We start from the raw sequence: 72,089 nt of genomic DNA, 5'->3' as shown, positions 1-72,089 counted from the left end.
TAGTATTTTGGGGCATGCAGTTTTACAGATGACTTTAACATGATGACATAGTTGTCAATATGAAGAAATTCCTTTGCTCAGCCATATTTTCCAAACTGATCTGCTTGAAAGCTCCAGAAAGTACTGCTGGTTTCAGCAGTTACACCCTCCTGAAGCCAAAGAGCAGTAAGATCCTGAGTTCAATTATTAATAAAAAGGAAATTAAATACTGGAGGCCTTACCTTTAGGAAAATTTTCTCTGCATTATTCAAATGAAAAGAAAAAAATAAATCTTAAGCACAGAAACACAAGGGGTTTGAAAACCACAGCTTAACATATATTCTTGGTTTACCTCCTGCTTCTGGAACTGTTGGGAGAATGTAATTGGATATAAAAATGTCCCTGCTACCAAAATGACCCATATGATATCATAAGAGATTAATTACTTAGCATGGAAAAAAATCATGTGAGATAGGTGAACTCTAAAACGAAAACTGAAAAAATTATCCTGGTTCTACTTAGTACCCTAGAAATCTGAGTTAGGGAAAAGAATGTTACAAATGGTAAATGCTGTGGGGTCCAAGTGGGATGCAAAGACTCAAGGGAGTGTACAAGGCAATCCAGTGGGGTGCAGGAGGAAAATATTTTGTACCATTAATAGATAAGATTTTTTTTTAATTATGTTTGTTTCATCTTTATCTCATTCACTTTCTAATTTTGTTTTTTAATATGTTTTATAGTATACAGAATGTGTTACTACAGTAGCACTCATAAATAAGTTATCCATTAATAAATATACATAGACTGGATGTGCCCATTCAAAATTTTCACTGGCAGAGGTGTGAAATCAAAAAAGTTTGGAGACCACTAGCCTAGAAACACTTAATGCTGGAGGCCCATTCCAACTAGGAAATAATAAACAATAGGATGCACTCCAAAATACGATCAAGGATGGGTGAACTAGAAAACTTAATAACATAAGATTTAACAGGCTCTGATCCAAAAACCAATACAACAAAATCCCAAAACCCAAAACAAAATGCAGCAACCCCTTGAGACATACTCAGCACAAAGAATTCTACAACTGTTATGTCAGGCATAAAAGCAGCTTTTTAAATATAAGAGGGATTTTAACAAAGTAAAGTGTGTAATGGAGGAGGCAGAGAATATCATGAAGGAAAATAAAATCAATTAATGAAACCTCAAATTAAAAAAAAAAAAAAAAAAAAAAAAACCAACTTACAGAAAAAAAGAGGATGCAAATTACAATGAACTAAACAAAACCCCAGCAAAAATAGGAAAAAATAGAGGAAAGAGTTGAAGAAAATAAAGATGGATAGCACATTCAGAGTCAAAGGAAAGGGAAAAGAATGGAGGCTGTTCTCACAGACATTCACATCTGTCTTGATTGGTGGGTTCCAAAACTCATTGCAATCCAAAAGTTTTTGAGCAATCACCTACTAGTTTTTAATTAGAGAGAGATGGGGAGGAAAGAGCAAGTTAAAGAGATGCTCATAGAGATCACTCAACATTCTAATTCACAGTGTATTTCTCACAAATCCTCCTGGGAGTCCGGGCCACAGACACAGCCTTGCCACGTTGGTACCCCGTGGATGCGTAACTTGGTGTGTGACAGAAGTGACATGAAGAGCCAACCAGCTAATGCTCCAGTACTCCCAGGATGCACCTGCTGGGCTTGAGCAGTAGCTGAAAGATGTTTGTAAATTGGAGGCTCCATTTCACCAGCCAGTACAATCACTGCTGGAAGTCACACAGCAACATTTATGATTGAGAAGGAAATCTAATTACAACATCGATTTTTAAAAAGTGGACTGCCATGCAGAACAAAAATTAACCACATACAGATATTTCAAAATCAGCTTTCAAAAAAAAAGTCTGATTTTTCAGAAGTTTTTCTCAATTTTGTTTGATTATTATGGAGCTGTAAAAGAGGGAGAAAAGAGAAAATATCCAAGTCATACTGTCTGTGCTAAATAAGTTTAAAAAAAAAATGTTTTCATTCCAGCACTTAGAAGCCAACCTACAGGGAGTCCATCACATGAACCACATACTAAGTGTAGAGTTTGAGTTTGGTTGCATTTATGTCTCTTATTTTTAATATCAAGAACACATACTATGCCCAATATAAATCTCGTATTTCCACCTGATATATTAACATGTGTCGGGATTTTCTGTGCCTTGATTTCCCACAAACATGAATGTTAGATGAATGTTTAATGTCTCAGTTTTATCTGTCTGCTCTGCCCTAGCAGAATTCACAGCTCCCATGTTAATACACCGGGGAAGTTAAATGTTTCAGAGAACAGAATCAGCAAAAAAAACCCTCCCAGTGAATCACCTCAGTCAGCATTGTGTTTTCTCTGATCTTATCCTCTAAAATATTAAATTTCTCCTGTGTATCATCACCCAATTCAGCATAAGATGATGCTTGAAGGTTGAGGCTAAATGAGGACAAGGGTATTTCTGAAACACCATTCATCTTCAAAGCTTAGATGCTCTTTTTTGCCAGTTTGGATTCACAGCCTGAAACCACTTTCTAAAGGCTCAAAAATGCATCAATTTTATTTTCCATCAACTTTTTAATTTCAGTAATATATGCATAAATAGTGTATGTAATCCTTCTGTGTGCCTGCTGAGGTAGAAATACATATCACTGCCTCTCAGAACCAAGTTCAAGGCAGTTCTGGATAGAAACTGTTACAAGAGTAATTATGGGTAGCTATACACAGGATTGAATCTCTCACTATACCCTAATGATTAGGTGCATCCTCAAAAAGAGGTAATGAGAGATAAATAGGGCTTATGTTTCAATTATTCCCTTTCAATACTTAGCAAGTATCTGCATTACATAAATACTGTAAACCAGCCTTGGAGATGGTTCTCTAAGCTGTAGGCTGGAGAAGATGGACTCTGGTTTCCTCAGGCATTTTCCCATACCCTTCTTCACCACAGAGTTTTCCCAGGGTTCTGCAGAACAAGATAATACCTTAATCCCCACATATGAAAAACTCTGGAATAAGTTTGAATAAAATTAAAGTCCAAAGCATCACATCCAGAGCTTGTCCCTATAGTACCCAGAGGGATATCAAAACTCTGCTGAAGAAAATATATGCAGTCATTTAACTTCTACTTAATCAGTAAGTTTCTCTTATGAGAAACATTCCTGACTTCAAGTTCTTGACTTTGCAGGTATGGTATCCTTGCACTGAACTGTCTTTGCACAAAGGTTTCAGGGAGATTTAAAAAAGGAAGTTGAAATTCAGAAGTCACATCATATAGAACCATAATTCTTTTTCCCCAGTGAGGCTTGTGCCTTTACTTTCACCACTATTACTGCCACAGGAGTAACAGGTTTCCACAACCACGTTGGAGATAAGTATCATTCCTGGCTGCATTGTTTTCCTCTAATTCTTTCAACAACATCTCCTCAGCCTTATAACCCCATTCTTACATTCAAGTCTATCTCCACAATATAACCTTGGCTGGCCTATCCTCCTGTTTTCAATCTTTTCTAATTAATTAGGTTTTGACACTGAGTTCAAAACCTGACAAATGCATATATATCTACCTCTTCCAAGTAAGCTACCTTCTCTAAGTACAAGGTATCATTACTCATTTTCAGTACAAGAGCTTCCCTTGTACATATGCTTCCATTCATATTTTAGGAGACAAACCTCTGGATTGTTAAGGTTTCTGTGACACGTTCAAGAGAAATTCACACAGTTAAAAACTGAGAAAAAGGTTATTCAGATCTGAAAAACAAGGATTAACAGAATAAACTATGAAATCCAACAGCCTGCAGATGAGAGTTTGTCTGATGCAAAACTGTCTCCATTGCCTAGCACAGGAGTTTGCCATTGCACGCATTCTGAGCATGCTGCCTCCACAGACCCGAGCCCTCCAGCAACACCTCGCTTAATTCGTCAGGTTCTATTGAAGCCAAGAGAGGAGAAAGGAATCCACAGAGGGCACACAAGGCTACAGCTGTGGGTCAGCCAAGAAACACTAGCACAATGAGGCAAAATAATCTCCACATTACACAGTTGCAGTCTGCCATCTGAAACCACTGACATGGAAAAGAAGGGTCGATTTTGACTGCAAGTGTATATAGAGATATATAGAGAGACCTCGTGGGGTTTTTTTGTTTTGTTTTTTTGTTTGTTTGGTTTTGTTGTTGTTGTTGTTGTTGTTGTTGTTGTTGTTGTTTTTTGAGGGAGGGAGGGAAGGAGAGATATTTTAAGCCAAGAAAGATCTGCTTCCTCTATTTAACAGAAGTCTAATTTAAAAAATGCCAAGTCACACATATCTTCTGGGGTTTCTTCCTGAGGAAGAAAGGAAAATACCAGATTCACTTTAATGAGTAACATTCTAGAGCAGAACAACTTAGATGCAAACTTTTAACACAGCTCTACAGAGATAAGTTTCAATGTCCCTTCAATGCATGATAAAATATGGCTATAGATTAAAAATAAAATTAATGTTTGGAAGATTAGGACATTTGGAGTATAGTACATTAATAAAATCCCAAGAATTAGACTATGGCTAGTCCATAAAGCTGCAGATCACAGGTTGACAACACTGCTTACTTTCTGGCTTAATGAGGAATAGCTTGCACACAACTGGTAGCAACTTAATTGAGTTTGCATATCTGCTGGTTCTTTTCATTATCACCTGCTCCCTATGATGAGCTTTGAGACTGTGTGCTTTATTTAACAGATCCATCAAGCCTATTATCCACCAAGACTATTAACAGCTATCTCCCCAATGACTGAGATGTGTTGTGAGCTGTCAGAGTATTTTACTTCTGCTTTGCTCATTCTTTCAACAGAGTGGAAAATTGCAGATATATTTTAGAAGTATGAAAAAACCACACAATTGAAAATACAACCTGCTGTTTTCTAATGGCCTTGTGAGAGGTCCAACAACTAAATAAACCTAGAAAAAGGATGCAATGGAAAAATAAATCATCAAAGCTAAAATACTGAGACATTTCTCAATGTTTCATTTTTAATAATTCATAATTGATATTTCATGGTAAAAATACAAACTGCTCAGGAAGTTATTTTAAAATTAAAATCCAAGAACTCTGTGCACTCTTGGTTGTCAGATGACTGCGGTTAACTAGTTATATATACGAGGTGATAAAGAGGTTAAACATCAGGGAGAGAGGAAGCGAAGCAAAAGTTGTGGTAGTAAAAAAGCAGTATTAATCAGCCTAATAAGAGATAACTGGATATGGCACAGTATTATTGAGTGAAACAGATTGCTCTAATTCAGATGTCAATGAAATACATGAACAACACACAGGAGGCACCTCTTTAAAATCATGACAAAGTAAACAATGACATGAATAATAAGAGTACCTATCTCTAGGTGTATGGGCAACATATACAGTTTTATTTCTTCAGACAAGTTCTGCTTGCAAAGCATTTAAAGTACTACCAGAAAGAATGTTTTCTTGAACAGTATAGTGTAGAAATAACTCCTCTGCTCTGGACTCCAGGACGGTGTGAATAAATAGAATAAATGTGAATAATAGACGAGAGATCTCTGAAGTTGGGTTTTAGAAGATGAGGTTTATTGTAAAGGATAAAGGCCTTGCTCTGAGCTGCCAGGCACAGCTCGTGGCAAGGCCTAGGGAGGTGGGGGAAGGGAGAGGTAGGGAGAGGAAATTCCAAGAGAGAAAAGTCTTCGGGAAAGGTTGCCAGGCAAAGAGCAAAGAGACCATCCAGCCCCCCGGGACCCCTTATCAGGGGTCTTCAAGGTGGGCTGGAACAGGGCTTGTGCCAATGGGGTTACAGATACCTGATACTTCAGGGGAGGGTCACAGGTGTGGGATGAACCATACATTGGGGGTGAGACAGAACATTCCATTTGACCTCTGGGTCTGGCTGCAGGTGACCTTCAGCTGGTCACATAACTGTTTTCCCAGACATCCAGTAGCTAATACATCTCAAACATCAAAACTTACTTTCAATTCTATCTCACTTACAGGTTTCACATTCTCAGAATCTAAGCAATCATATTTACAGGGCTTTCTGGCTTCATCCTCCCCAACAGTATAGCCTTACCTAGAGAGTGTTGCTCATGGACTAATTTCATAGCGATCACACTAATCATACTAACACAATCACATGATCATTCTAACATACTAATGCAGCTTTCGTCATGCCTGTTAATGAAAATGGACCAAACAAGGGCTCAGAGACAGGAAGGTGTGGATTAACTAGCTGAATTTTTACTGCCTTATGACATCGTACTGTAAAGTACACAAATTTATCCATTATGAGTAAAACCAGACAAATATACAGAAAGCAGCCTTCCTTACCTTGACAGCGCAGATTTATGGCTTTTAAAATGATCGTATTTTCTCCAGCGGGAGCTCACCAAAGTAGGAAACCAAGGTGAATACAACGTTTGAAACTAGCCTGTCTCCTCTTGTGTCACCTGAACACGACCACCTACACTATAGCCAAAACAGGGTCATGCCACAGTGGCAGATGTGGTATCAGCAAGTGGCTTGTGCCTCAGGAGGGCTGCAAGGAATGGAGAGACTTCTGTAGACAGCAAATGTCTCTCAGGAACTGAGGTGCTCCTGAGCCTGACATTCCCCAACATTCATACCTGTAAACTAGAAACCATGGCAGGAAATATCTTCGGCTCATGGAATTCCAGCTGGTGGCTTGGGCTTCCTGGAGTTGCTGGGCAAGGACAGAAGTGTGTAGAAGTCATCAGCATCAGCCAGACAGCACATCCCAGGAGGCATTGATGTCTACCCTGGTAAGACCCTTGTATGTCACCTGTTCTGAAGAGCTGAAGATGCAGCTTCCAGCTGCAGCCATGCTTTGGCAGATGCATATTTTAGTGAATATAGTAAGTTTCTTCTGATCTCAGCTACAAAAAACATGAGGCAGGGAAACTAAAGATAGTCACTAATGCATGTGCATGCTGTGTTTTGACTAGTGAAAACTTCTGGAGGAGAAGTCCAGAAGTTTTCACACCTGAAGATATTAAAAATTAGTCCCTCCATTCCTTCCATAGCAGGAATAGAAAAATAAGGTGGGCTAGAAAAGCTTTGCAGTGGTCTTACAGAAAACTCCACTGTGATCACTGTGAAAGAGTATATTCTTCATGCATTCACAAGGTGTGAGGCTGAATCAGGTGAGGTTCAGATTGGACATCAGAAAAAATGTTGAGAGAGGAGCTGAGCACTGGAATGGACTTCACAGAGAAGTGGTCACAGCACCATCCTGACAGAGCTCAAGAAGCTTTTGGACACTGATGTGACCCTTGGAGATGGTGCCGTGCAGGACCAGGAGCTGGACTTGGTGATCCTTGTGGGACCCTTTCAACCCAAAATATTCTGCGGTTCTGTGGTTTTGGTACAAGCATACCAAAGAAACAGCAAACCACCAGACAGGGAGGAAAACATGTCCCAAAACCCCTATGCAAAAGTTTCTGCTTCTATTCATTATACAAGCACTTCCTCAAATCCTCCCATTTCCTTGTCTTTGCCATCATTTTGCTAGATGACAAGAACATTCTGTGACTTCCAGGGAATGTTCAGTGTGTATTTCTGTTAGTGCATCTGGTAATCTTTTAAAAGGCATTTAACAAATGCTTTCATATAGGCAGATTTTTGTAATTCAACTATGTTTATGCTTCAGAAAATTCTGTTAAAAATCACTTAGCCTATATCAAATCACACCAGAGAGAAGTGCTGTAAGATATTCTAAGCAACTTTCTTCTTGTGGAGATATTTCAAAGAAAGTCTCTGCCACAAAACGAGTTGAGCATTTAGTTTAACAAAATGTCTTATAGTCAATGTAAATATATGTTGATTTGAACTAGGTCAACATTTTTTTTCACAGTGTATATGAAGAAGTGGGGTTTTTTTCATAAATTTATTTCATCACTGAAATTGCTAAACAAATATTTTGGTTGAAAATTTAAGTATATGGATGTTATGATATTCACAGTTAAAATGCTGCTGGCAAGCCTGACAGCTTGTCAGCTAAAATTTTAAACACCTCATCAGCTTAAGCAAAAATATAAATTCAAATAAGGAAACAGCAAAATAATGGCAGTATATCTTCAGTATCATACTTGCTGAACAGGCCCTTAACATTAATTTGAAGATGGTTTAATTTTTTCTTCCAGTAGAAAACAAACAAAACCTTCACTCTGAACATGTACCTACAGAAATAATATTTCAAATTAGTGCTTAATTTCTGATTGTCTTTCCTAAACCAACTAGTTAAATTACTAATTAAATTTGTCTTCAAACTTCTCAGTTATGAATGTATTTAAGATGACCCAAATCTGGCTTCAAGCTAGAACAAGACAAGAAAGTACAGTCTTTCTTGCCCTACTGGGTGAAGGAGTTCCCTATTTTAAGCAGATTTTACAAGAGTATCTGAAATGGTGATAGTCCAAAAAATTTAATAAAAACATTATGAACACATTCAAGTCTTTTATCAGAATTACCCAAAAGATTTTTATGCATAATTGTTTCTTGTATTCAAGATTGCTGATTTAGAAAAATACTGATACCCATACAGCATAGAGGTATACCTGAAAGAAAAAAAAAACCTAGCCAAACCAAATCTTTTGTGAATACAACAGCTTGTAAACATCAAAATTTAAAACCATAGCCTGAAAATCTGTACATAACTCCTACCGAATGCCACAGGGTTGTGTGGCTTAGGAGAGACCTTGATGTACCTGGCTGACACTGAGTCAGGCAGTGGAAGTTTGACACTTTAGTTTTAGTTACCCTTATAAACCTTATACAGATTTCTGCTTATGAGCACATTAATTCTTTTTCACATTAATCCCTCAGAGGCTCACCTTGCAAGGTGAGGCTTATGTCTTTCCCTTCAACTGTGTTGAATGTGGCTGTATCTAGCCTGCCAAAAGCTGCAAAACTCATTCAGCAAAGTTTGCAAGCTGAGAAGTTCTTATCAACAGTGAACTGAGGCAGAAGGCAGAGGGTAGGGGAATATTCCCACTAAGGGTTTTCTGGTAGACTTGAGGAAGAGAGCTTGGCTCTGCAGGCATCAGTGTGAGAAGAGTAACAAACACAGTTGCCTCTCTTGCTTCTCAATGGAAAAAAGTAGCCTAAGGTGGAGAGAGGTGCCAACTGGGAAAATATTTTATCAAAGCAGATGCATTTATAGCTCATTTACAAGATCTTGCCAGAAGAAACACGGAGCTGTTGTTACATTCAAAAATTAAAGCTAAACCACTGAGGCACATATTTAGCTTACTGCTACATAGTACTGGGCATCTCCTCACACTATGCTCATGGCATATTATGCACCTCTGATCTAATGGTCTCACCAGTTTATACCTATTGCCCTCCAGGTCCCAGTCACCTGCAGTCACGCAATCCCTTACACAAAATTTGGGTAACAAGTTTTAGGACAAATTTATATGTGGGTAAATTTGGCATCTTTCTCTAATGTCTAGGAGAATCAACAGAAGTACTCTTGACCCAAAGCATCATTAGCTTGTGTAAACATGTTTTCCCTTAGTAGTCTCTGTTGCTGGCAGAATTCAGAAATATAAGAGAGGGATTGCCTTCTCCACACCTCCTCCTCCATGGCAGAGGAGCATTAGCAATAACAATAACTTGCATTGGACCTTTATTCCACTGTATTCATTTTGGAACACTGTAAGGCATAATTTCTAAATGTAGTAAAATAAATGCAAATAGAATAACTTTAAATTTGCAGGACAAACCCTTTTATGTTGTTTAAATTTAAAGGCTTTTTGTGTATTTACATAGAAAGAAAGCGGTAAATATTCGCTCATAGATCCTTATAATTAAATAGTATCAAAAACCTGGTTTAAACTAATATTTTACAAAATATGCTTTACCTTATATTTATATAAAATCTCAGTCTTCGTACTGACAAAACTAAACACATTCGTGATTATAGCAAGAGATTCTCTTTAGAATCAGTTTGATATAAATTTACCATTACACAAGGTATGCATGTGTACTTCCACTGATATTTGTGTTTCAATAGATAAAATTTAACATACTATACCTGCTGTGGTTGCTCAGTATTTGTTTCCAATTTACAATGATTGTTTCAGCTCAGAGTTACAGGAAGGTTCTGAGCACCGAGATGAGTCAGGAGCAGCAGCTGTCCTCAGTGTCTCATCCCATTACACAGCTCAGACTGACAGAACGCCAGTGGGTGAACACTGCAGGAGCAGGGAGCAATCTAGGACAACTGTCCCATCACTGAAGTATCTGTGCAGGCAGGAGCAAGATTAGTTCATAGTACATTAGAGATCAAATGAGATAAAGAACTGAACCTGTGAACATTTCTTAGCATTTCTTAGCTCTGAGTAAAACTAGCAGGTGCTTCAAACATGGACAGTCCGGACAAGGAAAGAGAGAGAATGATACTACATCTTTTACCAGGACAGGAAGGCAGGGCATTTCAGACAATTTCAACAGCTTGAATTTTAGGAAGATTATAGTGAATCACCCACTTCTGCACAAAGGTTAGCCATTTTTCAAAACTGGGACTCAAGTGGTAGTGCAGGAACAGTTCAACGTCCAAACTTCCTTGGATCAACAAAATAAACCAAAACCAAAACCAACCAACCAACAACCCAAAAACCCCAGAAATTTTAATCAATCAAATATGTTGGAGTGTTGTTTGGTGGTTTGGTGTTTTTTTTTGTTTTGTTTGTGGTTTTTTTTTTTTTTTTTTTTTTTTTTTTTTTTTTTTTTTTTTTTTTTTTGTGTGTGTGTATTTTAATATTGCACCTTTTACTTTCTATTTCATCCTTCAACTTCCTAAAAATGTTTAATTCATGTCAGGGAAAAGTACATTACTAAAGGCAAGTGCTTGAACAGATTTTCTTTGTTGTTTTCTTTTAAATAAGCGACCAATAAATTGCAACATTAATGTAAACTTTTGGGAAAAGCATTGCTTTGGGAAAATTGTCATCATGTCTAGAATCCCTTTCAATTATTTCAATTATTTTTGGAAACGATATCCCACAGAAGTTTCCAACTAATGTAATGAATTTTCTGTTTGAAAACCCATTGCTCGTCACTTAAAGTTGATGCAAAAAACATCTGTTGCAATACTTTAGATACAAAGTTATAATACAGAATTGAACTGGATGCCACAGTTGCCTTGCTCTCCGTAAGATTTCTCACTACTGCACCTCAATAGAGATAAGAGAATCCAGATCAACACACAGTACACTATCAGAAAAAAAAAAAAAAAAAAAAAAAAAAAAAAAAAAAAAAAAGGTCTGCAAAATAAGAACTCAAAATGTTCTTGAATATGCAGCCTTCTCCTCTAGAATCTGTATGAAACCACAAAACTCCTAATAGACTTAGTCTTAGTAAATATTTTAATCAAAGAACAGTAATTTTCAGTATATCTTTCTCACATGCAAAACCATTATCTTATCTTAAATTTAGTTATTATTAGGTTTAATTCAGGGCTATACAGAGGCAATACTTGAGACAATGAGTTCTCTTCAAACTTAGATCATACGTTACATTGCAAAATTAAAATACAGCAGTTTTTTATTTAAGCCTGATCACATTTCCATGGGTTGTCAGCGATAGACAGCCAGAAAACCTTTCCACAGTTGGACTTTTTTCACCCCAGTTAGTCCTGTTTCAATGTTCTTGAATGTGCCCTCAGCAGAGAGGGATTATCGGTGAGTCGATTTCTCCCCTCTCTGACTCAGCTTGCAAAACATGGTCTCATTTTAGAAAACAGGGTATTGCCCAACGGGGCATGACTGCTGCTGCCAAAAATCACTCTGAAAAAATAGGGCAAGCCTAAACTGCTGTGGCTTGTGGTCAGAAACAGAATCTTTGTGCCTCTACACTGAGCTTCTCCCTACCCACTTTGGCTGCCCCTGAACTACTTATTTTCTTCCTTTGCTGTAGTTAAGATACGTTCTGTCCCTAACGACTGTCCCATCTAAAAATAAGTGCTCTTGACACACAAGAGATGTCAGGCTAGCACAGCAGGATGCTGAAGCGTCTCTAGATGCGTAGCAGGGCTTCTCTTACAGCGGGTTGCAGCAATTTAGGAATTCACACTTGATAAATGCAATAAGGGCGGCTTCTTTTTATCTCTTGCAAATGGTGCCAGGACTGATGTATTCCTGATCCTTATTTGGCAATCCAGCTTGCTTCTTTTATGCTGTTCTCTGGAATCACAAAGTTCTAATGTTTGCTTAAGCAACATTAAGGCACTGTTATTGTATATAGCTTTTTCACTGACATCTATAGGTGAACCATGTCATTGTCAGCAGCTGGCTCAGCCTTTTGTTTTGGTCTGCGTTTTCTTAAGACATACTTCTACAGAACCATACTCTGCTCTGATAGTGTTTCTAAAGAAGAAAGATAATGCTTGAACTCTGGAAAGTTTCTTACCTATAGCTGAAACAACTTTTCTTCAGCTTCTTTTTGAATCTCATTTTCCAGATATAGCAATACAGCAACACGCTACTCTGCATTACATTTAATTAATGCTATTACTTGATTCAATTATCCTTGTCCTTGTTCCTTTTTCAAGGTGAGTGAAAATCATAATGGCAGCTAAATAAAATACACTACCTTTCTTAATAGCAACATAACACATTAACCCTTATGTTGGCTAGATTAAGCTAAAGCCTTGCCAGAGCAAGGCCCAGAGAGATGATCTGTCCTTGTTACCTACCCTAAGTGTGGAGGGGGAAAAATCACTTTCTCATTATGGTAGTAGCGCTACCATAGTAGTAGTACTGCTATTTAGAAACTGAGAGGCAGCAACTGCTATTATTGTTTATCTCTCTCTTCCATTCTCTTCAATGTAGCAATTTTGCAGATGCTCATGTCTGCAAGTTTTGGAAGTTTGAGTACTGTACTTTTTCCAGATACCTCCCAAAAACTTAGAAAAATACATGACTTACAAAGGAGACAGCTGAAAAGTCTTTCAGGAATGTTCATTTGCAATTTGTAATTGAAACAGTGTTCTTTGAAGAACATATTACAGCATATGAACATTACACTGTTATTGGGCTTTGCCAACATGTACCTGAGCAAGCAATACTTCCAGAGAAAGGATTGTAAAAGAACTACACTTGAGAAACCACATAGCAAATGAAACACTAAGGGCCATAAAACCAGCTTCCAAAACTCCCACAAAAACATTAATTTTCAATTGATTCTCTCTCCTGAGAGCACTACCATGCTTGGCAAAGGAAACCATGCTGTCATGTATCTTAAAAGCACTCACAGCTTCTTGATTGCTGTCAGCTGTGATTCCTTTGTTGACCAGGACATTCACTTTTGTCTGCTTGCTATGAGATTTCAAGTGTTACCTACTTCTTGTTTCAATAGAATTGTATGCCACCATGTTTATCCAGCAAGTGATCATCACCACCTCTAGGTCTTCTTTTAAAAGAATTCAGTGATTTCAGAAAGCTGGTCTCTCTTGTCCTGTCAGCAAACCAATTCTGTTAAAAACCCCGTAATTTCTACTCCTCGTAAGAATACTTTTCTTCAGGATTCACAGCCTTTTACATCCCAGGAAATGGCAAGATTCATTCCAAGAGGAAGGGAAACTGCCAGTGCTTGCTTCCCCTCCAGAGGAAGTTAGATCCTACCTTATTGAACACACACAGCAGTACTCGGTATCCACCACTAAAGCAAATAAAACCTAGGTTAGCAAAAAATAACAGCCCTTAAGGTCTTATATTTACTTGTCCCTTTTTCTTGCCTTGGCAAAACTGCTGCTGAATATTCTAGTCCTGACTTACCCACCACCTTTGCCAAGCCCTTTCAAAGTCCATACAGACTAAAGCAAAAGCAAACTGTGCTCTGAGTTACCAAGGCATTTTCTTTGATAATACCAACACCTGCACTTACTGCATTGTTTCAGTCACAGAAGGAAACCGCCTCGTATTTATATAGCATTATCTCAACTATATGGATGACAGAACCCAAAGTAAATTGTTCTTTACCTTTCTTTGTCTGGCTATTACAGAAATGAACAGGACATTGCCTTACATTATCATTTTTACATTAGTGCTACATCAACATTCAAGGGTTGAGCTGTTTCTAAACCAGTCTCTAAAAAGTCTCCCAAAGTCTGGAAAGTAGTAACTAAGTTTCACAGGCTCAGTGTAAGAGGAAAATGAGGCAATTCATGCAAGGGTTGGCTAAATAAATACGAAGAAAAACCACTAACAGCTCTTTAGTTTCACTCAAATGCCCTCAGTGGATTTCTTATTCTTTAGCTTTGGAACAATAAAATAAAGCAAAGGAAGAACATAAAAGAACACCGTGTACCACAGGTAAGTACTTAGATTTGCTACTCCTGAGCTCCCCTCAGAGGGGAGAGAATGATTTCAGGGGGAGGTGCTGATGAGATCCCAGCACACACAGACTGGTATGCAACAGATGAATTTCATGGAGCTTGGCATACATTTGACTTAATACTATTTTTTCCTGTACTATACTTTAAAAATATTAAGAAAAATAAATAACTTCAATGTTGTTAAAAAAACTTGTAAGTTAATTATTCTCTAATTCTAGCAAGTCCATCTGGCAGCTTCACAGCTGGAACACTTGAAATCCAAGTATTTCCCCTTTGCCAGCAAAAGGCGTTCCTATGGCTATTGCTGTGTTTGAAAATCTACCTGGAAATTCCTAAGTCTCATTAAACCACTGACTAACTTGACACAACGGCAAGTATTCATAATGGATCAGGGACAAATCCTTTTTCTGATCACTTTATGAAATGTGCACACTCAGAAGTTACCCTAAAAAACCCCCATTCATTATGTCATTAATATGGCTATTGTATGTTTTACATAGCCTGCATTTAGGGAACTCCTTTCACTTTTCTTCCTCATGTGGCTTTAGCCTGGGCAACTGCTGTGTCCTCTTCAAGCAAGAGAAAATTATTTCAAAACACTAATTTAGAACCCAGTGCTGTTGAAAAGCTGCATCCTTCTTATTCTGTAAAGAATAATAAACTAAAAACATCAGAAATCAATGATGAAAATTGCTACAAGTACGTGAGCTTTGGAAATCCTAAGAATCCACTAAGGTCAAAATTCAATAAAGCTTTTGATCACTTCAAAGTCCCATGACAATTCGCATTTCTCAGACGTACAATCAAATACCTTAACGAGTTTGAGCCTATGCTTAAAATACCAGCTCAGCATATACAAGCACAGCTCTGCATAAGGAATTCTCCAAGGCAAAATACCAAGGATGGCATAAAGCATGGCTGTCCAATATTGAATATACTTAGTGAGGTTTAATGGGTGACTGAATCAAGAGTCAAATATTCAAAACTGGTATAAAAAGCGTTTTTACTGAACAACTTATAAAAAGGAAAACGCACATAATTTGCGGCCATTAAACAAATTACATTATCAACAGTGACAAGAACTCAGTAGAATGTTTGCCAAACATCTTGCTTGTCCCCGAAGTATTCGGTGAAAAATATACCAAACAGGTATTGGCAACACTTTAATGAAAGTCAGTGTAAAAACAGCAATTATTTTTCTGCTTTTTTTCCCTGTCAATTTTCCAAAGAGCACTAAGGACAAGGATTCCATCCATCACTTTTCAGTCTCATTCTCAGGTTCACTGTCTCCACTATCACTGTCCCTTCCAGGGTGTTCTGGCATTTTTCTATGTTCATCCATTTCATCCACATTCAATTCTCCTTCCTTCATCATTTCTTCCACTACTTCATTTTCTTCTGCTGCATCTTCCTGCATGCCCTGACCTTCACCTTCTACTTCAGTCTCTCCAGTTTGTGTTGGTTCTGGTTCTTCAATCATGGCAGGTGGGGGCAGTAAGTGCTGAATGATTGAAAAAGGAAGGATTTAAATTTTTTGCACTTTAGCTTGAACTGTTCATTTAGGATTTTGCATTAGATAACAATTTAACAACAAACACTTAAAATTTAGAAGCTGTAGTGATTTGTAAGCACTTCACTCCTATATTAAAAAAAGTTAGAATAATGGTCACAATATAGTCATCTTAGATACATTTTTTCTGGAAAAGAGGGTGTTAAAATCTCAGGACTTCCAATACAAGGACAGAAAACACATTTCATCCCAAACACTCAGATGTACTAGGGTTATGGTAAATCCCTACTTGGAGCAATATGCATATTTCTACCCTAATTTCATCTGTAACAGTTTCAAACACCTAGATACATTTAACTTGGTTTTTGATGCCTTCAACAGGCCTGTTTTTAACAACTCATACCCATAATTTCCCCTTGCAACATCTTACAAAATACTATGTGAATGTTATCTATTACACAAGTTTCATGCACAGCTGTAAATGAAATTCAAGTTTCACTAACAGTTAATGCATAAATACTTTTACACAATACTTCTGAAAAAGTAATTTGGTGTACTCAAAGTGTTCTCCTTACAACCAAAGAAACAGTTTGCAAAATATATTATAGGCTGGAATGGTAGCCAAGTAACACAACCGGACAAAAAAATACCAGGAATACATTGAGTTGAAGAGTATGGAAGAATGCTATAAAACTCCAGGCTGAACAGAAACAATCATACTTGCTTGAAGCCTGACCTTATTTAATGACATGATGGATATTTCTATAGAATATTTTGGATCCTTTTAATGAAATGCAATCTTGAAACACTTGACAATTGTTCACCTTTGTTTTACTCAAAAGGCAACTTTGTATCACATGACAAATGAAGTGTTTAATTACAGTGAAGTTTTACCTTAAATTAGACGACACTAATATTAAAATTTTCATAGACAAATCTACAAATCAATTATGATTAACAGCAGAGATATAAAAAGCATTTTATACAGACTTTGAAGTTATCAGACTTGTCTCTACATCCATCCGCACAGGAAAAAGTGTCGTTCCAAACCAAAGATCCTACAAAAATACATTCTTGATCTATGAGACAAACTCAGACTTCTGTGACTTACCTTGATGCATGTTGTGCTTTGTGACAACTACTGTAAAGACTAGCGTAAAAGAAAAGGAAAATAATAATGCTGTACTGAATAGAATGAAAGAAATTTAACACCAGCTTTGCTTTTTTTCAGTAGTTCACTTCTTGGCTTCTCCTGCAAGCAGAATGTGATTCATTGCTGCAGTAGAAAAACAGCAGTTTTGCAACTAATTTTAGCTAGCAATGGATAAGATTGGGTTTTAGGTTGATTAAGGTGCCAAGCAAATGTTTTTTTGGTAAAATTCAGATGCTAGAATCTATGTATACACTTCCCTGTTTTGACAGGGCTATTCATTTACACCTAAATGGGGCCAACCTACTGCAGTCTACTAAGTCTTCATCACATAAAATTTTGCATGGTTGAAAGATCTCCAGCTATATTAGACAAACTGGCTTCAAAGCAAATCTTGTCAGGTGCTTATAGGACTGGGTTTCTTAAAAAACAGTGTGAGCTTACTTCACTACTACTAAAAAAAAAAAAAAACAGCAAGAAGAAATTCTAATAGTGTTCTCTTTGTAGATACCCTTTCCTTTATAGCACACAGGTAATTACAGCAGTTCTCCAAAATAGTGAGAAAGTATCCTCTCTCTCCCAACAGCCTGGAAAAGGCTTTTTCTGGATAACAAAGCACTTCAAATTTGGCTGAAGCTTTCTCTCAGACATAAAAATAAAATCCAGAAGTCACTGGGTAAGAACTGCAAAGAAAAATAAGTTTTCTATTTGAAAGTCTGACACTCAGTTAAAGTTTTTGGTTCTGATCTCTACTGATTAAACTGTTCCATATTAGATGGAACATGGAAGTGAAAGAAGAAAAGGAAGAGGATGTGACAGAGACAACTTTGCATTAAAGAACAGAACCTAGATCTCTTAGACTATCTGTTCAAGGACAGTCATGTTCACACCCTCTTCCCACAGTCAGCTAATACAGAGTAAGTAGTGTCCTTTTACATCAATTTTGTCCACTTTCAGAAATCTTCCGGAAGAGCAAAAACCAATAAGGGAACTTCAGAGTACCATGAAAGAATAAATTACAGGTAATACAATATATAGGTATTATATAATATATGAAGAATAATATAGAGGTAATATAAACATGACAGATGCCAGACACTGAGTGAAAGCTGATGCAGCTGAGGGGTAGCATTTAAACCATTCTCTTTTGGTTTAACTACCTCTAGCCTTTCCAGATCCAAGCATGCTGAGGAAAGGCAGCTTTCTGCTCTGATCTAAGCTACCTTAATGCTCCAATCACTCACATGAGACTACAAAGACTTTCTGCTGGTTTCTGAATTCTGCTTCAGGGACTAAACACTGACAAAACTAGGTACAGAAGTGTCTACAACTGCCTCCAATCCCATGCAATTTTGCTTGATGCTGAAGTAGGGCTGAAAAAAAATTGCTCCAGAACAAAAAATACTACAGCTGCAAACCAACCTGGATAATAGGGTGATTTAACAGGGTTAAAATGGTTTCAAGACATGATCTGGTCTTTCTCTTACAAAACAGTATTACATCATGCAGTGGTGTTATAATCCAACTAGCTGAAATCCCACACTTACTTGAAACATAACATATAAGTTTCTTTCAAATTAATACTGGACTAGCTCTTTAGTATTAAGGAATAGTATTTTTGGCTCAGACAGAACCATTAATGCACTTGACATCAATTACTGATAGGTTTGGGGCCTTAAATTGGGGCTTAAACTACTAGAAGACACAGCTTTTGCTACCACAACATTTTACAAGAGCTCAATATTCTCACTTCCAGTCACAAACACTTCTTGAATTTTAAATATAACAGAAACAGACTCAAATCTCAGCAGCTTCTCATGGCATTTATGGAAGAATGATTTTATTTTAAATGCATTCCAAAAGTTAGAAGGTTCTTACCTGTTGATGGTGGCGTGTACTCTGTATCATGTGCATATACATATTATACACGAAGTTAGCCATTTGAGGCATGTTCTTAATAACATGTATTTGGTGAGCAGGTCTTTCTCCATTCTAAGGAAGGGGAAAAAAGTTGACATTCAGCAAACAAAGCAAAACAACCATAATTCAAAGGTTATTTAACTATATAAAAAGTCAAAAGCTCTGAGAAATTAAACAATGCTTCTCAAATAAAAGAAAAAAATTGGTGAATCGTTTGGAAGGTTAGGAAGCACAGGTATTACATTTTGGGGAACAGGATTAGTCCTGATACTGCAGCCTGAAGAAGAAATTTCAAAAGGAGAGGCTGGGTTCTGATTCTTACTCTATGAAGTATATTTTGGACTTGAGAAATTTAACATATTAAAGGCACAAATTGTTTATTATCAGATTAGGATTTGGCCTCTCGCCTGTCACAGCCCAGCTCCTTGCTCACACTCATTGACCATGCTCATTTCATTCTTGTTGCATAGTTGATCTGCAAGTTTCAACTGAAAGGGCTCCCTCCCAAACTTGTCAACAGCATTTAAGACGAGGAAAAGGTCTCTAACAGAATTTTGGGTACATGCAGGCACCCCTTCTCAAAGCTTCAGAACGCAGAGCAGATGTGCTCCTTTGTTTGTTCATTTAGCATACTGTTCTGTATGTCCTGTGCCTAGATCCTCAACAAGAACCTTTCCCTAAAGATCTAGGGCAAATTAGGCTTCTGTATTTATGAACCTAGCTCACCAGCAAAACTCTTGTGATATTGGAACCAATTTTAAGAGAAAAAAAATTAACTCGTAACCCTGAATTACTCGATTACAGGTAATTTTACCTCTTTAAATGAGAAATTAATAGCTTTATGTAGCTTTGCTTGAGAAATAGCATTATTCTGTTTCATAACAAGACAAAAAATATGTAAAAACTAAAAAAAACTTTTGATCACTATAGAAAAATATTGAATCATTTACCGAAGCATAACTCAGGAAAAAGCAGGCACAACAGTTACTGATTCTTAAGTTATACTGATAATCAACTTTTGTGGAAACATGAATTAAAACCAGCTGGTGTGTATCATGACAAAAGATAACTCTAAGGAGTTATTCGTAATCATTAAGGTTGGAAAAGAGCTCTGATATCAACCGAATCCGATCATCAAGCGGCACTGTTGAGTTCACCACTAAACCATACCCTCAAGTGCCACACCCACACCTTCTTCTAAATACTTCCAGGGATGGCGATTCCATCATTTCCCTGGGCAGCCTGGTCCAATGCCAAGAAGCAGATGCATCAGTCTAGCACAGAAAATGGTTTAATCTCTTACAGCCCACTCAAAAAAATTGAGCAAATACAAACACCCATCACAGATACCAAAATCCAGTGCAGCTGTTCCTACCTGCCTTGCCGTTGGAAAACATTCTGTGGGAACAATATGGAGGTGAAGCGGTCGAGCTGTGAGTTGGCTGAAAGCTGGAGTTAGTTCAAAACAGTTCTGAAATAGTGATACCCTTGCAAAGATATAAAGTCCAAGTCTGGCTCTTGACATGGCAACGACTAATCGTCGGACATCCCTTCAGAAAACAAAATCAATCATGTTCTTTTTCACTGATGACACACTTGCAATAAAAATAACTAAAAATACACAGGAGTCTTAATTAAAAGAAATATAAAATTATCTGCCAAAATACTATCTTGTCATTATTTTTTTTCCCTACATACTGTTTCAATAACTAGCAAATCCTAGTACCATTATATAGAACCATAAATATATTGGTTCACTGTACCAAAACCATTATGAAAAACCATCCTCTACTATTTTCCTACACCTCAGAAGTGAAGTTGAGAATAAACATTGAGAAAAAATCCCAATAGCATTTCTATATCTAAATGGGTAAAGATGAATTTGATAACTCATCTACCTAAGATTAGACAATTCTTCTGCCATCACATTCCAAACCCAAAGTGCAAACATTTAAAACTACACAGAGCAATGCAACTTACACAATGATCAAACACTTTTGATGCAAAATAAATAAAAAACTCTATTACAGGAAAGGATCTATGAGAAAATTTAAGCCTGCATTTGCTCAATAAATACTACAGTCCTATCATTCTACTAGGGTGAAACCAAGGTCAGCCTATCTGCAGCAAAACAAACTAATTTTAGGGTAAGAGCTATTACAAAAGGATAAAGTGGTCGAGAAGAGGGTACCAGACAGTTATAAAAGGAAGCCTGTCTGAACTTCATTATATACATAGCATTGAACTTCATTTCTACTACGTACTCATACAATAGAATTTTTTGTATAATGTACTAAAAACATTACTGTATCTGATACAAAGTACAAGTACTCCTATGGCACTACAAGATCTTCTCACTTACCTAAGGTGGCCTACAGCTTTGGTACGCACTAGTGAAAGGAGAATATAATCGTTCTGTTGCCCTTGAAATCTGTCCACAGTTGTTACCTAGAGAATTAAAAAATAAGAGAAAACCTCTATAGGTTAATCTCTGCCATTTCAATGAACACATGACACCAAAATTTTAACATCAACTATGGACTGAGATTGCAGTAAACAAGAGAAAAGAAAATTCTTTAACTGATTTAGTTGGCCTCCAACAAGAAGGCTGAGGTTTTTTTCTGGCATATGTTGGGGAGAGCTTTTGTCTGACTGTAGTCTGTTTCTTTTACTTCTTTTTGTTTAAATTCGGACAGCTAGAAGTGAGGTAATGAAACCAAAAGCTTATGCAAAGCCATTAGCTTTGCCATAGAGCTTTAACCCATGGCATTAGCACCAGACATTTATATCTATATTCTTTATTTGTTTCTTCAGATTTGTGATCATATGTTCTATCAAATAATTTCCACTCTGGGTGGATCTTTCGAAAGATGTGATTTTGGGGAATGGAATTATTATTGAGGACAAACAAATGTCAAAAAAAGAGTTACTCTGTCCCACACAGCCTGTAGTCTTTTTACCTTCACTGACTTCACTGTCAACAGGCAAAACCAAGGGCACTAATCTATGAAATTCCATAGAATGGTTCATAAACATGTAACTAAACAGGAAATACTTCTTCCACAGACATAAGTATTGCTTAAATTAGCCTGATTTGCAATATGACAATTTCAAAACACAGAAACCAGAACTACTCCAATGACTAATTTATTTTCAAAGTCACCTTGTTTGGCCGTCCAATCAGAGGATTGTTTCCACATCGCTGATTGATGACATCCCGGATCAGGTGTTTCTGTCCATTATATGTTGTCAGGATACTTATCCTGTCTGCAGGATAACCAAGCAGGCACATATACATGAACACTGCCACAACATACTCTGCCTCACCAAGATTCTAAAGTTTAAAATAAGAGAAAAAGACATGAAGAAAAAGACAAAAAAAGGAGTTACTCATCTTGTAGAAAGAATAACACCTGTACATTGTCAGATATTTAGACAAATATTTTCGTGCTGAGAGAAATGTCCCTAGATTTGATGATTCTTTGCTAACCTCATGCAAGCCATTTTGAAAGAATAAAAGAACCACAAGTAGGTTTAATCCTTCATTCTCATTCCTTTTCAGAGAACTGTTAGAAATATCTACATCAATAATATTGTCAGGCACCGATTGTAACTTTGCAATATTTACTTAAAAATAGTAAACCCAAAAAGCTGCAATGACTCACTCCCCAGTAAACTGAAAGTAAGAACTAGTTTTACTAGTATAAATGAAGTCCTTTCAAGTATTAATCATGAGACAGACATCTGGATTATCAAATCCAGTTATTTCCACTGCAAGGCATCCTATTCAATTACAAATTACCAGCTGTTATTTTGTATATTGTAACTTTCTCTCTGTCATTACTTTGAGACTGTCCCAAAGAATCACTCTTCTGGCTACAGGAAGCTTTGTTCTATTTCCAGACTGAAGATATTCATAGCCTATTTAAATCCATTTTCTGTCAACAAAAATTATCTTTCAGGTTAAAAAGTTGTTCTCAAATGCTGACATTTACTCCTGCTCTATTTAGACAAGGAATTTTATCCCCACTTGGCTATGTTTGAATAGGCTGACATACCAGCCTCATTTATTTTTTCTTACTAAGTGGGCTCTGCATTACTTGGAAAATGCAGTTGCCAAGCATATCAAACACCTGTGGGTGTAAAGCTATTCTACAAATTTTAATCCCCTTTAACTCTGGAAAGAAAAGCCCAAATTCACAAAGAGAAATAATACATGACAATAATCTCTTATCTCATGAAAAACCATGAATGCCACCCAACATACTCGGCTAAATATCATTCAACTATCAAGATCACAAAAAAAAAAAAAAAGTTATGGTAGGAAGCATTAGAAGAGTGTGCACATGAGAGTACTTATTATAATGAGAAGTGTGTTCTGTGTCCTCATGTCATTATTCTTAATCTTCTTTAGCCAAAGACTGGTCTAAAGCAGTGCTCGCACTCTCAATTATCAGGCACTCCTTTCAGCTGTTCGTGTTGCACTGGACAACTTTTTACTACTTGCGTGTTACAGTTTCAAAAACAAATTCAAAATAAAATCTCCAAACAATTCTGTCCTCAGTCTAGCAATGGGATAAAGTGGATTATGATTTACCATTGCTTTCTTCTCCAGGAGCACACTAATTTGTCCTGAAAAAGTACTGAAAAGAACCCAAGCAAAACCTACAAATATATTTCATACCTTTTTAAAAACATAGATTCATACAAGTCTCACTGATCCTCAAAGGGAAAACTGAACAAGAGTATTATCATCATGAATGACTCCATAAAATTAAGCAAAATATAAGGTGTTAATTCCATGCTAGAATTAAACTCCTTAACATGCACATCACTCCAGCTCTAAATTTTCCAAAGCCCAAGTTTGCTATTTTAGCCACCATAGTTTGTTCCACCAGTTTTTAAAACAAGAAAAATAAAAGGACTGAAAATATAAGCATCTCACTGCAAGTGTAAAATGTTTTCCTAATTTAAGAGGAATAGATAGAGACTGTTGTTGATGGCTTCATTTCAAAATCTAGTTGCGAGTTTGAAAACTTAATCGAGAAACTCCAAGTCAAGGTTTTTTAGGAATTTACTTCATCCTCAACGTCTCTATCCTTCTTACATATATTACTAGCAGTACTGTTTTATTCTTTTATGAATGGACATTTTAACATTCCTACATATAGATCAATCAACACAGTGACTCTTCAAACTCAGGTATGAGCTACCAAGCAAACTTCAATTCGTCGTGTTCAGGGGAAGTGCTACTGTTGATTTCACTATTGCAGCAGTACAACTGAATTACAATGGACTTTAATTTGCCTTACGTCAAAATGACATTTTGTAATGAATTACAACAATTCTCATCCCTCCCATAACAATGAGAAAACAGATACCAAAGCCATTCACTGAGCAAAATTTCAACATTCCAAACTCATTAAAAGGTTGAAAAAAAATCATACACCTGACTTAATTATCTGAGAACATGAAATGAACGTCAGTTTACTGTTTTTGATAGTCTGTCTTCATTGCAGATCTAATAAGCCCTATTGAGGTTAATAAATTACACATACAGTATTTCCCTTACCTGATAGAAATAAGGATTGGGTTCAGACTCTCCTACACCATTAAAGTCTTCCACATTTATAAGCTGGAAGTCGTACAAAAAGCCAGCATTGGCTGTTCTGAACTCTGGCAGAAGCTGCACGTGAGGCAGGTTACCCAGGTTCTTGTAGCGCCAGTTGTAGAGGTTACACAAGCTGCTCAAAACCACACAGACAAACCACAAAGAGTGAGTTACAGCAGGATCTTCAACTCACTCAAAATAGTTCAGATCCATACGAGATTAGTGCTTCTGTAGGTTCTCAGTGAAAAGAATACTTTTGGTAGGCAGTCTGTACACATATAAATGAACATACTCTAACAATCTATCCAACAATATTAATTTTAGGTTAAGATTCTGTTCTGTTCTTTATCACTGAAAACTTCAGATGCCAGGTCAGTGTGGCACACTCAGCTTTAAGTCCCTTCCACAAAAATTCTGCAAGAATTCTAGTGAAGATTTTCACGGATAACAAAACTTAAGGAATATTAATGCCTCTTTACAAATAGATGGAATAAGGAAAGAAGTGTTTTCTGCATTAACTGTGGTAAAGCTTCTTACAGTAAAAAGAAATTGATTGCTTTACTTATTTAATGTATTGCCTGGTATTAACAAGACATGTACTGAGACAAATGAAATCTACCTAATTCTGAATGATGTCTGATATTTATAGGGACAGTAATACTAACAAAATGCCTCATTCACAAATGCACAACAATATCTGGGGCAGACTAAGAAGCAGATAGCTCATGGGAAAGCTACCTGTGATCAAAAAAAGACAAAGCCTTGGAAGGCATGGACAAAAAAATCCTTGTTCAAGAAATTACTTGCAAACTGAAGGACTTCTGCTCTCTAATCACTAAGAAGTTCACTAAGATTTTGTAAAATTAACTCTATTTACAATGACTTTTGATAAAATTTTAAAAATCATACTGAACTGTCATTCCTAAGACTAGAAAAATAATATCCTAGATTCCCAACATGAAAAAAATGAAGTCAACCTTCATACTGTTCACTACATCTTATGCCTAAAATAAAGATTTAAAACTAAACCTAGAGTAATAAGATATAATATGGAGTAATCTTCTCTTTTTGGCATTATTTTTCCTTAACATGACGCCACAAATACGCAACTTACACCATCAATGTATCTGTGAAATAACATATACATAGAGAAAAAAGAAAAGCTATTACACTACAGAATTGCAGTATCTCCTTTAATATAAAAAAGGCTTCATGTACTTGTGTGGACAGCCTGGATGCGTCCAATCTCTGGATGCATCTCTCCTGAAATACTACAGAAAAGCACCCTTTTACAGACTTTAAGGGAATTATTACACATTCAACACTAAATAAATCAGATCTTTATTTAACTTAGAATATACTAAATGTTAGTTTAGAAAAGAAAGCTTCTGCAAAGTCTCATTTGTAAAAAAACTTAAAACGCTTAAGATGATTAAATACCTTTGAATATAAGATTCATTAAAGTACTCATGCAACAGCAGAATACTACTGTAGAAAAATAACAATGAAGAAATTAATCTGATTGCATTTCAGAGAAGTAAAATCTGCCTTCCTAGTCTAAGCTGAAATTAATGAAACGAAACAACTAAATTCCATTTTTGCAAACTCCTGTCCAAACAATAAAAAACAGTTTCTGTAACTACATGTGCCCTTCTCTCATTTTTAATCTGTTACTTTCTTATAACCTAAGACAAAGGATTTTCTGTCTTACCTTGCTCTTGCTCTTCCTTGTGCATCCAAATCAACAGTTGGCACTCCAACACGAACAAACCGTGTAAAAAGAGACTGTTCCATGTTGGAGTATTTCTGAAAAGCCATATTCTTAATGACTGGTGGCAACTGATGATGGTCACCGATCATAATCCACCGCTTCAAACGACTGAATCCATCCTGGGGGTTCTAGAATTGAAGAATTACAATATTGCAATTATTGCAACTATTACAATATAATCAAGGCACTCAAAACACATTAAAGCCTTTGTCTAAGCCCTTATTTGCTTATAAGCTACACTGACCTGCAGTCCTTTTAAAGACTACTAGCTTCCATCCAATCAAAGAGTAGAATTGTAAATAAAGGCTCTTTTCTTATAAAAGATGTACCTTTATCTACTAAAATTACTAGAGAATTATCAGAATAAATATCATATTATGTTGCTTTAAAAGCCAAAACCCCCTGATTACTACACAGTAGTAGTAGTTACCCCATAACTGTCCTTTGAACTTTATTTTTTGGATTCTGAGGTAGTGAATATGAAGCACCTGAAACAGTTTTTTATTGTTCAGATGTCTGAGGCAAAACTGAATTTTCAAGTGTCTCTGTAGTCATGTGCTTCATCTGTTTGCTTCTGTAATTCTCAAATAGCCTCTTCCAGGATCAGAATGTGCACCTAACTAATTCCCATCTTGGCTCTTGGACTGAATACTCTTCACAATTAGCACCCTGTGATAATTCCCTTTCTGTATGGGAACACTATTTGAGAGAGAAAGTAAAGTTCCTTTTCCTGCCACTTGAAGCAGAAGAACTCTGAAGCTGTTTTTGATCAGAAAGCAAGGAAAGAAAACTGAACTCTGCACTGTGCAATTCTTCAAGCCTGAAAAGGCCTCAGTAATGAAGAAAGAGGATGGAAATAATTTTTCCATCCATTTTTGGCAAGAATTAAAAAAACACAAAAAACCAAAACCACCTTCTTTTTTTTTTACCTGCTCCCGAACGTTTCTCCTTTGGAGATGACCAAGCATTCTATGTAGTTGGTCTATACTTATCAGCCATTTTAATCTTGGACAAAGAGCCCTCCCAAAAATTCTGGTTTTAACAATTTCTCACTGAATTGCAAGTGAAGAAATCAAGCACTGCTAGTCTGGAAGGCTAGATCCTTAGGTTTTGTTAAAAGAAAAACCCATTCAATTTTCAAGGACTGTTTGGATGCCTCACATAAATAAAGTCAGGAAATATCCCCCAGAATACGCCTCCATGGTGAAATGGTCTACTCTAATTACACAAACTCTTCAGTTTCTGCATTTCTCACATATACCTATTTTCCCTCGCCTGCCAGATGCATCTGGTTATTCAATGCTCATTTAAATGTTTGAAAAAAACCTCATGCTTACTTCATTGAATAAAATAATTTCATAATCAATGTGAAAGTTCTTACTAGCAAATACCAGTTTTGGGTTACTTTCTGCACATATTTTTCATTTTAATATTGTTCAAGAACAGAGTCTTATTTATCTTTTTTTTGTTGTTGAACGATCTTTGGTTTCAAGTCTAACCTGCAACAGGAGCGGTATAAAGGTTTCTATCTCCAGAATCTGAGCAGACTCTTCCATTAAGATGTTGTCATACTGAGGAAAAAATAAAAAGTAAAGAGATGTCCATAAACACAGTAACACAAATGAACGTATTTATTTAGCCTACCAAAAGAAAGCATCTATTACTCCTTCAGATTTTGCTGGGTGGGACAGTTACAGTAGGATTTCACTTTATAGGCAAAATACCAGTATTACCAAATAGATGAAGTCCTACTACATCAATGGCAGATCTCTCTGCACCAGTCAGGCCTTATACCTAGAAGGAATCCACGACTGAATTACATTACATGCTTCCTATATGCCATAAGCACAAGAGAAAAGCTTTATGGAGTGGAGCACACAATTTGGTATCTCTGCACTGAAGCTGAAGAGCAGCCATTTTGTGATCCAATACAGTACATGATCAGTGAAAAATAATACTGAAATTACTGCTGACTGGCTTTTGTCAGAAAAAAAAGACTGCACTAAATTAATATAGTTACCTCTGCAGAGTGAAAACAGCATTGCATCATAGTTCTTTTTCCTCAAATTGTTAATTTTTTAGGTAAACAAAGCTGTAAAGGCCATGTTTTTCTACCCAGTTCTGCCTCTATTTTATTAATCCTATCACTGCTGTTTATCATGTAATATGGCAAAACTGACTTTTAAAAAAATGCACTATTAAGCATTTTTTGTATATACAATAACTTAAAAGTGATTAATCTTTTACTTACAGAAGTTATATTTTTCTTCAGTAAAATTAAAAAAATTGAAACATACGGGTAAAAAAAAAGCAACTCTAAATAATCTAACTGCCTAGATTTGGGGCAGATAAAAAGATTCATATGGGGTGGGGAACAGTGGAGAACCAACACCAAAATCCAAGTAGTACAGGAACACTGGTATAATCATTACTTTGAAACCTAATTCAACCAGGTCACGTCGTTTCAGAGCAGCATGAGTACAAGTCATGGCAATGATTTTTGCTTCTTTCACCAACAGGTACTTGGATCTATCCAGGCCACTGCGGAGAAGTTCAAATGCTCTGAATTCCTACGGAGGACAAAAGATAAGTCTTGAAAGTCAGAATATGAAAAAATATCACTAATAAAATTAATTCCCTCAAATTACGTGGCCACCTTCTTAACATAATTAAACAAAGTTCTGAGGTATATACTGTTAACAATCCCATCTGAATAATTTGTTGTGGTTTCCAGGTTTAACATATTTTGAAAAACAATCTTGTAAAACCTATCAAAGAATTCTTCCAACCTGGATGTACATATAAACTTGCAGACAAACATTAAAATAATTCTGAGGAACCCTCTCAGAATCCCCCCAAATTTTCTTTTATTATATCTTCTTGTTTCCTACTTTACTGCATCATAACATCACATCAAATTCAGTAGTAGAAAGACCATTACAGTTAATATAATCAAATGATACACAAATCACCTTTACGCTAACTTTTAATAGCCTCTTAAGCAATTCTGGCAAAAACAGAAGATAATCTGTTACTTTTAGGTTATCTGGTTAAAGGCAATTCACTGTAAACACAAAGCCCCTGTGAGGATCAGAGGAGCAGCGATATGCATACAATCCTTGCAACCTCATCAGTAAAAAAACAGACGTGGAATGGCTGCTTTCCACGATCCAACTAAAAGAGACTAGACCCTTGCCCCTATTGTGTAACACACCTATATTATTCAAAGGTGGAAGTTCTCACTTTGCAAGGTAATGAAGCTGCCTAGACCTCTATATTTTTTCTAGGATGTAGCAAAAATGAAAATTTTGGAACTGTGTAAAGTTTTTCTACAGGATTAGGCAGGTTCACTTGCCTTTAACAGTCACATGTCTTACCTCAAGCTGAGTGAATATTTTCTTAATATGTCTAAAACACCCCTCAGCAATTTCCATATCTTCCTCATATGATTTGCCTTTGAAAACTGGTTGAGGAGCATTTGCAAAATACTGGTGAAAAGGAAAGAAACTGGAGACATCTGCAACGTCTGGTGTTTTTCCACCTTTAACTTTCACTTTACTGATATACTCCTCCCAACGAGACATTACCTATGACAAAGCAAAGCGGGTTTATATCATAAGGTTTTCGGCAATGTATAGCCTTGTAGCATAGCATTAAAAAAATTATCACAAAAGTAAGGTACGTCTCAGGTATCATGTGACCGACCTTGTGTCAGGATGACATTTTTGAAGTTGTGGTGGGTTGAGCTTGGCTAGCTGCCAGACTCTCACCCAGTTTCTTTTACTTTCCCTCTTCAGCAGGACAGCGGGAGAAAGTAAGAAGGAAAAGCTTATGGGTTGAGATAAAGACAGGGAGATTGCTTAGCAAGTAGCATCACAGGCAAAACAGGGAAAATTAATTTCATTTACTGCAAATTAAAAACAGAGTAAGATGGTGAGCCACAAGGACAAAACCAAACCCACCTTTCTTCTCCACTCCCTCTTTTTTCCCAGGCTTAATTTCACTGTCAATTATTTTATCTCCTCCTTACCCTGAGCAGTACAGAAATAATGGCGCTGTCATTCAAGTTCACAACACTACATCTCCACCACACCTTCCTACTCCCTGCTCCAGCATGGGATTTCCACATGCTGCCTCTTCCTTCAGGATGTATCCACCTGCTCAGCACGGGGTACTCCATGGACTGCAGTGTTGATAGCTGCTTTGCCGCAGCCTCTCCATTGACTGCAGGTGGAAAACCTGCTTTACCGTGGGGACGCTATGGGGACGCTATGCTTCGAGGCATGGAGTACTTCCTGTCCCTTCATTTTCTTCTGACCCAGGTGTATTGGGTTGTTTGTCACACTCCCCTCTCTGCCCTCAGCTGCTGCTGGTTTTTGACCTCTTTTCAAGGAGGTTTTCACAGCGGCACCACCAGTGTCATTATGGATGCGTCAGCAGTGGTTCTGCTGGAGCTGGCTGTGTCCAGCACAGGGCAGCCCCTGGCCTCTTCTCAGAGGTCATTCCTGCAGCCACCTGCTACCCAAACCTTGCCACATAAACCCAACACAGAAGTAAACATCATTATTATCTTCTCCACTTACACTACTTTGCCTTAAATACCAAGTGAGATTCATTTAGGAGGAAACTGAACCAGAAGATGACCTCTAGCAGTGTTTCTTGCACTCTTCGACATCTGATGTCCCTTTAATGTTAAAGGTCCACACTAAAGCTAGCCCAGAGTAGCTTCTGTAAAAACCTACACAATATGTGCATTCAGTCCTCAGTCCTAAGTACCATTCTATAAGTCTCCTTATGCAACACTAATTGCAAATGTAGACCCCATCACTGAAAAGCACATGGACAAGAAATGGGGGACACACAACATACCATTTGGTACACCGTACATTTGATTTCACATTGGCATTTAATACTATAAAAGCCTCGTATCAAGACAATCAAGTAGCTGCTCTAAAGCTTGTCCAAAATATAAAGCAGCCCACAGATTTTCCTATCTGAAGGAGAAGATTCAGGTTAGAATCTTTGCTAGCACTCATGAAGGTGGCAATGACTTGGTGAGTCAGCAGGCAGGATTTAAAACAATAGCAACACAAGCAAGTCATGCTGCAATTTTAACTTTAGCTGTCACTGTATTGTGAATCACCAAAGAAAATGTTTTTTGGTTTTACTCTCAAGTCTGAGAAATTCACTGCAATTTTTACAAAGCGTTTTGTAATGTATTTAGGTCATACAGTCTCTCTGCAAAAGTATTTCAGTCCTTACTTGGTATAAGAAAAAGTGGCCAGCTGTTTCACAAGTGTAAGAAACGTCTCCTGGGACTCCAAGACTCTCTTGTAATCGCCCAACTTCTCGTAGAAGTTCAAGTCTTCGAGCCAGCACATAATTAACTCTTCCATACCTATAAAATGGATTACATATAACAATTTTTATTAAACTCAAAATAGTATCTAAGTATAACAATAAGAGATCATAAAAACACCTCAGCACCCTGCCAAAAAAACCCTCAAAACTACAACCCTGCTCCAAAACCTAAAAATTTGCTACATGCTACATTCTATTAGTTGAGCCCTAATAATTTACAAAGCCAAGCTTATGAGAAATAAAGTTCTCACAGTAGTGCAGCCCACCTTCAAATATACTCTTTCACCTTTACCCCTCCCTCTTGAACTGCCAGAACCCACAGTACTTGCAGAAATATCCCATAGGTCTGGAGTTACCTTGACAAAGTGTGAAAATAGACAATGTAGTGTCTTAAAGAAAACTCCTTTTAGTGATGAACACCATAGTTCAAGGAACATATTAAATTATGGATACTACTAAATAAATATCTGCTATGGCATTATATTAGTAAGTTTTCAGCTATCAAATTTCTGGAGTAATTTGACTACATCAAAGCATTCAATTTAAAAGAAAAAAAATCACAAGGTATTTATTTTGCTAAATACTGAACTATGTATATGTGGGTAGCTTCTAGTGACTATATATAATTTTTACTACAGCTTTTGAAGTTAAAGTATTGCTATGATAATCCAGTACTGGACAGTTCAGATATTTCCAGTGCACGACCATTATACCGCGCTTACATTTATGAATGTCTGTAATCCTACTGACGTCAATTGGACTAATGCATGACAAACATACAAATATTTAGAAGAACAGGTTCTTAAGTCTTTGTGCTGATACAGAGTTGATAGCTTTCCTTATGTATGTATATACTTCAAAATATGTTATCAATGTAATAAGCAACTTTGAGGTTAAGCAGTATCTGAAGAATTCAAAGCAGAAAGTTTAATTTCATGTTTATTAATGCAAAAATCACCATGATAGTAGAAGAGATATCATATTTGTACAAAAAAACCCTGTAACTCCAAGAATCTGCTTTATTATTCTAATTTCTCTCAAGATCAATTGTACAAAAGGTATAAGGGTCCAAAAAATATAATTATCTATTATTCTGCCAGTTGAGTTTGTGAACAAGCAACTGACTGATTCTGCCTTTAGATGCTCAAGGGACCACAGCTTCTGTTCAGACTAAGAAACAAAATTACTTAACCTTGTACTGAAAAATAGCGCACTCTGTGTTACTTGGATTCAATAATACAAGAAGGGTAAAACTTGTCCAACACAGCTCCTTTGCATAGGAAGTAGAGTGGATTCAACAGAGACATCTTGCTGCCATGTTCATACAAGTGAGTTTATCATTAGCATCTCCTTTCTCACCTGCTGAAATCTTTCTCTGTCTCTAATTCCTCTTCTCCATGACCCAGACGCAGAAGGTGACGCTCATCAATGTCTAGAGCCATGATTTTTTCGAACAGCTGGTTCAAAGCCTAAAGATTGACAAGAACAGGAGAAAAGGTAGCTTTTAGAAGTTCAGAGGCTCTTGCAGGGGAAAACTGAGGAATGACTTTGAAGCAAAGTAGGAGGTTATGCCTATTTTAGTATAAATGGAAAACAAAAGTTAATTTTAACAAAACTAAGTTAATATTGAAACTCCTAATCTTGACAACAAAGAAATTAAGCTACTAACACCATTTTATTTGCATACTTTATATAACAATTACATTTGATTTTACAGCTTTAAAATTTAATTCTATCACATAGTTAACTTAGTAGATAAAGCTATCAATTTACAAATCTGTTGCACAAACGCCAATTAATGTATGATGACGTTAAACAATTTAACTTCTACTGTACATTAGAGAAGTATGATTTGGTACTGACTGTCAGGTATTGTGACTCTATTCCACTTTGGATAACTGAATTTTGCTTAACTAAAGTAGCTGTGCTACATCTTCTGCCTTAAACTCTTCAGTTCTCTAGTGGTTTACTGTCAACTAATTTGTGTATTTCAAAGGAGCAAGCTTGTAAGCACTGGATCATCAGGTTGAAAATAATAAACACAAGCAAGCTCCACTTGCAACTGCAAGTCATGTAAACATCTTAAAGCGCAGCATCAAGGCATGGGTAACGTACCCTGCTGAGATACAGTTAACCTCCCAGGGTACAATTTCAAGTTAATGTCCTGATGAAAGTCTTGTCTGGCAAGAAGAGTCTTCTATCTGCCTTAAAGTATTTCCTTCTTTTCTCCTCAATTGACATGTTCTCAGCCCCTTCCCCCAACTTTAACCTGTCACTCTCCTGTAACCCATTGCAGACTGGCCTGTATTACTCCAGGCTGTAACTCCTCACTAGAACGATATCCCCTCAACCATTCTTTGATCTTGCTCTGATGAAAAATTATGAAATGTTTTCCAATGGTATGTTCAGTTTAAGTAACTCATAACTGAGATGGGACAGACTTATCAGGGAGACCAGGAGACAGCTGACCCTGGTTTCCAAACAAATCATTCCAAATCAGACGCAGATTTAATAGAATAACCAAATATGCTGGGTTGGAAGGGATCCATAAGGATCATCAAGTCCAACTCCTGGCCTTGCACAGGACACCCCAAGAGTCACATCCTGTGCCTGAGAGCAGTGTCCAAAAGCTTCTTGAGCTCTGTCAGGCTGGTGCTGTGACTCCTCCCCTGGGGAGCCTGCTCCAGTGCCCAAACACTCTCCGCGTGAAGAACCTTTTCCTAATATCCAACCTAAACCTCCCCTGACACAACTTCAGGCCATCCCCTCAGGTCATGTTGCTGTACACCACAGAGAAGAGATGCCTGCCTCTCCCCTCCCCCTCAGCTGAAGACCACAATGAGGTCTCCCCTCAGTCTCCTCCAGGCTGAACAGACCAAATGACCTCAGCTGCTCCTCACAGAGCTGCCCCTCAAGGTCCTGCAGCACCTTTGTTGCCCTCCTTTGAACACTGTCTAATAGCTTTATGTTTCTTGTATATTGTGGTGCCCAAAACTGCACACAGGACTCAAGGTGAGGCTGCACCACTGCAGAGTTAAGTGAGAAAATTAAGAGTAAGACTGTTAAAAACTTAACATTATTATTATTATTATTTTATTAAGAGATGCCTGAGAATTAGCAGTTAAGACTCCATCTCTTATGAATGGGAAGCAAATATTCAGCTGAAGGGGCCTTCCCTTAGGAGCATAAAGCACAGAGCAACCAGTGTCTGAGAAAGCTAATTAGCAAAAAATAAATATGGCATGCATGCAATGCATGTGCAACTATAAGAACCAAGCAGAGACTTTTTCAAAATAGTTTCTTATTTTTGATCTCCAACCAATTAAACACATTGAAAACGTCAGATAAATAGTTTAGAACTACACACCCGAAATTCAAAAATTTAATTTCACATTATGAAACTGGCAAAACTGCACACACAAGCCAACTCAAGCTTTCATTGTTAGGAGATAAATGCAATTCCCAAACTACTGATCTCAATACCTACTCTTCTTCTACACTGTCATTACAGGAAAATTCCATACATGATTGACACTTTACCTGATTAGAGTGGGTAACTATTAGAGTTCGTTGTTCTGGGAAATTATGATAAAGATTGGATATTATCTGGACTGCTACATCAGTTTTTCCAGTACCAGGTGGACCCACTACCTAAAATCAAACACACACACAAAAATAAAACCAAACAAAAATCAATACACAATTTATGGAATAGCACTGGAAAAACTTCACAACAAAAAAAAAAAACAAAAAAAAACCCCAGAGTCAGCTGGAGAAGAAAAACCTAGAACAATCTCACAAGACATTGACATTACATATTGCTAACTGGCTTTGGTGAACTTTCAGATAGAACATACTATAAAAGACTCCTTCAGACTATTTTGGCAAATTTCTGACTAAAAGGAACACAGTAATTCAGCACAGGAAGTACTAATACGAAACAGACATTCTCAGAGAAAAAAAAGGCAGTTTAGCCTCAGAACAGGTAACACAGCGGGGAAACAGTGAAAAGAGAATCAATACCTACAATTGAAAAAGAATATAGTGAAACTGACATAAAGAACAGGAAAAAAAGAAAAAGAGAGTTCATTCCTTCTATTTACTCGGAAATCTACAACTGATGATACTGACATATAATAACAGTTAATGTTTACATAGGCTCAATTCCACAAACACACCAAAATTACACCTCAGACATTTTAAAGATAACCAAGTATTATGAAGAATCTCAAAATAATTTGTTCAGGATTAAGAAGCACAGAATAGCAGTTTTCATAAGCATCTACACTTAAAATTACAAACTGCTATGAAATCAATCTTGCCACTGCAAAAGCAAATTCAGTTGCTGTGGAGAGCCTTCAGCCACTGAAACACAGGGTACAGAGAGGTATTGCCATATGATTTTGTCAGGATTTGGAGGGTGTTGAACCTTTGAATGGTAATTTTTCACATCTTTAAACTATTAATAGAAATTACCTCAGCAAGGCTACAGAAAGGGGCATTGCTTAGTATTTCACTGAATGTACATAATGCCAGAATTAAATAAGTAAGAGTACAGAATCCTGAAAAACATTCTTACCATAGTTAGTCCAGGCTGCATTCCTGCACGGATGGCTTCAATCTGAGTATGGGTAAATTGAATAGTATTGCTGTAACAAAGCAAAACAAGATTAACTGTTTATATCCTTCCTGAACTACACACTTGCAAACTTTTGCAGAAATTAAATCTGCATTGCAACTATCTTTTTTATAGATAGAACAGTCTCATAATTTCTAAGCAAGGCAGTAAATCATGTTGTCCACGTGACAACGAACTCATTCCATCTAAAAGACTGTTCATCTTTAGTAATTATTTGCAGAGGATGTTGTAAAACTATTTAGGTATTACTTTCCTAAAATTCAAATTCCTGAGACAAAAAACACTAGAAGACGGTATTTCTCACTGCTCTTCAAGAGACTTTTAACAGATGCAGGACAATAGAGTATTTTCATTTAAATGTGAAACAAACCAGTCTTATTTCTGAAAATTAACTGCAATGCATGTGTTACCATTTGAAAATAAGTTCCCATCCATTTTTTACCGTTTTGGTTGATTATATGGATATGGTCCCCTGTTTGGAATAACATGAGGCTCTACAATCAGTGTTTTAGCTTCTTCAGGGTTTTCTTCATTTCCATCCTCTTTTCTTTTTGTACCTTTACCTCCCTTCATTGGGAAAGTTATCCTGTAACATATAATTTAAGATTACAGTTCAACATGTCCACTACAATAGAGACTGTCTCGGTGATAAAGATTTTTTTCTCACCATTAAGACAAACTTTCAAAAAACAGAAAAACAAGTGCTGCAAATGACAAAGTTTTAAGGAGAACAAAGAAAATAAATGACAAGTAAATTGATGAAGCTGATTAAACAAAATGTATGTCAAAAACACTCTTTTCATAACTGCAAAAGCCAGGAGTAGTGCTGAGAACCAGCTGGAAAAACACTGAAGCAAAGTTCGTAAGTGAAAGTGGAACAGACAGGAAAAAAGTTATCATAGAACATAAGCTGTGTCAGTGTTCTAAACTATTCTAAACTATTCCAGATGAAGTTTTTATCCTTCCATTTCAATTTTTTTATACCCTTCTGTATATATTAGCAAGCTTCTCTAATTCAGAAACAAATCACAGGTGAAGGAATCCCAATGCTATTCCAAATATCTCAAGAAAAAAATGCAGATACCTATAATAGTAATAATTTCTTACAAGACAAATGTAGGAGTAGGAAGAGCAACAGCTCTTCATAAAGAGCAGTATTTCCCTTAATATAGGAACTGAAAGTGAACAATAAGTCATTGACAAATATTGTGTGTGAGACCTTTTCCTGATACCTTCAGACTATTTTTATATCATTATATAGTGTTAGCGCCTTCTCCACACAAATTCTCCATGTGGTGTTTCCAAAAAAAGCTTGGGAGATTATCTCCCTACTTTTCAAGATTCAATTTAGCCACAATAAAAGCTGACTGGTGCAGGGGAAAGGCATCTTCTCCCTCCAGAGATTTATTCCTTCACAAGGAAAAGATGTAGTTTCTTCAGCTGAAGGAACTGTTCTCCAATACTATGCACTATGAATCTCAGTTGTCAAAGTTCAAGGAAGTGCACCAGGAGGGACAGAATTGTCAAGTCTAAAAATGTTGGACAATAGCACCAATGAAACAAAATAAGTAAATCTCATTTAGCTGCCAAGAAGGTAGGCATCCTATTTCAGGAATCATTTCTAAAAATAAGCAATATGGGCTTTTCAGACTTAATCCTTTGTGCTGTTTGAATGGCATTTCCAAAAGCTCAAATTTTAACTGATGCTGAAATTGCTGTTCTTAGCTTGTTGTAACAAAACAGGTAAGAAAACTATATAATTAAAATTCTCTAGGTTGATCTTGAGGAGCTAGATACCATAATGCAAAAGAGCATTATGTGTCTTGATTCTATCTCATACTTTTTTCCCCCCATATATTCCGTAGGCTGGTCTACGAGCAATGCTGTGATGCATTTTTGTACAGAATAGAAGAGAGGCTGGTCCTGGGTATAACTATTGTACAGTTAACTATTACATAACTATCTAAATCTTAACGTATCTCCATCTTTTCTTAAAAGAAAGAGCATCTCCCTTCAACCCCTGAATGTAACTTAACTCCACCAGACTAGAAGTACTTAAAATATTGAGATCACCTGAAAGGGGGTACATGCAGGTCTGGATTGTCAACAGTGACTTTAACATTGTATCCAGGAAAGCTAGCTTTTAAGTGATCAATGGACAGGAAAGTGTCATTAAAGTCCAGAGTTGCAATCTGATTTGGCATTTTTGAATAGTGTGCACTGCTTGGGTCTCCATATCCAAGAATGATGTCATGCAGCCAGTCAGGAACCACACAATCTGTGTTCATCAAATTCCTAATAGTCTCCAGAAGAGCCTGTAAATAAGAAAAAACAAGAAAAAATAGTATTGAAGAGACTGACTTTTTACCAAGTAAAAATCATACTGAAGATCAATCAATTCTATTTTAAGATGATAGAATATATCTCTTTAATTGACAGTATTTGGTTAGATTGAGTCTATAAACAGACAGTGTACATATTCAAAAAAACACCAGTATCAGAGCACAGAATTCTTCAACTAAGAGCCTTCCTGTACAGGGCTACTTTAGTGGCAAGACTTGAAGAACCAGCTCACTTGAAACTTGGCACTTGGACACCATGTATCTGCTCCTCAGATGGATGCCATCCACACCAGAATATAACACAGAACCTCCAAATGCTAATCTTGTATAAGAATAGTCAGTCAAATCAAAGTAAAGAAATTTTTTATGATAGTCTACATTTACATATCCATCTCCAAAGGCTAGGATTTTCTTTTCTTGCTTGTGTTGTATCATTCAAGGAGTCAAGTAATGTGATCATCATCCCTGATTAGTCAATCTCTATTAAGGTCCTGATTCTTCCCCACTACTCACTACTAGGTGAGACCACATCTGGAGTGCTGTGTCCAGAGCTGGGCTCCTCAGGACAAGAGACACAGGCATACTGGAATGAGTCCAGCAAAGAGCCACTAAGATGATGAAGGGATTGGAGAAGCTGTTGTATGAGAAGCTGAAAGAGCTGGGATTGTTTAGCCTCAAGAATACAAAACTCAAGGAGCATCGGAGAATTTTATCCATTTGTATTAAAGAAACATTGCATGAGGAAGTAAATCAGTGGAATGAGAGTCCACTCAGTAGTGCCCTGTGAAAGGATAAGGAGCAATGGACACAAACTAAGATACAGGAAATTTCACCTGAATACACCAAAATATTTTTACTGTAGAGGTAATGCAACACTGGAACAGGTTGTCTAGACTGGTTATGTAATCTCCATCACTGGACGTATCCAATTCCAACTGCACAAAGTCACAAGACCTTGAGCAACTTGCTCTGGCTGACTCTGCTTTAAACAGGCCTTGGACTAAATAATTTCCAAAGGTCTCTCTAACCTCAACCATTCTCCGAATCTATTCCTTCCAATCACAATCATGCTGTGCATTCCATGACAGATCTGTAAAGCTACAAAATTGAAGGCATCTTAGCACTTCTGAAGCCTGCAGGTCCTGTAATTACCTCAAAGATATAGGGATGGACAAGTCCCATATTAACTAAGAATTTTATATTTTTGTTGTAAATATAGAACAAGTATTTCTGGCTGAAACATATATCAAGCAAAGCATAATGTGCTTGTCCTAAGTAAAGGATAAAGAAATCAGACAATGTCACATATTCAGGTAATATTTCTAAACCTAGTGATCAGTTCCGAAGAGGAAGTAAGAAGTATGTTCCTAACAACTAATGTGATGCTTCTACATCACAAAAACTTTGCTTCAGCTTTTCAAAAAGTAATTTCTATGCATGTAAAAACAGTAAGATTCATTCTTGTAAGAACTAACACTGCTGACCAATTGTAGTGACACAGTGGTGTCCCCTCCATCAAACACATCATATTTGCACTTTCTCTGCTGTCTCATCTGCTTAATTTACAAGGACTGCACAAGAATTCTCTTGTCTTCTCTCCTACAAGCTCAGCTTTAAACTTCAAGTTGCCTTCTATCTGCTGCATAAACTGTCTACGCTAGTCATAGCATCATCTTGTTTTCTTTCCTCCAGTTGAAGTTAAAAAGGTTTGCAAATGACACGGAATGCATGCACCTAAACTGGTAGCAATGTGATAAATGTGCAAATACCTTGGACTGTCTTGAAAAACAAATGTATGAGACTTTAGTAAATACCAGCATAGAATGGCTTGCACTGGGATTTGCCTGAAAATTAGCTGCAAGAAGAGAGTACAAATGTGAAAGCTACAGTCATATTTAAGAGCAATGCTGACCAAATCTAAGCATTCACTGCAGAATTTGCCCCTCTCACTACATGGAAGTGCGTATCCACGTGAATGAAAAAACACATTTACATGCTTGTACACTAAGGAGGCTTTGGCAGAGAGCATTTATAATGTGAAAGGAACATGCCACAGACACACAACATGAACAATCAGTTCTGGTGGTTCTTTTGCATGTATTTATAAGGACTCCCTATGAAGTACTTTTAGTATACCAACCTACAGGTGGATGGCACCACAATGGTCTATGCAAGCTGCAAGCTACTGCTTCATACCAGAAGTATCTTTCCAGATACATAAAGAAAAAAAATTCCAAGTCTTCCTGCCTACCTCTTCACCCATTTACACAGAACTTGCGACAGAATCCTTTAAAATGAAAATCATTTTAATTATGCAGTGCATGACTTTAAGGCACCAAAAAAAAAGTAGTTTTTCATTCATGTTGCATTTTCATAATGGAAAACTCAAGGAACATTAATGATTCAAGGGTCTAAAAAGCAAAGAAACTAAGTAAGAAATATTTTTAAGTGTACAGAATTATGCACCCTCACAGCGAAAAAAGGCCAACAGGACCTTGTGTTACACTATGAATTTGCCCAGCAGGTCAAGGGAACTGGCACCTTCCTTCCTGCTGTTGAAGTTGAATCATATAGTAGTTTCGGCTGAAAGGAACCTTTAAAGATCATCAAACCCACCCCCCTGCAACGAGCAGGGCCATCTTCAACCAGACCAGGTTTCTCAGAGCCCTGTCCAACCTGACCTTGAAAATTTCCAGGGACAGGACCCTCTCTGGGCAAACTGTTCAGGCGTTTCACCACCCCCATGATAGAAATATTTTTTCTTATATCTGGTCTGCATCTACCATCTTTTAGTTTATAAACATTACCCCTTTTATTATCACAATTAGAAAGTTTGTCCTCATCTTTCTTACAAGCTCCCTTACTGAAAGGGTGCAGTCAGATCTCCATGAAACCTTCTCTTCTCCAGACTAAACAACTCCAACTGTCTCAGGCTTTCCCCATAGGAGAGGTGCTCCCTCTGATCATCTTCCGGTCATTGCTCTGGACTTGCTCCAACAATCTTTCTTGTGTAGGGGAGCCAGAGCTGGATGCAGCAGTCCAGGTGAAGTCCTAGCAGAGCAAAGGGGAAGAAGCATGTCCTGTGACCTGCTGGCCCCTCCACTTTTGATGAGGACCAGGATGCAGCTGGATTTCTCAACTAAGAGCACACTGTTGGCTCATATCAAGCTTATCATCTACCAATATCTCCAAGTGCTTCCCAGCAGGGCTGCTCTCAATCTGACACTCCAATGCCCAATGAGAAACTGATCCAGTGACCCTCCCGAAACCCAGCAGGTTCCTCTGATTCTCACATTTTGACTGGTTACTCCTTTTCTTACAGTTCACTATTACATTTGGTAACAAAAACATTCCACACACTCCCTTATCCCAAAAGTCCCAATCTGTAGGCTTCCTGTTAGAAGACTGAAACTACAAACTAATGTTTTATTATATACTCAAGCAAAGTAGCAGTGTTCTCATTTTCAGTGTAAGAGTTATCTGCAGGGGAAAGTTATCACCAACTGATATACTCCAGCTTCCTGCAGGGAAAGCCTAAACTCTGTCAACTAAAAGGCCTAACGATACGCATCTAAAATAGAAAAGTCTCAGTACTGACACCATATTCAGACATACTCTTCCCTAAGAGCTAAGGAATGAGTACCTTACCTTGAAATTGTTTTCTTTTGGTTTCCTTCTCATTATTATATTAAATGTCTCATAGACATCTTCTGCTCCATTTTGGATTGTATTGGTCATGTCCTGCTGATACTGGTTTGGGTCCAGAAATACTCTGTATGTTCTGCAATCACCTTTAAGTCTTGGTTTTGGTTCAGGTCCTGCCCATAATGAAACAGCAAGATTAGAATTTGACTCAGTGCTAAAAGCAAATTATCGTTCAAATAAGTGATCCATAATTGTTCCTCAAACGAAATTTAGACAAATTCATATGATGAAACTAATTTCTGCATAGCAATAGAAAAATTTTCAACACATTTTTCTAGTAGTTTTTGAATAGAATCTATTTTACTCCTTAACCCAACACACTGGATTTATTTAATTAATGTAGCTATATCAGATTTTACCGGAGGAAACTAGTCAACCTTTCTCAGGCTGCATATGGAATTGGTTTGGTTTTCTTCCAAGTATGTTAACTAATTCAATGAGCATTCCTTAAAAGAGAGGAAATATATTCATTAGGCTGTTAAAAATAAAAAATAGAGAGGAAAAAAAAAAGATAAATCTCTTGAACAAGTTTTGGTATATATCATACCTTCTTCAATAACACGCCCCTTCTCGTCCAACATGCCTTGAATTTCACAGCCTCTAACATACACAAGGCCAGTCTGCTCAACAAAAGGCTGTCGCCTGTCAAACTTGGTGCCGTAAGGTTGCATAGGACGCACCGTAATCAAGAAGCAGACGTCGTGCTTACGCAGACCTGATCCCCAAAAGAACAGTGATTTGACTGAATGGCATCTTCCTTATCAATTCCTTAACATACATATAAAAGAATGCACTAAAATTTCTCTTGAATAAAATCCCACCTGTAACGAGTATATTTTGCTTAGTTTCAAAATATGCCTTGAACTTAGAGAATAAAAAAGCACAGCCCACTGTGATATAATATAAAAAGTAGAAGTTGAATGTTTTTTCATAAGAACAAACATTATTTCAAGATTATTCTTCTCCCAATAATCTTAGACCAGTTACACAACCTAATTGTTTTCCATCATCTCTAAAGAAGTGTGGCATTTAATCTCTTATTCTCGTTCCTTCGCTCTGGACAAACCTCCAATTCATTTTTAACTTTTTTTACAGCATTTTAAGTGCAATGCCTAGAACTGGGCAAAAAATCCAAAAGCAAGTTACTTTCGTTATCTATTTAATAGAGTAAAAGGTCACTTAACCAAGTTACTTGTTTACTGTTACATTCCAGTTTATAAAATCCAATATAACTCGAGGTTTTTTCTTTTTCCCTCAGCACTTACACCATGCTGGGGACTCACATTCACTTGTGAGAGATGATAACCTCCAATCTTTCCATTCTGCAGAGGTACTGCCTGATGAGTTATTCCCCCAACATGCATTTGTACAGTGATTTGTTCTTGCATAATAATTACCCCTGCTGAACTACATCCTACTTTTAAAATGCTACTTTTCCAATTCCCTAACATAAGCTTAACATTAAACCTTCTCTCCAGCATACCTCCAGAGTCTCAGAGATCTAAGACACCTTCAAAGTTCAGAAAATATGCTGTATTTTTCATGAGACAAATAATTCCTCATTAAGCACCAGATATTATTCAACAGAAGGCAGTTTCATCAAGATCCTGTTACATCAGGCAATGAAACATGACTTCTCATCTCAGTTTTGATTTAGTTTAAACATGATTTTTTATACACCACAGAGTACTTTAAAAATACTAAAATACTATTTTAGTATTTAAAAGGCTAGGTGCACCACTATATAGATACCTTCAGTATAGTGAATTCTCTGCTATCCTCCTAGATTTTCTACTTTAAGAGAAATCTACAATCCCAAACTGGTATCTGCGTATTTATCACACAGTCCAGTATTTGTGCTACGTGACCTGTAATCACACTATGCAGCTCCAGCACATTTATCAGGTTTCTCTAACAAAAGAGAAAGGAGTGACATTTACTGATAATACAAGTACATGATTCTATGTCACTTGCCAACGCGGTCATCTAAAGTTCAAATCCGCAGGCAAAAGAAGTGTCCCTGTGGATACTTATAAGAAACAGTATTTGGTACAGTCAGCACTTTGTAAAATTCAGACACACTGAAAACTACTGAAATGCACTGGTTTGAATTAAATAAAAATCTGTTCTCTCCACTTGTGTGTGAGACAGATACTACATTCCCCATACTTTTCAGTATGACATTTTTAGCATACACATTATTTAAAATGCTGAGTTAACTTTCCCTGTAAAGGACAGTATTTCACAGTTAGTCACTGAATGACATCAGTCTGAAGTAATAAACATTCTCTTCCTAATGAATGCCTACGTACTTTAATTATTTCAAACCTCACTTTATGAAAATATAAACTTCTTAAGCTTGGAATTGGAGTAACTGACTTCTAAACAGCATAATGACAAATCTGTATCATGGATTAAAACTTCTTACACATAAGATTATCTTATTATAAAATAAGTATTTTGATGAGCACCTATTTTGAGCACTTTACTTCAGAGCATGTTAAGTACCTTCCCATTCATCTTTGATGTTATCTCGGACATTCAAATTAATTGTAACATCTGCTCTTACTCGCATGGGCCAGTTTTCACCAATGTTGGGCTTGGCCACCTCCACCACTGTGAAAGAGACAATGGGTTGTGCCATCCTAGCCCATCCACCGAAGACCACACCTCCGTATTCTGATAACCTAAGGAATAATCCCCAAAGGTTTGTAGGTCATTAGCTGATAACAGATTCAAATCTTTTTTAAATTATGCAAAAATTTACCACACAGGAAGTTTTAAGACAAAAGTAGAATTATTAACTTTACGTGCTATTGAATTAGATTCATGTAATCCTGAATTTTAAAATCAAAGCATAACATGAACTGACTTATATTTCAAAAAATAAAGGCAACTTATGCTAGCGTTATTTAAAAAAAACTCACAGAGACAGAAGACAAAGCAAAGGTAAGAGAAAGCAAATACTGAGTATAAAAGATATCACACCAAATAAACCCTTTAAATCAAAAGACGATTAAAATGTGGCAGATGACAAATTCAAGAATACTCAGTAACATCTCTCACAAACAGGAGTTCATGACATTTGCATATTTTGTAATGTCAGCCAAGGCTTAGTATTTATGGAAAATTAACTCATCCGTCTTGACACAACAAAGGCTCTTTCCTAGCATCCAACATAATGCCTTAAACACACCTATATATCCACAACCCCCTAAAATATCAACCCTTAGGATGGCAACACCTTATGGAAAGGGTAAGTATAAACCACAGTATCTATGTAATAATTTTAAATGTATTTGTTACTATGTAGTTAGTATACACGCAGCATCAGTTTTCGATTCTTAAAGACACTTTGATTAGAAGTGAACTGACTGGCTTGCACCACTTAATAAATAATTAATAATCAATAAAAACAAATTACCATGGTTTCATCCTACTGACACTATCTTCGATGTCCTGTCTGATCTCATAGGTGGACTCCAAGCGGAAAAGGTTGAAGTTCCTCAGCAGGTAGTCATGGAGAGTCAGAAACTGTAGATTCAACTTGGGGAGCGCAAGACAGCCTAAGGGTTTAAGGGCAGAGGGAAAGAGGTATTTGGAGGATAAACAAAAAAATGATGAATTAATATACTGTTTCTATGAATTCATACATATATACACACTTTACTGTATAACTGCCATAACTGTTATCCTTGAGATTCTAAAAACTACCCTTTTTGTCAATACACACCTCTAAAAAGCATATATTTTTCAGGTTCTCCCTAAAAGAACCTGCACAGGATTGAAGAAATTTTTATCCTTCTAGCAGTAATACAGTGAACTACTTAAATATTAAATCCATCAATGTATTCAGACTATAATAAAATTCAGTTTAGGAAAACCATATGCACAGGAAAGTAATGGTCTTTGAAAATGCAACAATTAAGTTAGCATTAAATAATGATGAAAAAGGTTCATAAAATAATAAAAACCATGCAAAATCCAACATTCCCCTATTTCCATGCTTTATGTTTATTAGATGCTGTGAAAAAACATCAATGTAGAAAAAAGCCTTAATTCAAGAAATCAAAATTTAACACACACATCACTAAAGTTTGTGTTACTGGGTTTTTTTTTTTAAATGAGAATGAAAGACATATATTAGATCCTACTACACAAGGAGTATTAGAACTCCTAGACAGGTCCTAAAATGTCCTCCATTGTTTTAGGATAGTCTTAGATGAAAATTTTCCCTAATTAAAATTCCTGTAAGTTACTCATTTAACATTACTAGATTACTATTCCAGTTTGATACCTGTGTTTAAGCCTGTGAAAGCATCTTGCTTTTGAAACTTGCAATATAATTGTTGAAACCTTTCTCTAGTATAGGTACTACCTGTTGACTTTCACATACACTGAGATACAACAGCAGTAAAGAAAGGCAGCAGAACACAGTAATTTCTGTTGTGGAAAGCCTGATGGTGATTAAATACTGTAACACACTTCCCAACTGCAAGTAAGAAGCTCTGTCCTGTAAAGCTGGTTATATGCACACAGGGCACGGTGTGAAGCAACACCTCTTTAAGGCTGCACAGTATTCATCAGAGAGATATTCTTCTTCCCTCATTTTCTAAAAGGAAATAGAAACAATACTCCTAACACTCTTGTGTTAAAATATTCTTACATAAATTTTAGACCAAACTTACTTAGTTACTTTCAAGAACACAAAAAAAAAGAAAACAACACCTTAAAAGACCACAACACTGACTTGTTTAAAACCAGGACAGGAGAATAAACGGAGATGAAAAAGAGAAAGTGTAAACTAAATTAAGAGAAGCAAAATAGAAAAAAAAAATACTTGTAACAGTCTGACAGCAAAGGAAATACTTCACAACAGCACCATCAATACCGTAATTCCAAGAGCACTCACCACAGGAGGAAATGTTTCCACTAGCAACCAGTGTTACTTGACAAAATTACATTTCATCATTAACAAAATTTCTTTCCATGCATTATTAAAAAGTCACAATGATGAGCTGCTTTCTCCTCCCGACCCCCCTTCCCTTCCCCATGGTAACCCATATTGCCATTAATATGTGTGGCTAATCAAACATAACCACACAGCACACAGAAGTCAACCTCTCAATACAGGATGAATGTCAGTAGAGATGCCCTGACCAGCATGTAAGAATCTAAATGTTTCTGAGCATTAGAACAACCTGTGTGCTGTTCACTGAAACAAAAAAGAAAATTAAAAAGAAGACTTGGTTTATTTAATAATTTCCTAGAAATTACAGCAATCTTTTTGGTTCAGGAGTTTGTTCCTTTGTTTTGGTTTGGGGTTTTTCTGGGGAAAAGGGCCTTTTTTTTTTAAACATCATCAGGAGAAGAATCTGAATCAGCCTTTAACAAACTATATCATACTAAAGAAAAATGTTTTTCCTCTTTTGGGCCAGATCTCTAGATGACATTTGTAACCCATCTAGTTGAGAAAAAGATCCTTTGTTGCCTATAACCCTGCTTATCTAAAGGGGTCATGTCTTTCTTCTCATTAATACTTGTTCCACAGAGAATTTATTCAAAAAGACTAATTTATGCTAAGCAGCTAAACTTACAGCTTATACTTATGCAAAAAAAAAACAACAAACCTTTAAATCAAAACTACATGGAGAAGGGTATGGAACACTGGCTGCTAAAATTTGAAACAAACTTTACACTAGTCTTTGAAGACATACGTTGTTATTTGAAATTATCACATTCCAAATTAAATTTTTCACATTTCTAATAAAATCTCCCACGATCTACATTGAAACAGTATTTAAAAGTAGCTGAACAAAAATACACATGCTGTCTATAGCAAACCTTAAAATTACACGATTCCTGTTTGCAATATCAGCAGTTTGCTTCCTTGATCATGGGCACATTAGGTTCTCAAAGTAGTCACCTTTCAGTGACTACACTTACTTTTACCTTGAAATAGAAGTAAGATAAATAGTCCTAATTTCCCCCCATTACCATCTTTTTCTGCCTTTTAGAAAGGCATTCTTGAACATATTTCAGCGCAAAGCACAGACAACAGCTTTTCTGTTGCTGTTTCCAATCTTTTTCACCTTACCTGTGCCTCAGCTGGTAGTATAGCACACCTGTTATACAGAAGCAAATAAATGTCTTTGTGTAAAAATATTTTTCTTTAAATCCACTACATATTTGCTAACAATTTAACCTCAAAAGTTCCTGATTCATAACTCAAGAAACCCTCCTGATCTTACTCTGAGATACTGGAAGATGTCAGAGTACCATGTGTAAGTTTCTTGGACAGAATAAATATAATACATCAGAACTCTTTTTTTTTATTGCAGCATTTACTGCTCTGTTCAGCATTTACTGAACTACTAATCATACCTTCTCCAGAGTAATATTCAGTTGGTACAATATTTTCATCCCAAATAATCTTCTCTGTGGGATAGAGAGGCATCTGGTTGAGTTGCTGAATTTGAGATATTCGTCGCTCATGACGAGAAACCTAAAAAAAGAAGCATTTCAAACCTAAGCCAAAAAGGAGCAATAAAGATACTCTCAAAACATAGACAATAGTTCATAGGGTGGTCACTTGCACTTTCTCCATCAATATTTTTCTAATTAAATATTTTAATTAAATGCACACAGTGACATCAGAAGATGAACAAACACATAGTCCAACTGCTGGTCATAGTACTAGAACCAAACAATCATTTGGCTATTCAGCAGACCAAAAATGGCACAACAGAACTGAAAATACTCAGTCAAAGCTTCCCAGAGAATCAACTTAAAATAAAGCTCATCTTACTTTCCATTAAAAATACGGTCAGTACCAAACTAACACGGCTCATTCAGTAACAGTTAGTCTTTATTTCCTCTTTGGGACACAAAAAAACCTATGCAACACAATATGTTATCTGAACATGTGTCTCTCCATGGCATTCACAGGCATCTTATCCCTATCCTTCGAACCTTAGAAAACTACATGAATTTTTAAAGAAATCAACAACCACAAAACAAATTTATGGAACAGATTTTAAAAAGCAGCTATTCTAGTACTGTTATCAGATTAGAAGCCTACAGTAATATTGGTAGACCTTGAATATCCAAACAAACATGATGTGCACCAAATAGTATTTCAAATTCATTTGAGGCCCAAATAGGTCCTGAATATATAGATCTACTTTAGCACATTGCTTTTTGCTTTTAAATGGGACAAAACCTTTATCAGAAGAAATCAAAACCATTTCCAAGACTCTCCTTATTGACCTAAAACCCCACACATTAGTTTCTCATGGAAACTATGAATAGGCATTTTCAAATACTTAATTTATATGGTTTAAAACCCCATCTTAACATGCCAATTACTGCTATAACAGTGCTGTGGTTTACAGGCGGCTCACAAAACGTTCTAAGCGACTACTTCATTGCAGTGTAGTTGCTGGATGTAGCTACGCCTTGAGTTTTCAACAGGAAAGGCACAAGCAGCACTAAGCACGTTCGTACCAGCAATTCCAGCAGAAACTCCTTCTCGTGGCTCGTGTCCTCCCCCTCGGCCAGCGGCGGCAGCAGGCACAGGTACGACGCCACCTGGTGGAGAACTCTGGAGCTGCACAGCGAAAGGGAAAAAAGGAACCTCTGTCACACTGAAACCAGAGACAGCGCCGGCTGCAGCTGCTTTTTCCTCACAGAAAATGCCAGCGGTCTGATTCGACCAGAAACAATCAATTACAGGTCAGGCTTTTAAGCGAAGTTTGTGTATAAAGCGCAAGCTGAACCTCTCACCTACAACAAACATGGCAAGGGGTGGATGTTTTTTATTGTTTCAAGACCTGACAGGGAACTAAACAAGCAAGCACACACAGCCTTTGTCAAAATACATACTGCTAACTCACAGCATTTACAATACAGTACAGTTAAGACAGTGGTATGCTTTCATGATTGCTGTTGTAGTTCTTCTACAGAATAGAGTTTAAAAAAATAAACCAAATGAGTTAGAGGTTAACTACTGGTTATGCACATAGGAAGTCAGAAGGAAAAAAAGCCAGAAATGTGTTAAATATAATCATACTGAGAACCAAGAATTTCAATTTCAATTACAACTTACCTAAGAGGTCCAAATAACTTCACCAGTGCATCACGAGTATCTACTGCAGCTACATTTGAGAGTGCAAAGTCATATAACTCTGGGAAATGTGCAAATGCTGCTCTCTACAAAAGATCCATGCATGAAAACCAGATGTAAGCATATTAATGAAACAATTTAATAACAGTTTAAATACTTAAGAAAAAAGCATAGCTTCTGGTTCATAACACAAACCACTCTGAGTGCTTCTATCTACCAGGACAGAAATACAAGCCAGATTAAATCTCCATTTTTCTTAACACCATCTATTTGTTACTCCTCCACTTCTGACAGAGTATCTTTCTTACACACCCTTCTGTCAGCATTTGCTGTTATTAAAATAAAACATAAGCGAACAGACATATAGCTTTGCAGGCAACTAAGAAAAGCAAGGAACAAGTTTAACTTAACCATGCTTCCTTGAATTATTCTGCTAAACTGATGGGAATAATTCTAAAAAGTGTGTGTGGATTTACTTTGTCTCTTTTCCACAAGGGATCACTGTAGGCACATGTGCACACTGATCTTGAGGAAATGCTGCCACCTACTGCATCACCACAGGGTCCTACAGCATTGTGCTTTCCCTTCTCAACAGACTTAACAGAAACAGTTCATTTTGGTAACACAACATCCAAAATGCTGATGTTTTGCTGGAGCATATTACTTAGTCATGGTCACATCCACCATACTGAAGCATTACATGTCTTCAATATGGTACAGACAGTCAAGCTAAAGATATTCCTGTAACTTAACAGGGAAGATAAGGGGTTTGATTTGGGAAATAACCTCATGCCTATTCCAGATGCATGAACAGAAATTCCAGACTAGAACAGCAAAACCAAATCCTTGATCTCTCCTAAGCACTTCACTCTCCGCTTACCTGTAGAGAAGTAATTCTGTCATAGTGAATTGTCGTCATCTCATTCTCTGTCAAAGCATTTCCAGTCTGATCATTGATTTCAAAGCCAGTGTAGAATTTAAGCATATCTAAAAGCTGAGACATCATCAATATAAATTAGTGAATTAACAGTAAGAGACACTCTACTACAAACAAAACCACAATTCAAGAGGACAAATGCACAAACAAGAACTCCTCAAAGTTCTAGAAGAATTGGACTAAGGAGTGGTATCCTAATTTTCTATTTGGCTGATGCACAAAATAGTTTTTGTTAGGCATCTCATTTGCAAGCCATCAAAATTCCAGTATAGTCCACAAGCAATAGGGCTTCTTGCTATACTAGGATGTGAAACTGAAATAGATCACAGTAAGGTGATCTAGCCAGGGGCTGCCACTGAACCCAACTTACAGCTTGCTGCTACCGAAAGGGAGATGTCTTGGTCCCTTCTGCCCTCTCTGATGGCAGCTCTGAAGTTCATCCTACCTTTCAATGGGATTATTTAACTTGGAGGAAGAAAATTATTCAGATGTGCTGCTGGCTTAGTGTTCCATCAAGACTGACTCTCAGAGAAAATGAACAAGTGCCAGAGATGGGGGACAGCAAGCAGCAGGAAAAGCAGCTGCGATACAGGAAAGGGGACAGATCTTCAGATCCTGCCATAAAAAACCCCATATGCTAGCTATGAGTGAGTAAACTAAAGGACAGGAGTGAAAAACAGCTGCACTGCAGAACAGTGTGAAGTCAAAATGAACAAAAGAATGCAGTGGTGACAACTTCTGCTATGTGTGTGGTAAAGTATGCCAGAAGCTGCACTGCTCTCTACCTTGTACTTTTAAGAACTTCTCGAAAACAGAAGCAGAAATATTACTCTGCTCTTGTGAGACCCCACCTGGAGTACTGTGTCCAGCTCTGGGGTCTCCAACACAAAAACTCTGTGGACTTGCTGGAAAATGTCCAGAGGAGATTATTATAGGGCTAAAGCACCTCTTCTGTAACAAGAGGTTGAGAGTTAAGACTGCTCAGCCTGGAGAAGAGAAGGCTCCAGGGAGACCCTATAGTTCCTTTTGCAGAACCTAAAGGGAGCTACGAGAAGGATGGAGAAGGATTGTTCACAGGACATGCAGTGATAGAACAAGAGGGAATGGTCTTAAACTGAAAGAGGACAAGCTTAGATTAGATATTAGGATAAAACTTTTTACACTGAAGATGGCGAGGCACTGGAACTGGTTGCCCACAGAGGCTCTGGATGCCCCATCCATGGAGGTGCTCATGACCAGGCTGGATGGGACTCTGAGTAACCTGATCTAGTGGAAGGTGTTCCTGTCCATGGGCAGAGGGGTTGGAAGTGGATGACCTTGTTCCAACCCAAGCCACTCTGCGATTCCATGAAATATAAGAGCAGTCACTGTGTTCACCACATTCCATTAAATGTAAGAGCAGAACGACGTGAAAGATTCAAATAAACATGTAGTTTGCATCCAAACAAAAACCTATCTTTAATAAAAAATAAAAACCAAAACAACTGCAGCATTCAGAAACAAAGGGAACGAGAGAGTTCTTTTCAGGAACTTGGTATCTCACCTGGCAGAAGAGATGACCCTCTTTCTCTCTTTTAGCAAGACTAGACAGGTAACAGTGAACAACAAGATGGGAGTCATCCAGCACTGTATTAAACCAGCGCCGTGTGGGAAGCAAAGCCTGCGGTAAATAACATCACGTTAATACAAGCAGCTCTTTAAAAAGTAAGAACTCCTGGCTTCTCCATATTTTCCATTTCAGGAAGGCATATTAAGATAGATTGCTGAAGTTATTTGCATATCTAATATCCTCACACAGAGGTAATAAAGCAGCATTTATGTATGCCAAGACACTGGGTTTATGCAGGTAAGCTTCGACAAAGAGTCCTTTATGTAACAGGGAGCATGGCACAAATTTGCCATTAGTGAGAATTCACCCTGCCAGTAAAAAAGTAAATTAAACAAAGCAATTGTTCTACTAGTAAGTGTCTACATAATGATTGTGTGCTACAAATGATATGTCAAACTGCTTCAGCATTGTTTTAAATATGTTTTCTACACCAATTTAATGAATTATAAGCTTGTCTTCCATAAAATTGCCAACTCTTTCTTCTAAATACGATAGAGTATCTTCTCCTCTTTGCAAAACACTCAAGTATTTTTCAAATCTTCAATAACAACAAAATAAAGATATTTTCTTTACAATGTAAATAGATTACGTTGCTATATGTAGCAACTGTTGAACAGCATACACTAAAAAGACCACAATAATTTCAGAGAAAAATTAGCTGTTCTCTACAGACTGAATTTAGAATGCCAAAAAGCATCAGCATGGTGTTTAGAACTAAGAAAATAAAAGAATCTATGGGAGAAAATGTTGATTGCTCTGCACAATAATTACAAAAACAAATTCATAAAACCGTAAGAACTCTGTACTGAATCATTACCTTCAAATTACCAAATCACCAATTTTGATGGCAGTCTATGCACTGTAATTTGAAACTAATATTCTGAAAAAGGCTTTTACACAAGTAAAAAGAGCCCACTAACACAGTACATGCTAAAAAGGCAAAAATATTTGAATTTACAGCTAATTTCTCATTTGATTGTTCCAGTCACTTAAATAGGCTTTATAACCTGTCTGAATTCTAATCTTTCTATAATACCTAGAGAGAACCAATATTAAATGAGCTGCTTCTAATAAGCATTTTGAGTCAGACTCTAGTTCACCTTACAACATATTTTCTCTTACCGAAGCATATTACATACGTAAGACTACAAACTCTAATTAAATTGTTCAACCTATTGCAACTACAAGCACAGACTTCAGTGATTTAAGAGTTAGCCTGCAGAAATTCATCACAAAGCCATTTTAAAGTTTACTGTGATATTGTTTCAGAAAACTCTGTTTTATTTCACAATGATTTCTGAGTCCGAAGTTATTCTAAATAAATGATTACTCATGCAAGGAATTGTAAATGAATGCCTTTTACTTTTAATACTGGTACTGTGGTGCTTAAAATTGTCTCACTTCCTCGGTATCTGCTGAAAAATTACACAAAATCGTGCTCCATGCCTTAATACTCTAACAAACTGCAGATCAGCAGACCTGGTACTTCTAAATAATGAACTCTAGTCAAACAGGAATAGTTTGCATTTCAGACTACTGCTGCTTTCTGGGATTTAACCCAACAAGACAAAAGAGACTTTGAGTGACCTGTTATGGACTGGGAATATAATTCTGAATTACTCTTACCAGATTAAAGCATCACACATTTTCAGAAACTGCCAGTATTCTTACTACTATTCCAAATAAATCCTCTCCACTGTGCACTTTAGGATCCTAGCTTTGTCTAAGAATTCAGCTGGCTTATCAACATTGCTGGTCAGTTCCCAATAAGGATGCAATGCTACAACCTCTTATTTACAGATGGAAAACCGCTATTAGACAACCATATACACAGCTGTGACAATAATCGCCTCCTATTTGCAAAAAAACTGTAATAATTAGTTTATGCACTTAAACCCAGAAAATTATACCTGGAAATTGGCGGAATCAATTTAAAAACTTACCTCAAGGTCTAGCATGAGTTCAATAAACCTCTCACAATAATGAACTTTGTCCATAGAAATAGGGCCTAGATAAAAAAAAATAAAAGTTTAAATTGATCCACATCACGATATATTTACACTGAACAATTCCTTTAAAAATAAATAAAGGCTACAAGTATTAATTTTAATCTTGTTAAAAGCTGATTAAAACATTATCCTCTTTTTAAAACAATCCTTTCTTGCATTAAAAATTCTTCTGGTTAGCAGTGAAAGAGTAAGAGAACCAGAATTTCAGGAGTGATTTTATCAGCTTTGAAAAACCTTGACTGTAACATGCAAAAATGCTCACTTCCACGAGATATCACTTGTCCATTATATTTGTTAATAACTTTTAATGCCAGGTACTCAAAAATACATTTTTTAAAGCTGCAAACAAGAATTGTGCAAAGGGCCTTGACCATAGTCAAAGCCACTCGGTGGTGACTCCTAAGGGGCCTTCAGAATCATGTCAAAACACACCAAGTCTCCTTTAATGACTTTCTAATTCTTACAGCCTCCAAAGAACTGTTAAAGTAAATCTTCCTAAAGCAGGTCTAGCATAATTAGGAAAACAGAGGGGATAAGTATCCTTCCTGAGAAAGCCACATAACAAAATTTACCCCTACAGCTCAGGTAAGAGCTGAAGTTTGCTAAGAGTTTAACAGCAAAAGCAGAACTCTGGGAACTGATTTCACCCAAAGTGCGCTGTGCTTAGAGCATAATAACCCTTTTCTGTTAAAAGGCTAACACCTTCCTCTACAAACACTTTGCCTTTCTAAATCAGGCATGAAGATAATTTTGCTTGTCACAATGACACAAGAACAGTCAAATCTTACAGAATTTTACTTCACTTAGGCTTTTGTTCTTACTGTAAAAGAACAGTATGAACAGAGAGAGCCTTGTGATATCCATTTATATCACCTATTTAACAAGGCACCTAAGTATGTATGAAATGCTTTAATGCTTTAAGGCTCTAAGCACTCAATAAAGAATATCAGTTCCAGAAATACTAGTTTTACTAAGTACATACTAAACAGAAGGAGGTTTAAAGTTGCTTTTTGCTGTTTCGTTTTTACAGTATATACATATTTGAATATTAATTTTGATATGAAATCCATGCAGACAAGAACAGATTTCCCTACACGCCCCACCTGAACAAGGTCCCCAACCGCAAGCTGATATCCTAAGGACTAGTTGCTTCAGCAATACAAGAAGATTTTCACACAGATTACCAAATAACAAAGTAACATAAGAATCACAGTTACCTGAGACAGGTATTGACTTTAGAACAGAAATGAATTTCTGAATGAGCTGTGAAAGAAATCTTCTCTCTCGATATGCTCTAAAATTGGACATGACAGAAGAATTAATACTCCTTAAATGCAGACTAGAAGTATGTTGTACCTTTCCACAATACAGTCAGATGCTTCAAAATTCATAAATGGTAGTAAGTTGCTTTGAAACAGACCTAAACTGTTTAGATTGTAACTTTTCTCTCTGCACTCAGGCAGACAGATTTGCAGCCTACATTTTTAGGCTCAGAAACTGATTAACATGCTTCCTACTGTGTCAAGAAGTCTCCTCCTACACCTTACCACACTTCAACACAAGGGCATTAGAACATTTAACTTTGATAAGATAGACATAGATTTATTGAAATACTTGCATAAACTATATGCCTAAGACCTAATATTTGTTAAAGGTCACAAAAAAAAGTGAGTCACTACCTCAATACTCTTTTATGATTTCATCCTTTAGTTTTAAGATTTCATATCACAAATTCACTGACCAAATAAAATATAAAGCTCTGTAACAGTATTTTGCATAAAGACTACTGAAAACCAGAACAGCTTCCAGAAGGCCACATATGATCAATCCTCCCTTGCCACAGGTTTTCAAAAAACATCTTTTTCATTGAAACTATTTATTTTAGCTGAAACACAGTGAATGCATTAAGGAAAAAAGGGTTCTGTACATACTGCATTCTTGACTCTTCATCCATTTTTGCATCATTTTTCTTAATTAGATTCCAGAATTTTTTTAGTTTTGGTGTCTTTTTCAACTCTTGTTCCAGTCGATTCTGAAATGTTAAAATGATATTAAGTCACCAAAGAACCTTGTTTTCATAAGATAAAAATACAGTCCAGTCTTTTTATTAAAAATGAAAAGATATATAACAAACTGAAACAAAGAGCTGTCTCTGGCTATTTTTAGTAAGTATCACTGTAAAACAAGAGTGTAATAATGCTAAAGAGTCCAGCCACAATTACATGTCAACTCCATTGCTTCCCTGTGACCTCATGGCCTTGTCTACACATAATAGCTTGAGGAAGCTGTAAACAACAAAGCTCAGTTCTCTGAAAAATTACATAAAAAAATTATTACACGGAAATTTGCAACAAACAAGAAAGAATTTAGCAAAGCACACAAATATAATTCCATAGCAACGCTGTAAATATTAGAGTTCCTTAACACTATTCCATGAGGGTTTACTTAACAGGACTCGGATAATGCCTAGAAAACTTCTGCCAGTTAACAGTGTTATGCTTACAGGTTGTAGAGCCATCCACATCGGTAAGGAAATGAGCTGCTGCACCTGACCTCTGATCAAATCCACTTCCTGTTAGAAAGTTACAGATGATAAAAGTTTTTAAAACATTCTTAGGCTTTCTGATTTGTCTGTCTTACAAAATACATGAACGTACATTACCATCTCACAAAAATATTTGTATTGTTCTATTAGCTTTCACAATTTCCTAATAGGAAACTGCACTATACCCCTACCAAGTGACACTCTGTATTTTAGGTTCTTTTCATGGAGTCAGTTCTCAATACCTCACCAGAGGCACCATCCATGCAAGTAGTTTTAGCACAAAAGCTGCTGAGAACTGATGCTCCCTCCTCAGTCATTTCTTATTCTTGAACTCACCTACCATGTTTTCTCTACTTGTTTTTAAGCTGTTCTTTGTCTCCTGAAGCCCTTAATTTATCAAGTTTCTCTCACTTCTTCTACACTCTTCCCATTGTCTGAAACAAATAATTTTCTCCATGTCAGTTCAAACATGCTCTCTCCAACTATACCTGTGATCTGGATCCACAAAGTTTTCCTTCCTCCCTGAGCTACTGAAAAATTTCAATTAAGTATGTCTTCATGAACAAATAGTCCATTCTCATCTGAAACGTCAGATTTCAGTGCTCTTCACTTAAAACCCTACTGTGACTATTCCATTCTGCTTTTCACAAAGAAGGGCAGCTTCCAATAAGTGTGCTTTCATAGGCACATTTTCACCGCTTCTCTATCATGTTGTATTAGAAATGTACTCTACAAGGATTCTGTAGTCACTATCAAACTATTTAAAATGAAGTTGCATTGTACCATGGCCACTACAGAAAAATACTATAGCAACAAACTATACGCGTAAAATTCAAGATGGTTACTGGCTCCCCAAATCATTCCTAATCCCAAAATCAAGTAATACACTTTCTACGCTGTTTTGTCTGAGAGACAATTTTGTTATTTGTGCAGACCTTAACTTTGAATAATCTACCCCACGTGCAGTGTAAGTAAGGAAAAAGTCCAGTAGCAAGACAGGTTAGAGAGCACTGCTTCATATAACAGGGAATTGTAAATTATTCTTCCTACTTGCTACTTCGGATCTTTAACTCTGTTTTAACTACAGATTGAGAACACAAATTGGTCTAATGCTTTCTTAAAACTTACTCAGGAGAACTGCAGATAAAAATCATATCTAAACCTGGTTTCAGAAGTGAAAAAAGCCTCACTATCTTTCTCAATAATTACTGGAAATAATTTTTGTGCTATTTCCTAGGCAAACTAAAAAGAGCACAGTAGTAACCAATCTGTTTTAAATGTAAAGCACCTTTTCAAACCTAAATACATAAATTTTAAAGTACCATTTTTAATACAAGAATTTATATTAAATCCAGTTTTTAATTGTCTAACTGCCAATCCTCCAGTTTCAAGTCTCATCTATGACCTTGTGTCAGAGAAAAGCAGGTGTGATGAGGGAGATAAAGTAAGAGTCAAAACAGAGGGTAGAAGCCCTCTGGTACAGTGTTTTCCTTAAAGTGGAATTTTGCTTCACCTGCCTTATAAGAAGAAATTGCTTAAACTAAGCTGCTGTTAACACAGAATAGCATAAACAAACTGGAAATATTTACAGATACTTTTAACATACCAAACTATTGAAGCAGTGATCAAGGAAAAGCAGCAGGACTGTCTGTTCATGCAGAGAGTACTCACTCTCATCTTCGACCAGTGATGCTTCCAGTATGCGTTTGAAAAAGAAAGGAAAGTGTTCTGGCCTTTTTTTGAATGTCTAAGAATAGAAGAGGAAGGTAATTTTGAGTCAGGTTGATAACAAATAATTTCAATCCTCATTCACATAACACAGCTTAAGTTCTCTAAAGCTATTTAAATCTATAAAAGAAGGAATTACTTCCTCATTTTCATTAATTCTGATCAGGCAGCACAAGCTAAACAGACTAATGATACCCTCCTGACAGGACATCTTGTGGGGATGTTCACCTGGTGACTGCACAGAAATACTCTAAAATCTCCCAGGCAGAAGATAAATGGGAGGTTTTGGCCAAAGCTATGGTAGCTCTAAGTAACGTGCAAAAAGTGAACAAGTAAAATCCACCAGAGATTAATTATAGTCCTGGAACTTCCATTCAGCTACCTGAGCAGGAAAAAGATAAACTGAATAATCACCAAGATAAAGTAGTTCCCTTACAAGGACAGTCATGTACCAAATAAATTTAACTCAGTTGCTCGGAACATTACACGTACCTGTCGTTTTACTTCTAGTACATATGCCAGAAGAAAAGCACACAGACAACATATGAGCAACTTACTAATCCTCTGTGCTTTGCCAGCAATCAAGTAATGGCACACATATTGAAGTAAGTGTGCTTCTGAAATAATGCCTGCATAAAATATGTAACTAGGCTTCCTTTGTTGAGATATCCTGTAAAACCTGGATTGTTTGTAGAAAACTTAAATAATTTCTAAACCTATTATGACCAAAACCCCCCCAAAAAAGCCAGAATAAAAAGCCCCCCCAAAAAACCCAACCAGCCAAACAATATACACAAGAGTTAAGATGTTATTTTCGTACAAAGCAAAAAAGGTAGAAACTTTTATTCACATGAAATGATATTCACATTTTAAGCAAGACATTATTGGTTAATACATTAGACTTCCAGTGGTGCCTTCTTGTATATACACATATAGAAATTCTGCTTTTTCTTTCAATGTCAGAGCAAGAACTTCTCTGTAAATACCCAGCCTCTGTCAAGTGCCAAAAAAGCAAATGCTGGTGATAATATTCAGCACTTCACAGCAGAACCAAGGACTTTAACACCAGAAGGAATCAAGTAATTTTTCACCTGTCCATTCCTTCCTCCAAAAAAGAACACAATGTTTAAAACACCGCATGAGATATTCTAGCTGAGGCACCATTTGCCTTTAACACTACGAGTTCTTCTACCTTCTGTCACTGTAAGTGAGCACACTGTAAAAGCTGCAACTTGCAGATCAAAGTCAATTCTAGCTGCAATTGAAATCAGTTACCTCCCACGCAGGGACATTCTCTCTGAACTTCTCATTCACCATACAGCAGATTGACATTAAATATGCCTTACTGGACACCTCTGGAGAATAATTCATCCACAGGTAATTTTCAAGGTACTGACTGTGAAGAGATAAAGAGTATTTCATTAGTTGCAGCCACCCACATAATCTGTCACTCATTTAAAAAACCTGTTATCCACAAGGATTTTTTTTTTCCTCTTTCCCCTGAAAGCCATCTTCATAGTTTGTGAGTAGTTCCTCAAGATACCTCTCATCTAGGTCACTGAAGCAAAACTTGTTAGACCCAGTAACTGACGACATTAACAATGTTCACAGAAAGGACAGGAACCTCTAACTCTGTGCTACTGCTGACATAAAAATTCCCGAAGTCCATTGCATGACATTTGGTAGCGTCAAACCCTTAACCACAATTTACATTTTCTCTTCTGTACTTTTTCTAATTAAGATGCAAAATTTGTCCTTTTGTAGTTACTCGTACTAACTTATGGACTTGAGCCTTTTTGAAACAAAGAATGCACCTCAAACAAAAATCATCTCGTATTTTTTCTTAAAATTTGAGAGATAAAAGAACAAAAGAGAACATAAAATACTGTGGTTTTAAGTGCATATTGCAAATATTTATTTTACATCTTTTTAGACATACTCTGTAAGTTCTTCCAGGAAAGTCTGAAGCAGTTATAAACTACTGTTAAAAGAGATTTCCATTCTTTCTCAAGAGAAGAAAATGCTAATGATCCTGCTGCAGCACAATTCATTTTCAAGCTCACAGTAAGAGACATAATCCAAAAACTTCCCTAATTTCAGTGAGTTCTGATTTAAGGCTTAATGATACATTCCAAATTACAGAAACAAGTTTTTTACTTATTTAATTCATACTCTCTTTCTCAGTGCTCCACTTACACTAGAAATTGAAAATCATAAAACAAGACACTCTGAGATGTTACTTACATTTACAGAATTGTTTCCTCTTTAAATTAAGCTCTCCTCACCTAATTTTCCTGAGTATATGATTCACAGCCTTATGAAGTATGAACAAATACACTACCTTTAAACTGTCTCACTGCCCTGCATTTGCTTCTCACTTCTACAGGTTCCTGTGAAAAAATAACTCCAAATTTCCCTCCCATTAGCTTACCTGAATTCAAGAAGCATTATCTTTCTAATTGCAAACCTAAAAAGGAAAAATTAATCAATTAACACAGGAAAGAAGGCCTCCCACACACAGCTGCCTGGAAAATGGCTATATTTTCCCTTATTTCATTATATAAGGAAACTTACAGAAACACTCAGGAATTATTTCTGTCCTGACCTTTCCATGCAATAGCAACCACTTGAATGCAGAAGCAACTGCTGTAACACTGCGTAAGCTGAAGTTCATAGAGATTCTTTAAGCGATTAAATTCACATTTTAAAGAAATTCATGTAGGCCTTTTAAATATGAATACACCACTTCCAATAGCCTTGATGATACAAACTGCTAGCAGCTGGGAATGTCTCCTGGAAAACTACAATTATATATTTGATCTGTTCATAATGGTATTTTTTCTTAGTGACTGGAAATGGAACTTTGCTTTGACTCCATATGACAAATTCATAGATTGCTCTCATACAGGAATAATACAGAGAATTCTCTGCAGAGTTCAATCTTCCCCAAAAAAGCTCCAGCTACAGTTACACCTCTTTTCTGCACAGAGAGCTGCAGAATGCAGTGTATCTTGGATCTGTCTCCCCCACCTAACAGTACAATTCATTGGAACTAGACTTTCCCTTCATGAATCTGGTAACAGCAGCTAGAACAGAGAAGGAAGCTACAGGCAGTGCACTCCGCAACAGTTTTTTTTATTTTCTTTTCATTCCTTAGTGACAAAAGAAGAGCTCTAACTACCACAACAAAACCAACATATAAGACAACAGATTACCAGGTAAAGGATCTGAATTAACTCCAACCATCATGTTTATGGGCTTAGGAACTCTCTTGTTACCATATTCAGACTTTGAAATACCATAATGATTAAACTATTTAAATGAACTTGAGTAATTTTCATCCGCTTTCCACACATAGATAGATGAGTTCTAAAGTATTCTATCAAACATTAGAAACAACCCTGACATGGATAACATTGGAATGGTGGTAAATAACAGAAAACAACTGGGGTACTTACTTTGACCTGACAATTTCTTTTGTATACACATCTTCAATGACCTGTGGAAAAAAATTTAAAGGAATTTTATATACCCACTAATGTGATTCAAAATGCATTAAGATATTTTACTCTGAATTAGTTATGCTCTGCTTACTGCTATTAAAATACTTTCAAGAAATTTTTCCAACAAGAACAAAAGAATCTGCACTATTTGTTGCAACAGGCCCACTTTGACATCACATGACACAGAGATGCAGTTCAGCTGTTTATGTACATCCTAACAATCACAGACAAATTCTATCACAAATACTACAAAATAAATTGAGGCTAAACAGGGAGATTGAGGCAAACATCCACAAGGAAAAGAACACTTAAGTACCCTACAGTACACAAAACCAAACACACTATGCTAAATTTTAAACATTCAAAATGCACATATCCACCAGAACAGCAATAAGGTTGTCTGATGGAAGCTCACCAAAGAAGCTTTTAGAAAGAACACAGTTCTTAAATACCTGCATCTTGCATCCCTTCTTGATTTCTAAAAGTAGAACCCCCTCAAGCATCTTTTAACCTCAAAGGAGATGCTCAAAAGTCTTTTGCCCTCATAAATTCTTGGCCAAAATAAACTAAATAGCATACAAAATAACTGCATGCTACAGCACGCCTTCCTAACAGTGCCTATATTTACAAACTACAAATACATAACTAATTACAGTGTCTCAAGCAACAGCTGACCTTCCAAGCAGTCTTCTATAGTCTCATATAAAATAAGCAACATTAAATACTGGCACATTGTGGAATGGTTGATCATCATTCTTTACAGCCCCCAACAAAATTCCCATAGAAGTAATTACCTTTACATCAAAAGACAATGTTCTCTTCACATGTGGAGCCCAGTATTTATTTGCTAACTGCACAAGGAAAGAAAAAAAAAAAGGTGAAATACATACATTTTCATGTCAATGATACAACATCCCTACAATGATATAACATATCCCATCCTCAAAATTTATTTCACTAATTAATGCTTAATACCAGTCTATGCTAACTACAAATAACAAAATTATGTTTTCTAACAGCAATGCTTATCAGCCATTTAAGGCTTTTATGCCTAAACATCTTCCAACAGAAATGCAGTTCTTTGGGAAAATTTCAGATTCATAGACTGCTATCTAACAAACATTTTCTATTCTTAAGTTGTGTCTTAACAAATCCATTAAAAATAAGCCATGATCTTTCAGGAACCGGAAATCCCAAATGACAAGTGATTATGCCTCCTTGAGGAATCTGACAAGTGACTAGAGGCTATATACAAAAGTCTAGCATAGCATTTTAAGGCTCTTTGCTGCAGACATCACGAACACTCCTGAGCCATGATGACAAGAGCTTCCTATGCAACTTTACTCAAGCTTCTTTATGCTCTGGAAGAGGAAGGATGGCATATTTCCAAGGAGGGGGGGGGGGGGGGGGGGGGGGGGGGGGGGGGTAGGGGAGGTGGTGGCGAAAAATACTACTTGTAGAAAATCCCTTAAAACTTTCACCAACAAGGAACTCTCGGCAGCTTTTCACACGTAAAACTTGCCTCATAGCGATGCACAGTGTACTGCACTGGCGCGTTCGGCAGCGCTGCTTTGTCCATCCCGCTGGCCTGGAGGCGCGGGGGGAAATACCCTCTCGTACATGACATGGAGGCGAACATCTCCCGTCAATTACCACCAAGCAAGACGCTTCCTCCCATCACCCGCGGCCTACAAAGACTATTTAAACACCGAGGCGCCGTCGCCGCCAGAATGTCCCTTCGAGCCCCGGCCGCGGCCCTACCTGTGTCACGTACTCCGCGTTGATCTGCGACACCGTGGGCGCCACGATCTTCTTCGGCGGGGCCGAGGACGGCGCCGTCGCCGTGGCCGCCGCCATGCCGCCGCCGCTGGAGCAGTCCGGCGCAGGCCTCGGGTTCCCCGGCGCCGCCAGCCCGGGCCAGGCCGAGGGAGGGAACTCCGGGCCGGGAGCAGCGGAGCTGGGAGCGCTTCCGGGGCCGGGAGGGCTGGAGCGGCCGCGGGGCTGGCGGGGAGCGGCCGCGCCATCTGCTGCTCCCGCCGTGCCGCTGCAGCGCCTTCCCTGCAGCGCCGCTCCCTCACTCCCTCCCTGCCGCCGGCTGGAGTTCAGGAGTCGGTGTTGAAAGGCTGAGGGAAAAGATCACAGAGCCTCTCAGGGCACGGGGTTGCTGCCACACTGAACCTTCCAACGCTCAGTGAATCCGCTTAGGGGGAACTCCTATTTTATTTGTCGCTTAAAGCCTAGCTTTCTATCCAGCTAACGTAGAAAAAGCACACTCTTTTTAACACCAAGCTATTGCCGCCGACACCTGAGCGCGGGTCAGCGCCCAGTCCGATCCATAGGCCGGTAATTAAGGCCATTCACTTAAGAGTTGGACGGGATGATGCTTATGCGGTCCCTTCCAACTCAGAATATTCTGTGAATCTCTTGAAATGTGCAGAGGAAAGGCAAAGGTACAAGGGGGAAATTGCATGCTCAAGGAAGTCAACAGTTTAGAAATGCTTTAGAATGGTTTGCAATTAACTTATTCTATTTGGTAAATAGATTAATTAAGGAGGAAATTAACAGACTCCCCAGGGAAGTTACTGTGCTTTGTTTCTGGGCTCATTATCCATCACCTGTCACTTGAGTCCTTTAAACTTCCAGGCAGGTCCTATCGAGGTCTGTTTGAATATGACCTCCTTTGTTTTCATATCAAGGTGATCTCCATTTCATTTCTTCAAGCAGAGGTTAAACTAAATATTCTTTTTGAAGTTGAATTAGAATATAAAAAGGGAATGGGAAAAGTAATGACAGTTCCTTGAATAGGATCTGACAATGGCTCCATTCAAATAAATATGGCTACTGCCTGCCTTTACTTTAGAAGATCCAGAAAGATGAAAACTAGTAAAATTTAAAAATTAAAAAAGCACCAGTAGCAAATTTTGTAAAAAACAAGGATTGAAAGTGAAGTACAAAACAGTAATAAAAAAGGACTAAGGAATTTAAGTTCATTATCTAACTTCATTAGCATAAATATAGGCTGAAACTAGGAAAGTTTCTGAACTGGCTTTCAGATGGAAGCCAAAAGTTTGATTTGTGTTAAGATGGGACAATTAGGAGAGGCAAATGCATCCGGGACTTTGTAAATTTTGTAAAAAAGAATTGTGAATTTTCTAGAAAAGCCTTGCAAGGCTAACCTAAATCTTCTGGTTATGATGGACCATCAGGCCTGTGTCTAAACCCACAAATTTCCACATGTTATCAAAGCTATGAAACCTCATGGAGGAATCCATATTTACCTAGCTTCTGGGTGACCCAGTGAGGAGGTCAGCTGTGTTCAACCTCACTACAGTCAATGTGGCAGCAGAGGTTTTTCCAAAGGGCAAATCAGAACTAATCTAAGTGCTCTCATTCTCTGAAGGAGCTTCTGACATCAGAAACTAATATAAGATGCCTAATGTTAGGCAGTATGAGTACATCCCTCAGTGAAAATATCAAATAAATTGACAAAGATCCCCTCCCTATAAATTGTACATTAAATTTTTCTCTATATAGGGTATTGTTTATTAAGAGAATGCTAGGACAGTAGGACTATAAATGAGTAGCAAAGGTATAAATTAGTGCTTTGGAAAAATACATTGCTTTCATCCTCAAGAGCAGGAGAACCTTTAAAGAATTGTGGTGAGACCAAGCATAATGACACCCAACTTTGTACCTTTGTCCCCATCTGTGAATCTCACCTCAGCACACAAATGTCTATTAAGACTGGTCTCTTGAATTCCTGTGCTCAGTTTCCCCCAGAGTAGAGGCACATCTGACACTTTCCACTCCAAACTCCTTTGTAATTGAGGAGAAATAAAACCCTGTACCCCATCATCCCAGCAGCCCTTTGTGAAGTTCTCCCTCTCTCTATACTCATTGGCTTAACATGCCAAGAAAATCAACTATTCCTTTCAAAAACCTGTTAATTCATTCATGAAGACATGTATTATTTAAAAGTCACATATTTGAGTAGATACAGTTTTCAAGACTATTATTCATTTCTAGGCTGTATACAGTCCTGGTCAATTTAGATTCCATGCTGCTTTCTTGCTTAATTAGATCGTCTTGTTTTGGATGCTTCCCCTTCTATATTATTGTAACCAGGAAAAATATGCTTTTTTCCTTTTCTTTGTAAACCATGTAAGCCAAGGTCATCAGTAAGCTGGCCATTGCTTTTATTTTGGTTATACCCTCCTGAGCACAGTTCCACCAGAACAGGAATTACCTAGTGATAAATCAGCAGGGGTTGAGTCTATGTCCTCTATTTTCTACCTTTTAGATTATTTTAGATTCTACCTAGAGTCACAGAAAATATTAATTCCTAGCAATGAACACTCCAGACAATTCATAGATAAAGATTCCAAACATTGATTTTGTTTGTTACTGTTTTAAGGTCATCAGTGAGACATGACCAGTGAATTCTGCAGATTCAGCAGGGCCATACATCTAATATAAACACTGACACATTTTTGACTCTTTGTCTAGCACACAGAGATTTAGACTTCAGCTTCTTAGACATAAATAAACTCTTTACTAAGATGCAGACTGTGTGGATACTATCTTGCACCTTTGTATACTCTGGTGGGAAAGTTTTGTTCCAAAGCAGGTAAAAAATACCAGCACTGCACTCAGTGTGCAAAATGGTATTGTCTTACCCATTCTAGTCATCATTTTTTTTCCATATTATGAACAGGCATCTTGTCTGGTGGACAACTGACTTGTTCTCCTCCAAGGAAGCATTCTGCTGGGGCAGATGATCCCCCATGGGCCTCAGCCTGGTCACTGCAGCGCAGCCGCAGAGACTATTCCTGGCTCCTTGATCTGGAATGATGGGGTGGCTACTATCACAAATCTCCTGTCACCTGTCCAGCTGACCAGGGGAGCAGAACAAACATTCCCCTGACATAAGATGGAATTGAAGATATCAAAACCTTCTTTCCAGGGTGAAGACTGTTCTCTCATAGCTGAGGGCATGCTAACATCGCTCTCATAAAGCAGAAAAGCAGCTCGCTGACAGCATTGTTGCACTGCCCCATGCTCTCCCATCCAGGAGTTGGATCCAGTTTTGTTGCTGGTCCACCTGTACAGTTTCAAGCTAGGCATAAAGTTCCAGTACCTGACCAAGGCTGTTGAGTCTTTGGCCTCAATTGCTTCCTGATAGAGACACTGGGGCCTGAAAGATGGACACATTGTTTTCCTTCCCGAATCATTGACGGTGTCTGTACTTCCCCTTTTAAGGATTCTTGTTTCTCCATTCTGCATACAGTGAATACCCTTAGTGTTTCTTGGCTCCTCTGTTCCATAACTCAGAGGCCACGGGAAGTTTACATTCCCTTCCCAAAAGCGAGCTGTGAGTGTTCTGACAGCCATGTTCTGTGTGCAGAAAGTCAAAACCAGCTAAGTTTTGATGGCTGAATTGCACTTTCTCTGTGCACAACTTACAAATATTGAGGTGGTTCCAGGTGGTTTTTAATAGAACAGTGCCTCTCAGGATGGGGGTTGAAACATCTGGGATGCATCTCACTGCTGGATGGGAATGTGTTATCTGGCCTAATATCATTGTATTATACTACATGTGTACAATTAGCTTTGGGGAGGTACCTAATGGCACGCTGCACACCATAATTTAAAGGAGATGAATCTCAGCCTGAGTGACACTAAGCCATATGTTGAGTAGCCTTTCTGTGCAGCAAGTCTGTAAAGCTTAGGAGAACATTAAAATCTGCTTTTATCTTAGTTCATTGACTTTTGCACATACGCAAGAGATTTTTCAAGAGGCATCCCTCTGAAAAGCTCTGAAACTGAAATCTCCACATATGAGAATTTCAATCATGCATCATATATATATACCAACATGCACGTACAGCTCTTTTTCTAATCAAAGGAGGAAAGTGACTATGAACATGCAATATTTTGAAATATTTCTTGCTGAGTTATATGAAATAAGTTTTTGAAATGGATGAGGGGATGAATGGCATAGAAATAGAATAATATGTACATTAAGCAAAAAATATCTGAAATCTCTGTGTCTCTTACCTGTTGAAATTATAGAAGAAATATTTTGATTTAAACATACTTTCAGGTAAATAAAATTTGAAAAATCTTCTCAAAAAAGATGAGAGGAGTCCTTTAACATGTAAAAAGCTTAGGCGCAATGACAGGAGGTTATTGCTTTGGTTGTAGCTCATCCTTCATAGCAGTTAATATTCATATAAACTAAATGTTCAGTCTGTTCATTACAGCTTTAATTCAATCATCTCACGTTGGTTTTACTATTTTATTTATGTGCATTCTTCTAGTCTAAGACTTTTGTCACTGTGTTCATCTCATTAAATATGTGTACTTCCACTCAGTAAATATGGGTACTTTCAAAAATGATGCCTCAGTTTAGTAACAGATGCTTCTTAAAATATTTAGAATTTTAAAGTGTAAAGAAGCCATCAGTAGCATTCTGATTTGTGTATAAATATTTATTTAGCGCACATTCTGGCCAATATACTGCCCTTGATTTTTGTGCAAAACTTACAGTAACTTCAATGGATATTCTGAGCTCGTGACTAGAGGAAAATATGGTTAATTCAGCAACCCAGCTGCTTTTATATCCCAGAATAGCAAGCAGTGCCTCTAGTGAAGGAGACAGTGAAAGAGGAGACTTTGTGTCATTCTTAGCTTTCTGTTGCTGGGCTTACATTTGGGTAACAGCTCAAGTTAGAGCAGACTCTGGACTATTCTAATTCTCTTCAGAGACTTCTAGCTATGTTCCTGCCTGCTGAGGGAGAACAGTGGTAAGAAGTTGAGATCAATGGTCAGAAAAGCTCTAGCAATATTTGCTAAAACTCCGGTGAGAGGCTTTTATGTGATAAAGTTTCTACTAGGAAAAAATTAATATGAAATAAATCTGTTTGATGGAGAAATTTCATCACTGAAATGAGATTTAAAGGCAAATAATTTCCTTTCTGCTAGTGCTAGTCTATTTGCAGCATCATTGTAAAAGTACATTCTTGATGACATCGCTTTTCTCACAATAAAGGAAAAAAATATACATTGCAGACAAAACTATAACGTATCTAATATGCAGCATAAAACTCAATCAAGACAGCAATTCTAAGATGCTGAGAGGTAGCTCCAGTTTCCTAAAGCTTCCACGCTTGCTTTTCTCTGTATTTTCTAGGGTTTTGGTAGACATTCCCATTAGCATTTCAGGATTTTAAAGGAGTATAAAATGGCAATAAAACATAATACATACTGAAAACAGCAAATTCACACCTGTGTAATACTAAAAAAATGTTTTTACTTTTAATAAACCACTTTATTGAAAAAAACCTTCTACTGTATTATAAATGACAATGTTACTCAACAAATCATTTTAGCTTATTAGCAAATAGACATTTTTCCTCTGTTAATTGTATTAGCATCAGACACATTATTCAACACCTGAGAGTATTCCTCCAGAGCTATTCTCACCCCCAAAGTACCTGCTATTTTTAAGACCCAGAGTATAAACTACAAGATATAGTACACTACAGCAAACAAGGTTGCCAAGATACTGATCCAAGGTTGCTCTCAGTGTCATGAAAAAATCCTAACCTCTTTTGATCTTAAAAATTATCCTCAAATTGGCTGCTACACTTGGGGTGTCTAGATAGCTTAGCAGATTTCTACTTCATTTAGTAGGACTGTATCGTCACTAACAGGAACCTCTCTGCTGTGTTTTCAGGATCATCTCAGAAACAAAATAAACTAGAAATTCAGGAAATAATCTGATTTTCTGTGGCTTAGCAAGCTACTTTTGCAAACACATACTAGGTATTAAAATTAATACTCCAAAAAAATGCAGAGATAAAATAATGCCACTTAGCATCCAGACAGTGTTTTCCTTTACATCAACACGATTTGGGCCTATTAAGAGTACAAATGGGAGACACCATGCATAACTGGCTTCTTTAGTTTAGGAACAGTCTTTTTTAAATAGCAGTGTCCATGCAATTCTGTTTCCCCTCCTTCACTATGTAAGCAAGGCATGTTCCAGTGCTACAGGCAAAGCTGGACAGTCACCATATCCATGTGCTACTACTACTCTACACACGCAGATGACTTTGAGTGGAGAATGATAGGCCATGGTCTACATCATCACCAGTCAGCTTCTCACATCTTCCTCAATCACTATTTTACACGCCATGGCAGCACACGTGCAACAGCCAGCTCCATGACTCTTGGACTAGGGCTCACAGATGGGGTTTAAAACAGCCATACAGACTGGCAACAGGAACACTGGAAGGATTCCAGAGAAGAGGAAATATTTCAGCCATATATCTAAATCATGTCAAGTGTGTAACAATCAAGCCATACATGATATCCTGGGAGCAGCCAGGAACTGGAATGGCAGAGAACAGAAGAAAAATAGCATTCAGAGACCCATGATAACTCATCATAGACATAACACTTTCATGTTAGAACAATAGTTTCTGAACAAGGAGATATCAGTTCATTTGTGAGTGATTTTGTTGTCATAAGACTGATTTCTCCTTTAGTTGTGTGGACTTTGAAGATTCATTTTTTTAACAGATGCTTAAAAAAAAAAAAAAAAAAAAAAAAAAGCTGTTTAAAAGCTGCTTGACAGAACTAGACATTATATGAAGAAATACAACTTATTTGCTTAACCTGGAGAAAGAACATTATAGGAGAGCATAGAAAAGTCACTTCTGTAATTTCAATTTTCCTTATGATAACTGCCTCTCAGACACATCTCATCCACAGCCATCAGACCATGAAACCAGGCTATTAAATTAAAACTTACACTTTAAAAATCCACAAAACCTTGTGCTAGGAATATGAACCATTACCACTTCAGTTATTTAGGAGGTCTGGGCATTTTCAACATCATTACAAGGGGCCATTAGATGGACTGAATCCATAGTCTTTATTGATTTAAGAGTCATCCAACTGTACTTAGGTGCTACTCAAATGAGCTACTATTGAGAGATCATGACTTTCAGAGTTTTACATTTATACTAGGAGGAAGCCAGGAAAACTAAACGTTAGATCCAGCATCTTGGTTTGAAGCCTGTGTCATTAACTTCAATTGAGTTTCTTTTGTGTGTATCTCCCAATTTTCTTGCTGGCTCTGGGTCTGAGAGCAGATCACAACCGAGTAAGAAACCCAGGATGCAATGAAAAGCAGTTTCAGTGAATAAACATTTTTCTGTGGTTTATTATTGCTTTTTCCTCTTTTGAATTTTTCTGTAG

At 37.2% G+C, this 72,089-nt stretch overlaps 1 protein-coding gene across 2 annotated transcripts; it reads right to left on the bottom strand.

The window, feature by feature from the left end:
* Positions 1-15,343: 15,343 nt before the first annotated feature.
* AQR (aquarius intron-binding spliceosomal factor) lies at positions 15,344-64,717 on the bottom strand. Of its 2 annotated transcripts, XM_040067128.2 has the most exons (35): positions 64,584-64,717; positions 63,617-63,673; positions 62,778-62,818; positions 61,751-61,786; positions 60,595-60,715; positions 59,198-59,338; positions 57,550-57,618; positions 56,978-57,078; positions 56,264-56,340; positions 54,981-55,045; positions 52,972-53,088; positions 51,372-51,485; positions 50,474-50,577; positions 49,873-49,975; positions 48,751-48,871; positions 45,791-45,932; positions 44,875-45,053; positions 42,914-43,081; positions 42,310-42,479; positions 38,393-38,634; positions 36,762-36,905; positions 36,260-36,329; positions 35,221-35,331; positions 33,040-33,149; positions 31,582-31,717; positions 29,697-29,906; positions 28,752-28,889; positions 27,819-27,890; positions 26,260-26,447; positions 24,510-24,681; positions 22,101-22,271; positions 21,300-21,385; positions 20,313-20,487; positions 18,896-19,009; positions 15,344-15,858 (listed from the first exon to the last, which is right to left on the bottom strand). In XM_040067128.2, the coding sequence occupies exons 1-35, from the start codon at positions 64,677-64,679 to the stop codon at positions 15,613-15,615; spliced, it is 4,407 nt and encodes a 1,468-aa protein (XP_039923062.1). In that variant the 5' UTR covers positions 64,680-64,717; the 3' UTR covers positions 15,344-15,612. The 2 variants fall into 2 exon arrangements, with proteins under 2 accessions (XP_039923062.1, XP_039923064.1); XM_040067130.2 differs by lacking the exons at positions 60,595-60,715; positions 61,751-61,786; positions 62,778-62,818; positions 63,617-63,673; positions 64,584-64,717 and having other exon boundaries at positions 59,263-59,334.
* Positions 64,718-72,089: the final 7,372 nt, after the last annotated feature.

This window comes from Hirundo rustica, chromosome 6 (genome assembly GCF_015227805.2).
Source record: "Hirundo rustica isolate bHirRus1 chromosome 6, bHirRus1.pri.v3, whole genome shotgun sequence".
NCBI classification, from domain to species: Eukaryota; Metazoa; Chordata; class Aves; order Passeriformes; family Hirundinidae; genus Hirundo; species Hirundo rustica.
The sequence above is the reverse complement of the archived record's forward strand: the minus strand, read 5'-3'. Positions and strand labels throughout refer to the sequence as shown.

What these genes read in the sequence shown, in the direction of transcription:
- AQR (XM_040067128.2), bottom strand. Translation starts at nt 64,679, where the DNA reads ATGGCGGCGGCCACGGCGACGGCGCCGTCCTCGGCCCCGCCGAAGAAG. An exon ending in ACAGAGAAAGATTTCAGCAG is followed by an intron (nt 31,718 to 33,039) that starts GTGAGAAAGGAG and finishes TCCATTTTATAG; the next exon opens with GTATGGAAGAGTTAATTATG. An exon ending in TTATACCGCTCCTGTTGCAG is followed by an intron (nt 26,448 to 27,818) that starts GTTAGACTTGAA and finishes CTTCAATTCTAG; the next exon opens with AACCCCCAGGATGGATTCAG.